Source organism: Alligator mississippiensis, chromosome 4 (assembly GCF_030867095.1).
Source record: "Alligator mississippiensis isolate rAllMis1 chromosome 4, rAllMis1, whole genome shotgun sequence".
NCBI classification, from domain to species: domain Eukaryota; kingdom Metazoa; phylum Chordata; order Crocodylia; family Alligatoridae; genus Alligator; species Alligator mississippiensis.
In genome coordinates, this window is record NC_081827.1 from 20,769,737 (window position 1) to 20,841,825 (window position 72,089).

The 72,089-nt window shown below is 44.1% G+C and overlaps 1 protein-coding gene across 1 annotated transcript; it reads right to left on the reverse strand.

Moving 5' to 3' along the window:
- Nucleotides 1–12,946: 12,946 nt before the first annotated feature.
- LOC109283160 (uncharacterized) lies at nucleotides 12,947–38,305 on the reverse strand. The gene is made up of 3 exons (XM_059725821.1): nucleotides 38,225–38,305; nucleotides 18,194–18,309; nucleotides 12,947–16,892 (listed from the first exon to the last, which is right to left on the reverse strand). The coding sequence occupies exon 3, from the start codon at nucleotides 15,250–15,252 to the stop codon at nucleotides 14,383–14,385; it is 870 nt and encodes a 289-aa protein (XP_059581804.1). The 5' UTR covers nucleotides 15,253–16,892; nucleotides 18,194–18,309; nucleotides 38,225–38,305; the 3' UTR covers nucleotides 12,947–14,382.
- Nucleotides 38,306–72,089: the final 33,784 nt, after the last annotated feature.

The window sequence follows — 72,089 nt, forward strand, 5'->3', positions numbered from 1 at the left end:
AGACAACACAAACCAGTTTTCTTAGTAATTTGTGACAAGTTAAGGTACTCAAGATTTCACTTTTAAGAGTAATTTCCTATTTTTTTATTTCATATAGATCTTTCACAGCCATCAGAAAGAATTCAGCAAAATGGATAATCTGATTTACAGTGTTGATCTTTCCTTGTAGGTAACCAGCACTGCAATTGTTATTAATATCTTCCACTTTATAAATTGAGTGAAGTGGTTGCATCTGTAGGATGCAGAAAACCTATGTTTAAAACTTTTTCAATATATGCAGAAAGTAAAATTAGTATTTTACTAAATGGTGGAGAATTTGAGTTGCTGTATTTACAGACAGTGCATGTGTTGCATTGATTTTGGTTAGTACAAGCTCAGCTCATTTTACAAATGACTAGAGATGTAGTCCAGATCTCCATTAAGACAATATACTACTTTTTCCTGCCTAAGTAATTCTAGTTTACCTTTATGCTAGTAAAAAAGGGTTAGTTTTTTGCCATGATAGCTTCTACAAGTTAGGTTAGTAAAATAATCAAAGCCTTTAAAAAACACGTTTTATGCCAGTGTGGATTAGTGGTACTTTGTGTATGGAATTAGTAATAGGCTGTAGCTTAATGAGACCTGACAAACAATGTCTTGCTAACTTTATCTTAGCTACATTATTGGTCCAATAAAATATATTATCCTAAGAAATCCTTGCCCCTCATATCATTACTGGACCATCAAGGCTACATCACTCTTACACTACCAAGAAGTTGAATTAACATTTATCAGAGTAATTGTCAAAGTGTTTGTTCTATCTTTTCCAACAGAAACTATATAACAATATTTTGATACAATACATTAGATATGAATCAAACCTCCATGTTAATCCACAATGAACTAAGAGTAAACTTCTTGAGATTCAGAATATATAGTTAGCCATGTAATAATAAATATGTGTACACACCCACCTTAGAAATGAAAATATTTTCAGTATTTCTTGAATCCAGATCTCTCCTGACCCCCTTTTCTGGAACATTATACTCCATAAGCTCTTTCTCTGACCTAATGAATCATGACATACCACACATCCACCTTCAAAGAAAGGTTTGAGAGTATTCCCCACCTATAACCTGGTGGCTCACACATTCTTCTAGGTCAAGGAGAATTAAATCCCCTTAGGTAGAAGTAGGAATTATACCTGATACCTGGGGCTATGAGTTCCTAGGTGAATGGTCTAAATGTGGAGCTGTTGTTTAAAAGGAAGATGTCATCATTCCCTTGCTCTAAAACAGTGGCTCCCAACCTCGGGCTCCCAACCCCAAATCAGGGTTGCAGGGGGTCTTGCTCCACCCCTCCCACCTGCGGGGCTCTCCTGGTGCACGTGGCCTGGCCCGGGTTCTGCCGGCACCTGCATGAGTGAGTCGGTGGTGCAGCAAAAAACAGGTTGGGAGCCACTGCTCTAAAAGAGAGTAGTGGCTACATTTGTGACATATTTTGAGAGGATTCTGAACTTCTCAGTTTGTGCTAGGCATGCTCATATAGGATGCCCACTAAATCACGTCCCTTATAAAAGTTATGTGATGAAACCCCTATTTTCAGGATCCCAGTTGGTTCAGACATGAAGTAGGTGCCAATCTCATCAACTCTGTTGTGCTTCTGAGCATGCAACAAAGTGGGACTTCCAGAGACTTGAAGGCTAGAAATATCAGTGCTTACGGAGTGCAAGCAGCAGCTCAGAAGGATGTTTTCAGGATTGCAACTTTGGACTTAAGTGTCTGAATTCTAGGCACATCTCACTTCAGGCACCCTAGTCTACATTTGGGCTTATCTAAGGCCAAGAAGGAGCTCTCTGGAAGAGCATGAGCTTGAACATAGGTTTCCTAAATCCCCTGGCATCTGACCCTCCAACCACACTAAGCAAGAGTTTAAACACCAGTCTTAAAGGCAGTGAATTCTTAACCCATCGCCAAGCCCCTCCAGCACCTGCATTCCCCACTAGCCCCTTCTTCAAAAATGATTTCATTCAAGGTCCATCTTTCAATAATTTTTTCCTGTTCAGATGCTCTCTTTACCCACCTTAACAATCTATTTATGTGCATACTTCATTTATAGATGGTTCTAGAAAGCAATTCAATAAAAGGTGGATTGTAAAAAAAAACACAACAACCCCCCACCAAATCCTGCCTTTTGTACAACAATAACGTGATGCTTATAATATGCCTTCCCTCTTCCAGTGTTAGTCATTTATGAAAATCAATTACATCTAAGAGCTGTCAAAGAAATAAATAGCCTCTGACTGCTTGTGAACAGACTACTATACATTTACTGTGAATTAGAAAATTCTTCAGGGCAAAACTTTAACTGTTGCAAAAATACATTAGGGGAGGAGGGGGAGTAACTATCATTTTAAAATTTAAGTGTTTTATATTGCATATATGGTAAAGCCATACTCATTATTAGTCATACAAAAATAGCAAGAACTGAAAGCCCTAAGAGATGGAATCTGGCACAGAACTCTGAGCCAGCAGTGTGGTATTATTCCTATTAACAAAGGGGCAAATTGTGTTAAACAAATACATAAGTGTTCCCTTTCAGACCCACCTAAGAGTGCCTAAGCAGAGGCTGTTTCTAGCGTCACCAGGTGGTTTTCTGGTCCGATCAGCGTTGCCATTTAAAGAGTACCGATTTCAAATCTCCAGTCACCTTTCTCCTATATCTTGGTATGAGAAGGCAGACTGCTGCTTACAGAGGTCAGGACAGTTTCAACACTCTTCAGCCTATGAGATGGTGTTGTTGGATTAGGGTCAGAATTATATAGTAATGATGGTGCACTGTAGAAAACAAAAATGTTTGTACTGAAGACCTGATTTGTAAGGTCTGACATGAAATGCTATTGTCTGCAAAGAGGAGAAATAGTTAAGAGATCTCCAAGAGATAAAGTTAGGCAACTCAGGCCTAATCTCTTTGACAGGGTGATCTGATCTTTAGAAACAATAAACCCTTGCATTCATGTTTTACCAGCTACCTTTTAGCTGTAGCAACTTTCAGATCTGACAACCATGGAAGATGAGTTACCTAGTTACAAGAGTGCATGCCCCTACCTATAAAATAACATTTTCTTCATTATGTTCAATGACACAGATCAGGTCTCACTTGTATGTCTGGTGAAATGCTTGTTGCACAGAAGGCATTTCAAAGTAAATTACACTTTTAATTTACAATTTGCAAGAGTCAGGATTTTTTTTTTTGGTGGGGGGCATGATGGGAGTAAGAAAAAAGAGCACTGAGCTAATGGAATGTTGCAGGACAATTCAGATCATCTGAAGCATTTGAGGTAATGTCTCCTGTTTTAATATGAGCCTAAATGTCCATTTTGTTTGGGAAATTACCTCCACATGAGTTGACCCACTGAAGTCAATGGGCTTTTTCAGGCAATTGCCTATGTGGAAGCCATTTCAGAATTAGAGCCAAAGTTTGAACATGCCGAGGTCATCTGTACTCATCTACTCTGAAGTTTCTAAAAGGAGAGGTTATTATGAATTAATTACTAGGGTAGGAAAGACATAAGGGGTGGGGTAGTAAATATGAATCCTGTTAAGTAGATCAGAAAAGGTAGGTAATTAGATTTAAATTTAGGGATAATTTTCACAAAGAATGTGAAGTAGGGGCCTTGACATCCATTTCCTGTGGTATGGGTCCTCACAATGAAGGAAGGATGTGCGATGGTTAGTGTTCTTCCAGAACTGGCAAATACAACTTCAGTTCAGATCTAAGATATTGTATGTAACTGTGGGTATACCAATCTATTTTAAAAACAGATCCCCAAATGGATTTTGTCTCCTAAATCCAACACTGTCTACTTCAAAGCATCTGCTCATCAGCTGCTGCTTAACTCTGTAAGCACTTAAAAATTACAGGTCTATCACTGTTACATATCTAAGCTCTCATAGGGCATGTCTCCATGTGCTTTTACACATGCTTAAACCTAATGTGCTTTGCCTAATGCGGATTAAGGTGATTTAGGCACGAGTCTACATGTGCATGTGCAAGGCACATTAATGAGGTGTGCAGACCAACTTGGGACTAAAGTTAGTTCAAAGTCAGTTGACACACACAGCATTAATGAGCCTCAGTGCATCTACATGTGCTTTTGCAGGTACCAAATTTACATTAAATTTGCCATTAAAATTAAATAATTAATAATAGCTTAAAATTGCCATTTTTAAGGTGTGTTAAGAACACATATGTGTAGACCCAAACCCTTAATGCACTTTAAAAATGGCTAATGCACCTTAAATGGGCATGTGTAGATGTCTAAAACTGTCTAAAACTCTGTTCCTGGGCATACGTAGGGGCCTCCCTATCTTCACACTATTAAGCATTTCAGTGCCTAACACCTCACCCTCATCAGAATCTACAAACTAGGCTGAAGGGCTTTATTTAGCACTTATGCTTTAAGCATACCTAACAGATTCTGGCTCCAAAAAAAGTACAGCTAGAGCAGGAAAAGGTACTTGTGTTGTTCCCTTTTAACCCAGTACTTAAATAGCTACAGCACTTATCCAGAATGTAGGGCAATGTAGCGCCTTTGCCTGAACAGGTTCAAATCCACATCTATGATTTCCTAATCACTAGCGTATGGGCAATTCTGGAAGGAGTCTTCATCTCCTCTGCTGATATTGTTCCATTTTATGTGGAAATATTAATATATTTAATGACTCTGTAAACTAGTTATCAGGTTATTCACTCAGGAAGGGGAAGAAGTGGGTACTGGTCCTTGCTCCAAGACTGGTATTGTATTTTCATTTATTATTTGTTAGGCTAGAATGAACATCACTCTTTAGCCAAGTGGTTATGATAGTGACCTGGGAGGAGGAAGTTTTGGCTTTAGTCTCTGCTTCAAAGAAAAAATAATGTAAAATATGTAAACATCAGGGAGGAGAGGTTTAGGAGTAATCCCATCAGAAGAAAAGAATGGAACATGGGTCTCCCTCATCCTAAGTGAAAGCATTACACTACCACTTTCACATACAAGGAAAGTGCTCTCAGGTGACAGGTGGGGAATGGTGCTGATGGGGCCTCCTCCTGCTGAAGATGGCCAGCTCTGCAGCAAGGAAGGCAAGATTCCTGAGACTAGAAAGGGAATGAGTAGGAATGAACATAACTGGGCATGCCTACACATGAAATTAATGCAGATGAATACACTCTGGTGCAATTTCAGCCAGAGTAAACTAATTCCGACATCATTATCTGCATGTGTATTTAAGTGCAGTAACATTCCACCATTGGATAGTCTGATGGGACTATCCAATGATGTTGTAAATTAGTCTATACTGGCCCAATTGTTGCACATGTGTAGACAAGGATACTTTATTGAGCAGTAAATTAGTCTACTGTGCAGCTAGGTGCATGTGTAAACACACCCACTCTGTAGCACCACTATTAGAATGCTCAGCCAAAGAGGAGGGAGGCCTGGCTTCTGCTCCCTGCCATCAGGGTTATTTCTATTTTTTATACAATGACTATTTAATGAAAAATGCATTAAAAAGGACCAGAAACTATACCTCCCTTCCCAGCTGAGTGCCTAAATCACTTTGCTGCTAATTGGGACCCCTCAGAAGACTTAGTATCTGTTCCACCTAAATTCTAGAATCCAGTGGTGCTCAGGATAGGAGCTATGGATCTTTCGTAGTTTCATAGTTTCATAGCTGGTAGGGTTGGAAGGGACCTGAGCAGATCATCAAGTCCAATCTCCTGCCATGGCAGGAAAAAGTACTGGGGTCAAATGACCCCAGCAAGGTGTTCATCTAAGTTCCTCTTAAAGACCCCCAGGGTAGGAGCCAGCACCACTTTGGTTGGCAGTTGGTTCCAGGTCCTAGTTGCCCTGACAATGAAGTAGTGCCTCCTGATGTCTAGTCTGAATCTACCTTCTGCCAGCTTGTGACCGTTATTTCTAGTCACTCCTGGTAGTGCTTGGGGGAACAGGGACTCCCCCAATACCTGCTGGTCCCCCCTGATTATTTTGTAACAGGCCACTAGATCCCTCCTCAGCCTTCTCTTGTGGAGGCTGAACAGGTTCAGGTCCCTTAGCCTCACCTCGTAGGGCCTGCCCTGCTGCCCCCTGATCATGCAGGTGGCCCTCCTCTCAACCCTCTCAATGCTGTCCACATCCCTCCTGAAGTGCGGCACCCAGAACTGGACACAGTACTCCAACTGCGGCCTGACCAGTGTCGCATAGAAGGGGAGGATCACCTCCTTGGACATGCTCGAGATGCATCTGTTGAAGCATGACAAGGTGTGGTTGGCCTTTCTGACCACGTCCCCACACTGCTGGCCCATGTTGATTTTGGCATCAATAATGACTCCAAGATCCTTTTCTGCCTCTGCACTGACAAGAAGGGAGTTCCCCAGCCTGTAGGTGTGCTGCTGGTTCTTCCTCCCCAGGTGCAGCACCTTGCACTTGTCAGTGTTGAAACCCATCCTGTTCTCATCTGCCCACCCCTGTAACCTGTCTAGGTCCAATTGCAGCCTATTCCTCCCTTCTAGCATGCCCACATCCCCCCACATCTTAGTATCATCAGCAAATTTGAATAGGGGGCTTTTTACTCCCTCATCCAAGTCACTGATGAAGATGTTGAACAGCGCGGGTCCGAGGACCAAGCCCTGGGGGACCCCACTGCCCACATTCCTCCAGGTCGAAAATGACCCATCCACCACCACTATCTGGGTGCGGCCCTCCAGCCAGTTAGCAACTCATTTGACTGTGTAGGTGTTGACACCACAGTCCCCTAGTTTTTTTAATGAGAATGGGGTGAGAGACAGTGTTGAAGGCCTTCCTGAAGTCCAGAAAGACTACATCCACTGCTACCCCTGCGTCTAAGGATTTTGTGACCTGGCCATAGAAAGCCACCAGGCTGGTCTGACAGGACCTGCCTCTAATGAACCCATGTTGGTTGCCCCTAAGCATAACCTCCCCTGCTGGCCCCTTGTGGACATGCACCAGGATAATTCTCTCAAAAAGCTTACCCAGGATCGAGGTAAGACTAACTGGCCTATAGTTCCCTGGGTCCTCCTTCCTCCCTTTTTTGAAAATGGGAACCACATTGGCCCTTTTCTAGTCCTCTGGCACCACACCAGAGCACCATGAGTGCTCGTAAAGCCATGCCAGGGCTCCCACAATGACCTCTGCTAATTCCCTCAGCACTCTGGGGTGGAGGTCATCAGGACCAGCTGATTTAAATATGTCCAGTCCCTCCAGAAGTTCCCTGACTAGATCCTCACTGACCCTAGGCCTGTGTGTGCCTCCCCCGGGGCTTGAGGGGGTCCCAGCGGATGGGCTGATCTGGTCCCTGCTCAGGAAAATGGAGGCAAAGAAATTGTTAAATAGGTTAGCCTTGTCGTCTGGTGTGACAACCAGATTTCCTAGTGTGTCTTGCAGAGGTCCCATGTTACCCGGTACCTTCTTTTTGCCCCCTATGTATTTAAAAAAGGACTTCTTGTTGTCCTTGATCTGGGTAGCTAGTACCAGTTCCATCTCCACCTTGGCCTTCTTGACCACCCCCCTGCAGCCCCGAGCAACCGAGGTATAGTCCTCCCTGGTGATGGCCCCTCCCTTCCATCTCTTCACTGCTAAAACTAGAAATTCTTACCTAGGTCACTCTCGGTAAAAAAAGGAGTCACCTTATGAGTTTAGTGTTCTTCAGGGTGAGGCAATTTTTTGGATCACTGTATTGGATTTAGATACCTAAATACTGCCCAGGTCCTGTTTTACGCCTTGAAATGCTGAGTGGAAAAAATACCTATATTTCTTGAAAAAAATGAGTGCTTATTGTATTCTATATGGGTTTCTGTACTGTTCCCATAAACATAGTATCTAAGGGCCTCCATTTTTCACATGTAAACTGGGGATTATATCACTTCCATTCCTCATAGAGGTGTTATGAGATTAGATCAAAGGTTGTGAAATGGCTTATATATCATGATAACACAAATGCTGTAGATAACCACACAGTGCAGAAGTCATCAAAATGTGCCTAACAGCACTCCAGACTTTCACACTGTTAATCTTTATGAAAGTGAAAAATCACAACTTCCTGGCTGACTAAAAATTATGTATATGCTGAAGCTTTTCTTTTCTATCTCATAGGACTGTGGTAAAGATCAATCATCTAAGATTTGTTACATAGAAGTTGCAATACAAAAAAATTCTATATGAAAGTGTAAGATAGAGTCTCCATGTTTGTTGTGGGCTCTCCTTTCAGAAGCAGGCACGTCTCTTAAAGACAAAGGGCAAGAGTACGTTTTTTGAGAAGGGGTCTGTAAGAGGAAAGGGCATTGTCGCAGAGTACGTGGGTACCCTGCTCCTAAAGAGGGGAAACTGCTAGGGAAAGAGCCCTAGCAGTAAGTAAAGAGCACAGCTGTTGCTTACCAGGGGAAACTGGAGCTAGCAAGTGACCCACACCTGCCAGCGGTCAGCTGACTGAAAGGGGCAGGGCCTGGCTCCCTTATAAACCCCAGGGGCTGAGGCCAGAGCAGTTCCCTGCCAGCAGCCAAGGACGAAGGAGTTCTCTCTCATGGAAGAGAGGAGGAGCCTGAAGGCAGGAGCAGCGTCTAACCCTGCTGCGGGGTGAAGTATCCCTGGTAGGCTTGAACGTGGTTATAGCCGGGCAGCTTCCATTTATGTTATAGCCCAGGGGCTTGCGTTGTGTTACTGTTTAATACCAGTGGTTTGGGTGAGGCTACTAGGGGTTGGAGGAGGCCTCATAGGGGACCCACAGCAGTGTGGGGACCCCAGCGCCAATGAGGATGCAGCATTGTGGAGAAGGCCCAGAGAAGGGGGCAGCATTGTGGAGAAGGCCCAGAGAAGGGGGCAGCATTGTGGAGAAGACCCAGAGAAGGGGGCAGCATTGTGAGACAGGGCCGTGGAGGGCCCTAGCACTGCAGAGGGTGCAGATCGAAAGAGGTAGGGCCCAGAGAAGACAAGGGGCCAGATTACAGCAAGGCTGAGACCTAACAACGTCTATTCCATCTGCAAGGCTTGGGGTGTGGTAAAGGGGTGGCTGGAGCCATGCATAGCTCATAAGTCTAGGGTGCCCCGAGAGAATGGTGGTACTATCTATCTTTGGAGCAGGACCTACCAGGGGTCCGGGAAGGCACGGGGTCAGAGTGTACAGCTAACCGTGACCAAGAGGGCGTCAAAGGCAACCTCCCAAATACATATTTTGTCATCAAAGACATGGCGGGCGAGGATCAAGGGTGCCAATTGTGCCAACTTGGCATGGTAAGGGGGCCTTGGGGAGATCACGGCTGTCTTGCAGGACCCCGCACCGTGACAGGCAGGTTTGTCATAGTGGGGATTATATCCAAAGCCAATTGCTACCATGGAAGTGGTCTATTTGTGCTAACTCTCACTGTAATACACTCATCAGCAGTACACATGCCAGTACAAAGGGCACCAGAAAGACTGGAATGAAGCCAGCTGGCAATCTGCAATTCCAGCTGGCTAATACAAATTAGTGTGCTTGGAATCAGTTACCTAGTTTTTAAAAGAAGCAATAAATTCAGGTTTATTTGACATCTAATAATTAATTAACTGCTAAATTAAATGTACAGATAGGTACTTTTACTGAAATCTTCATCATAATTTCCTTATTTAACTAGATAATTGCCATATTTTTAAATCCTGTAGGGAACAATATATTCTGCACTCATTTACAAATGTCCAGGTTTAAGTCATATCTAAGCAAACTCTGAAACTTTGTTAAAATCCCATGTAGCTCCCACCATTTTTAAAGCAAATGAGAAAATGGTGGTATCACTTCCAGCCAAATTTAAAATCAATGCCTGTTAACATGAGTTAAACTGTAATGTAAACTAAGCTTGGAGGCTAACTTCTAGTTCACTTCACCAATGATGCAAATACCAGATTCATTAGGTTGTTTTATTTAAAGGTTGCTGTGATTTGACACATTCAGCCACATTCTGCTCCCATCGATAGCAACTCCATGTGCAGAAATGTGATGCCACAGCAGTGAGTGAGAACTGAACTTGACCTGTTGTAATGGAGCACTATTGGTTCATGCACTATATTGCACTGGGACTCGACTCAACAAGGAGAGCCTCCAGACCACCTTCTTTGCATAAATTAAGTTTGCTTTCTTGATTACTGCTACCTAAACCAATAAAAGGATTTCAAATATTAAAATAAAAGGCACTGATACTCTTTCTGCTGAAACAATGAGAATTTCACCATAGGCTTGCATGCAAACAAGGTAATTTCTGATATGGTAATTGTAAAGAACAATGGTGACTTAATTAAAGATGCTATTGGAAATTGCTGTCTTTTAACTTGATTTTAGGATTAAAATGTGTACAAGGCTATGAATATTTGGGTTTTCCCCAACTCAGGATTTTCATGTTTCATATTTTAAATTATAAGTAGAGTGGGGAAAAAAAAAACAAAAACCCTGGCTAATGAGCCTGAGCTATTTAAATAATAAATTATTCATGTCTAGTGGCTCCTGAGCCCTGTTAAAATCAGTGATATAAGAAACCAAGGGGCATTTTAGAGCTCCCTCTGCTCCATTTTTCTATCACAGGACAGAACATATTCTGACATGTTAAAGTCAAAGCACTCTCAAGCTACTCATGAAAATGAGGAAAACTTAGCCTGAATCTCAAGAAATATACTAACAGTTAGGAGACTGTGCTATAGTTGTAGAGGGAGAAAGATGGGGGACAGATCAGTCTGGATAGAGCATGCTTAAATACTTTTTCCCCTTAATATCTCTCTGCCAATGGAGCTAGATAGATTTGTCAAGATGCCTCAAGATGGGCTAGATAGATTTGTGGTCCGACGCTTTATGGCATTTATCTTCTTACCAGGTGATACATAATTGCACCTCCAGTGGATTTTCTTCATGAGCTCAGAGATTGTAAATGTATTATACATAGCACAGTAGAGGCTCTATTGTTTAGAGTGAAGACCCGAGTGCAGGCAGGTGAAGGAGCTCAGGAGGAGATGCTGTTTGAGACTTGCTCCCTCTGAGCTCGAGAGGTGTCTCAGGATAGCCATGCAAGAATAAAGAAACATCACTTTACAGCTTAGGGGCTAGAGCGGTCAGACCCAAGGAGAGAATCCCTAGTTCTGATCCCTGTTCTCAGTAGTGTTTATGCATTTTACATTATACAGTTATTGGACAGAAATAATCCTGGGAGAAGTCACCAGAACCAAACCACCTCCCTCTCCTTCCCTAAATATGTACTCTGACACCTCAGCTAGTATATAAAACATGTGCCCTCTGCTCCCCAACTGGCTACTTCAAAGGAAAATGTTTGAACAAAGAGCTGCAAACACCCTCAAGAGAAAACTCAGCTCTGGACCCTGAGGGGACAAGTGACTGAGCTCCAGCAAAATGGCAGGGGTTCAGACACATTCATTTTTAGCATTTGCTACTGGCTGGCTCTAGGCAGCTATGTACTCTGAACTTTCAGAAACTAAATATATAAGTAAGTTTAGATCTGTGTATATTTGGACACATAGGCCCCCTCCACATGAGCAGGGGCTTGCGTTTGCAGCAGCACAAAGAGCAGTGGCACAAATTTGTGCCGCTACTTTGTGTGCAGCACATGCCCCTGCTCATGCAGTTTTCAGTGGGACACATTGTCTGCTGCTTCACATGCTGCTGGAAGGCCTGGCTGTGGCACAGGGTGCCTCAGTGTGTGGCTACCTGGCAGGGAGCCTCTATGCTGAGGCACCCTGTGCCCCAGCCAGCTGGTGATGGCATATGCAGAGCCCCCATGCTGAGCCATATGTAGCCTCCATCTTGAGGTATACTTCACCCCAGCCAGCTGCTTCACAGCTGACTGGGGTGCTGTGTGGCTCAGCGTGGGGCTCCATAGCACAGCAACAGGGGAGCAGGCAGATGCTAGCTGTCTGCTCCCCCATCCTTATGCACCACTCCCTGGCTGGCTGGGGTACAGAGTGCCTCAGCATGGGGCAGGGAAGGCCAACAATTTTTTGGAGCTCCCTTCAAGAAATAGTCTTGGGGCCCCCTGCCCCAAAGAAGTTGGCGTTGGTGGCGGCACTGGCAGGGGGAGGCAAGGCAGGGTGGTGAGTAGCCAGATGCAGGGGGCCCCTTAGCTGCGGGCCCCCCTGCGGCCACAGATGTCTCAGGATAGGATGGGTCAGACCTGGCATGGGGGCTCCGCAGTGCATGGAGATGGAGAAGCAGGCAGCTCTGGGCTGCCTGTTCCTCCATCTCTGCATTTGTCCTGGCACACTGCACTTTGATACGCTTTACGCCGCTTTTCCTTTCAGGATATTTTTTACTACCGGAAAATCCTAGTAGCAAATTTTGCCCCAGCATTACAAATTAGCAGCACAGGCTATGGCCTAATGTACAACTCATGTAGTTTGTGGCATGGCAAAGAGGTTTTTGGTGCCACAAACTTCATGTGTCTGCACATCTGGATCCAACCATAAGCTGCATCCCCACATGCAGGCATGTGCAGTTTGTGGCACCAAAACCCTCTTTGCAGAGCACTGCAGAGCACACAAAAATAGCATGCACAAGAACAAATGGAGGCTTGGTCCACCAGTGAGATGTTCTGGCTGCCGGCCAGAGTCTCTACTGCTCCATTTGTGCCCTGGCTGCTCCAGCATACTAGGAGCCGGGAGGAGCTGAGCAAGGCCAGTTTTCCCAAGGCAGGACAGTGTGTCCCACAGCAAAGTGGGAGCCAGTGAACAGCAGCTGCAAACAGGCAGTTTACAGGACAGTTTGCAGGTCAGTTTCTGCTCTCCCCCCTGTGCGGGCCGGAGCCCGCTCCCGCCGCCACGCGCGGATCGGGAGGGGCGATCCGCGGCCCGTATTTCGTGCACACGGGCTGCGGCCAGCAGCCCGGGTATGCGGGGTCGGAGAGAGCCGGCGGCGAGCTAGAGTTAGTAACAAACGCGTAGTGGTTGATTGAAAAGATTGTTTACTTACACCCAAAGATGGTAGTGGTGTAGGCTGGACAGGTTTCCAGGCTCAGCTCCCGCTTAGATCCTCGCTAGAGGACCACGGCAAATTCGATTGCTCCCACAGAGTTGTTTGGGCTCCACGGGTCCGGTTCGGTTTCTTGATTCCCCGGAGTTGTTTAGGCTCCGCGGGTTCAAAGGGTTCCCCGGAGTTGCTTAGGCTCCGTGGGTTCGAAGTTTACAGGAAAGGTATACGTCTGGGATTGCAATCGGCGACGGGGAGAGGCTAGAAGCGAAAGCTCCATAGGTTCGGTTATTAAGCCTCTATTGCCTGCTTAGGGGAGGCGTGTTGGGTCTGCGAGGGTCCTCAGCGCTTGGAGATCTTCACACAGAGTCTCTCTCTTCCTCCCTCCTCCGACTTGGGCGGAAGCTACCCAAGCCTTTTGTACGGCTAGCAAGCCAATAGCTAGCCACCACGTGTGCCTACATTTGGAACTGGCCAACAATGTGGCGCGAATCCGAATACAAATGGTGGGAACTCCTTTGCAACGCGCATCACTAGTATGCAAAAGAAATGCACCCTGCAAAGAAGCTGTAATTTGGCGGGAAATCCCCCGTTGCACCAGAGTTCTCTCCTGCAGCAGAGAACTCTACCGTGCAAAGAAAGCTACAATCGGTGGGAAAATAATTTAGCAGTGCCGAAGCACACACAAACAAAAACCACAACTTTGGGTTGTGACATCCCCCCTTGCTGAGAGCATAGCTAAATTACACCATACTCTTCTAGCAATCTAGAATTTTGTCGTAGTCATCAAACAAGTAAATAAGCAAACAAACAAATACACAAACATAAAATTTGCTGTCCTGGGATTAAGTTACATAACAATCAAGAAATAATAATCAACATAAACACATAATCTGATTCATAACAAAATTGCACAATCAGGGCTTCAGTGGGCGTCGTGGCGAGGTCATACGTCAGGCCCTCAGTTTTCTCGGTGATGTCGTCTCTCTTAGGGCTCCTCTTTGCCACACACTCTGAATCCCAGATCTGTAAACAGAAAACTCTCAAAAAAACAGATTAATGACCTTATTCAACAAACTTAAACAGTTTTAAACAATTTTCATGGCTCAATTAGACAAAATCATCGAAGATTCATCATCTGGTTCTTCCAAATAACGGAAACCTAACTCATAAGCTAACTGCCATTGGCCTGCGTCCCCTAAAATCCGAAGCTGCCATTTATTAAGTCCGGAAAGCTGTAGGAGAAATCCAAACATGTATCGCTCCTCTAGGGTTCTTGGTGGCAGTGGTGGGAGATCGGATGCACGTCGTCTGGTGCCTTGAGGCCTGGTCGGGTGTTGACAGTCCCGATCAAAAGACAATCTTGGCTCCATCAGGATACGCAGTTTTGGCAACTGACAAAGAAGATTATTTATTAATCACGTTTAAATTCCATGGCCATAAGATCTAGCCATGAAATTATAGCTTCATCAGATTCCATCTCAGATTCCTTATACAGCTGTTGTAGCTCTGTCCAAGCACAAATGCGACTGGTGACGACATCTCGCTCATCAGTTGTTTGGTTGAATGTGGCTGTAGGGCAAGCTGCTTTTTCGGGAGTTGATGTTGTCATAGGCTGAACTGCTGCCGCTGGGGTTACTGCTGCTGTCATTGCTTCAGGCAGGAGGGGCGGATGCTGTCCTCCGCTTGACTCTCTCCTTCGTCGGCAGGAAGGCGTGGTCGGCAGAGACGTCGCTGTGTCGCTAGGCGGGGTTGCCGGCGATGACGCTGCATCGATGGGCGGAGTCGCTGACCGAACTCTCGCGGGTTCGTTAGAAGCTCCACCCTTCTTTTCCGGTTCTTCCACATGGTCTCCCTCTTGCTCGGTGCCATCTTGGACTGGTGTTTCAGGCTCCTTTTTCTCAGCCGCTTCTTTGTCCGATCGGATCGCCATCTGCAGCTGGGTTTTCAAACTTAAGTTTTTCTGCATTAAATCCATCACAGTATGAAAAGTTGCACTACATTCTCCCCCCTTGTCGTACCACAAGGCCACTCTTTCATCCGCGGGGCGTTCCTCCATCTCCAGATCTTCGAGGAGCTCAGATGGAAGCTCGCGACCCCGTAATCTAGACATTACCATACACGGGGAGAACCAGCCGATTGGCTCCGGTTCTTCACTCTCCCGAGCATATCGCAGGCATTGGGCACACTCCCGGGTGAAAGTCGGGTTCGTTTTGCCCACCGGGTTGGGTTCGGCGAGGGACACAGTATCGAGGTGCCTAAACAGGACCTGCTCATCTCTCATTATACACCTGAACACCACAGGGAGCAAGTACACTTCCCTTTCTCACGGGGCTCCATCTTCGGAGATTCCCTCATCTCCCTTTAGTGACAGACGTCCGCTTACAAATCTTTCACCCGTTCCGCCCGCCTGGTGGTAAGCGATATTCACCTCCAGATCCTCAAAGCTTTTCACTTGGTGCTGGCCATCATGCCAAGGGCAGTTCTGAACCAACTCTAACTCTAGCATATTCTCTCCTGATCCCATCCTCGTTGCCATGTGTGGGCCGGGCCCCGCTCCCGCCGCCACGCGCGGGTTGGGAGGGGCGATCCACGGCCCGTCTTTCGCGCACGCGGGCTGTGGCCAGCAGCCCGGGCACGCGGGGTCAGAGAGAGCCAGCGGCGAGCTAGAGTTAGTCACAAACGCATAGTGGTTGATTGAAAAGGTTGTTTACTTACACCCAAAGATGGTAGTGGTGTAGGCTGGACAGGTTTCCAGGCTCAGCTCCCGCTTAGATCCTTGCTAGAGGACCATGGCAAATTCGATTGCTCCCATGAAGTTGTTTAGGCTCCGCGGGTCCGGTTCGCTTTCTTGGTTCCCCAGAGTTGTTTAGGCTCCGTGGGTTTGAAGGTTCCCCGGAGTTGCTTAGGCTCCGTGGGTTTGAAGTTTACAGGAAAGGGATATGTCTGGGATTGTGATTGGCAACGGGGAGAGGCTAGAAGTGAAAGCTCCATAGGTTTGGTTATTAAGCCTCTATTGCCTGCTTAGGGGAGGCACGTTGGGTCCGCGAGGGTCCGCAGCGCTTGGAGATCTTCACACAGAGTCTCTCTCTTCCTCCCTTCTCCGACTTGGGCGGAAGCTACCCAAGCCTTTTGTACGGCTAGCAACCCAATAGCAAGCTGCCACGTGTGTCTACATTTGGAACTGGCCAATAATGTGGCGCGAATCCAAATACAAATGGCGGGAACTCCTTTGCAACGTGCATCACTAGTATGCAAAAGAAATGCACCCTGCAAAGAAGCTGTAATTTGGCGGGAAATCCCCCGTTGCACCAGAGTTCTCTCCCGCAGCAGAGAACTCTATCGTGCAAAGAAAGCTACAATCGGTGGGAAAATAATTTAGCGGTGCCAAAGCACACACAAACAAAAACCACAACTTTGGGTTGTGACGCCCCCAACCCCATTTTTGAGGGAAGAGACTTTCAGCTTCATGTGAGGAAGCAGGAAAAAAGGAACCTTTTGGGGCCGACAAGCAGTAAACAGGTCAGTTTCCAGGCAAGCTTGCTAGGGAAGGTCTGCTTGGAAGAAGGACCATAAGAGAGAAGAGGCAGATGAGGATGTCGCAATGCCAGAGCCACTGCCACTGCCTCTGCTTGCACCTTTGAGGTGCCTGTCCAGGCAGGACTGCTCACCATCAAGGCTTCTACCCAGGTCTGGGTTTGGCGCTGTGGGGACTGTGGCTTGCAGCTTCCTTCCAGTGATGGCCAGGTGAGGGAGTGCCTGCAGTGTGAGCGGTGCTTTCTGGTGGTCTCTCTCAGGGATCAAACAAGGAAGCTACAGGAGGAGGTGTTGAGGCTCTGAAGCATCCTCTGCCATGAGGAGTTCATCAGTTCAATGCCAGAGGAGACCTCCAGGACTGTGGAGGAAGAACTGCCAGAGGCAGTGCTAGAAAAGAGAGAGGACATAGACTCCCAGAAGGGTGGAAGCTAGAAGTTTGTGACCTCTGGCAGCAAGCAGAAATCACTTCTATCTGCAGCAGTTTGCCTGGAGAACAGATATACAGCTCTGCAGAAAAGAACCTGGGGGTTACATGGACAGTAAGCTGAAGGTGAGCCAACAGTGTGCCCTTGTTGTAAAGAAGGCTAACATTGTGCTGTGTTGGTAGGAGAGTTGCCAGTAGGTCAAGGGAAGTAATTTGTCCCCTCTATTCAGCACTGGTGAGGCCACATCTGGAGTCCTGTGTCCAGTTCCCCCCCCCCCCCCCCGCCGCAAGGATGTGGACAAATTGGAGAGAGTCCAGTGAAGGGAAACAAAAATGGTTTGTGGGCTGGGGCACATGACTTATGAGGAAAGACTGAGGGAACTGGGCTTATTTAATCTAGAAAAGAGGAGACTGAAAAGGGATTTAATAGCAGTCTTCAACTTCCTGAAGGGGTGTTCGAAAGAGGATGGAGCTGGACTGTTCTCAGTGGTGGCTGGGATAGTCTAGTTGGGGCTGGTCCTGCTTTGAGCAGGGGGTTGGACTAGATGACCTCCTGAGGTCCCTTCCAGCCCTCATTTTCTATGGTTCTATGAAAGTGCAGGTGCGGGGGTGTGTGCTGAGGCACAAAGTAGTGGCACAAACTTGTGCTACTGCAAACATATGCCCCTGCTCATCTGGATGCAGCATCAGTTTTATTCCCCACCTTGTCTGAGGGCAATGCAATTCATCATCTTCTATTTCTACCTTAATCTATTTTGGTAATATACTATCAATATTGACTTAAAACATACTTCAGTTTTCTTAAAATGTCCCTAAACCTTGGCCTGTAGTACCATTGCTACAGTGTCACAATGCTATAAAATACCACAGGGATATTTAATGGTGTTTGTGCAATGCTGATATTATTCTAGTAGCAGGAGATACTTTTCAATTAACCCATTCCTGCAATTATTGATTGAAATCTTTTCGGAACTCTTTAAAGATTCTAAGATCCCAGCCCTGAAAAAAGTGAGAAAAACTTGGAATTTGGGCCAAAGACAGCAAGTACCGTCAAACAAATATACAGCACGATTAAAAAAGAAACAGAAATGTACAACATAAATTTGGCTTACCTAACTACACATTCTTGTTCCTACTCTTTACTCAGGTAGCTGCACACTGATTAAACATTTTAAAGTACTTTTAGATTATGAAATCATGAAAAGATGTAAAAAATCCCCAACCCTGCAACTACCTAGATCTTTATCATTATAATGTTACATACCACAACTATTCAGGATTTTGTGGAGACAGCAGGCATGCAGCTCAGTTCTTGCCTAGGTAATTCACAGGCTCATTGAAATACACAGATAGTACAGTGCTGAGCAGCAATCCAGAACCCTAAAACAGGTAAAGAATATTATATTTTAGTTTCTTGCAGTATAAGGTCTATGGTACTTGAGCAGTGTAAATTGCATTTACTAGAGGATGCACAGCATGCACATTACATAGTTTATTACTATGCTCGGTTATTTATTAAGCTTTTTAATGTGAAGCATTTTTACATAATAGCAGCTTAGGTAAGTGTACAGTGTTCAATGCGCAACTGTACACGTATAAATGTACAGAGTTATGTAACTGTCAGCTCTGGCTACAGCTGAGAGGAAATAAAAAAAATAAGAAAAAGAATGGAGGAATTATTTTTGAAGGAAGCATGGATTGAACATATATAGCATTAAATTGGCCAAGGACAACTCTAATTTACCAGAAATCCTTCCTATCTGGCAGGGGGGCGTGTTACTTTATCCACAGGAGCAAAATGGAATTTTACCTTCAGGGCAGGACATTGGTTGGCAGGCAGAAAGAATAATAAAATGCCAAGACTGTATGTCCCTGTATTCAACATTTCCCTTTTCCCTGCTTCAAATGTGTGTGTTAAAGCTGTCTGAGAGACACTTTCAGGCCAATTTTCAGAACCCCTTACTTAAAACTGCTAAACTTTCTGCTACCATGACATTTTCATGGACGGGGATTCTATCCTAAAAGAGTCCAGTAATTCAACCCAATACCAGAAAACTAGAAGCATCAGGAAAGATGTTGAGCAGGGAGCGCTACATTATACTGTTAATTTAATTAGTGAAAGGACGAATTAATCAGATACTTAAAAAAAAAATCCATTGATCAATAGCAGATAGGTGAATGAGGAAAATCACAAGAATTCAGTGTCAGCCTACAATTATGGCAACCGTTTATCCTTCTGAATCATGGCATATGCATGAGAGGTCCCCCAGCCCTTTGATGCATATGCCTAGGCAGGAGTTTTTGGGGGAGTGGAGCCTGCTCAGACCTTCCACCCCCCACTTTAGGCCACTGAGACAGAATCCAGACTGAGTCCAGACGTTTGGTGCCTCCAAGGCTGTATTTTGTGTGAGTATCCAGGAATTGACAGGCTGCAATACAAAGAAGCATTTTGTAGCAGTGTGCTTTGGGCATCTCCTTCTCAACTGCTTTTGCTAAACTCTTCTTCAGCTTCCCTCCAGAGGACCTAAGGTGCAACAAATGTTTATCCTTTTCTACCTATTCTCTCTTATCTGAGCCAGATTACCTCCTATCATTCTCCTCCTGCAGATCCGGCTTTGGCAGCAGGCATAGCAAGGTGGAGCCAGCCTGGGCTAGACCTCCTTTAATCCCTCCTTTACCAGGAAAACCACCCTGCCCTATCATGCAGTTATCACCTACCCATCCTTTCCTAATGTCATGTATCGGGTCTGTAAGTGAGCCCAGTGGGTAGGAGGAGGCAAGATGGAAGCAGCAGGGGGAGGTGGTTGCAGGGCTCAACAATTTAACTCGTAAGTCATAACTCAGGGTAGGCCTTTCTTGAAGCACAGTTCTCACTCCTCTGAATATTTTAAGAAATATAAAGGGTGTCAGAGTCTTCTGCCCACAAAGACTTCAAATCTCCCTTTCTCTCATTAGCACAAGGCTACCAGTGAAATCCCTTTTAACTCTAGGAGCTGCTAATCATTGGTCTTTAACCCCATTTGACACCAATTATGAGTTGCAAGAATCACAGATAAATTACAGATATTAATTTCAAAGTCTGTGTCACTGTTACTATCCCTCCATATCACACATGTTGCTAGGAAAGTGAAAAAAACCCACTAGGCATCTGCTAATTTGGTCCCAGTGGGAAAAAATCCATCTTGACCCCATTAACCAGCAATAGCAATTTGTCGGCATCTAAGAACACAGCTCCTTTATTGCAGTCACAGGGATGGAGAGTGGGACAGCTGAAAAGGCTTTAATTAATAAGAATGGGTGCAGCTTGCTTCAGCCTCTGGTTGCTTAATGGGAGGCAGAAAGTCTGTAGAAGAGATAGGGGCCACACCTGCATTACCAAGCAGGCAATCCTCACTTCTGGCTAGGTCTATCCATCCCACTGCTGCTGTCCCAATCAAATTCCCCATGCAGTGACACAGCTGGGGAGCATTCATTTAAGAAATAATGAGGAATATGTGCGTCGAAAATGATATACTTTTGTGGATTTTTATGTGGAGATTACACAAGAAAAACTTCATGGACTGAAATTGCAGTGATTTATCTTCTCTGAACTGGGATGGGAACAGCTTAGATTTATCCTGAGTAGTTATTTGAAATTCCTTCACTACCTCTAATATTTTTGGCAGGCAATGAAGTGAATCAGAGACAAAAAGCAGTGCCATCAGTAGCATAAATACTACTTTTTTTCTGCTGATATTCATATTATGTATTCCCCAGGGAGCTAATCAGCACAAAAAGTGGTTTAACGCAGACTGTAAATAGTAAACATTTTAAAACTGATCTTTTTTAAGTACCTATGCTTGCATACAGGTGAAGGAAATCTTGTCTAGAGATTGGGCCAAAGCAGCCTATGAGGATTGGTGGAGGGGGGTATTCTTGGTGCTGTCACTGACTAAGATCCTTTGGGTAGGTTGCTTAAGGTCAGATCCAGATCCTTTATTTAGTTTTTGCAATGCCTAAAAACAGACACTTTAAGTCAGGAGGCAATCTGAAGTACAGCTTATTGGGCACCAGTTGCATTTCACATTAGAAAAACAGTGATTTGGAAAGAGATTAACTTGGCATTGAGGAGTGAAACCCAGATTTCTCCACTTTCATGAACATGCCCATATCACCAGGCTATGAAATCATGGTTTCTGTTGCTTGATCTCCTTCTGACCCTATCATACTCTATTGGTCCATCTTCAAGAGGAAGGATGTGAGACAGGTGCCTCTAGTCTACTTTATAGGGAGGGTCTGCTGGTTAGGGCACTCCCCTGGGACATGAGACATGTTGGTTTTCACTCCCATTGCCTAAAGAAGGCTTAAGATTTGTGTTCTGTTTCCTGAGCCAGTGCCCTAACTAATCCAGTGTAATGCAAAAAGTGGGCACCAGCCATGTTTCTGAATGAAACTGGCTGTGCTTTATACTGAATTAACTGCTCTAAATATGGTGGGGGAGCTAATTGATTAAGGACCTATTAGGAGGTAAATCGTAACTTTACCCTCTAGACAGCTAGACATCAGTGCTAGCCGACAGCCAGGGAAGGGGAGACATTCTTCTTCACCTGAATAGATGTGTAGTTTTTCTATGCTTTCAGAGATGAGCTAATGCCCTACTAATGCACCCCAATGATTCATTGTACTCCACCCTGTACAACCGTACAGCTCTCCCATTTAATGAGCATCACTTAGACACCTACACAACAGTGCTGTACCATGGGTCTCTGGTGCCTGGGGGCCAATGCTTGTATTTGTGCCCCCTGCATCCTTCTCGTAGCAATACTTAAAGTCATGTCTGAAGGGCCCGGCTGGTGCCCTCCCTCCATCAGCCCTCCACTGCTCCACAATAGACCCTCACTCACACAGCAGGTATGGGGTGCTCTGTTCTTTTCAAATGGGAGTTTTAACTTCAGCTAAAATGTATCTGTCTGGTTGTAATCCCACTTCTCACCGCTCACGTAGGACATGCACAGCTGAGCTCATGTAGGACAGACACAGCTGAGCTGTCTGCACAGAAAACAGCATAAAGATCTTCTCCTAATGGCCTAGTGGTTTTTTGTTTCCTTGTCTTGGATATGAAAGCCCTGGACTCCAGGCTCCCTTACTGTCTCAGGAAGTTTGAAGCTATACCTACCATCCCACACCTACCACACTATCAGGCTATGGGGCAGACAGGGCCAAGGACACCCTCCATTACCCTCCTCTTGAAGCTGATTCATGGGACACCTAAGAAGGCAAGACTCATGAGGCAAGAGGGCCAGCAAGCAAGAGGGAGCCTGACCCTGTGGCCCCAAAATGGCACACTCTCCTGGAAGGGAAGGAGTTCTGCCTGCTGGCCTCTGCTCCCAAGGTTGCTTACATGTTTTATCCAAACTGTCTCCAGTGCCAAATGCATCATGCTCACTGATGTATATCTGGTGTTCTACTATTGCAAGTTATGGCATTTTTATGGATTACATTTTAGTAATGGGAGCTGTCTCTGACTCTGTGGTGTTGCATCAATGCATGTAAGTGGGGACTGTGGCTTGCAGTTCACATGAATCACCAGTCCTCAGCGTACTCACTCTACCCTTACTTGTAAGCTGGACATGTGTATTGAGGTGATTTCAGGAGTGACTGGACAGTGGAGGGAGTGAGTCAGTATCTTGTTGTAGCAAACCCCCAGTTTTTCTTTTTTTCTTTTTTTTTCTTTTAAAATGCATTCCCTCCCCTTCCCCTTCCATTTCTGACTTTTTCTTTCCCTCTCTATTCCCTATAGATAAGTGAGCTAAGACATAGGATAAGCTTCAGCATTTTATTTTGGTAGCAAGTTGTATTTGTTTTATTTTTTTTTCCTTCTTTATATTGTAGAATTATTATGTTTATATTGATTTTTACTTTTCTATATTACTGTTTTACTGTACTATATGATCTAGGCCTACATATGTAAGTTAGCATAAGTCATGTCAAGTTTCCATTTTATTTGTCAAGTCTCCATCCTGTCCCCAGGCCCAGTTGTGTAACCCATGACTCACACCTACCCCTCCTATGTAACTTGGTTCCTGAATGAATGGGGATGAATGAAGGTGCTTGAGACACAATGGCAGTAGGTCTAAAAATAGCTCCCTCTGAATAACCGAACCATCAACACCAATTCCGGGCCCAACAACCCAGCCCTTGGAACCACCCTCAGCATTCAAGAAACAAAAGATGAGGCCACCCACCATTGTGCCAGGCTGCACATGCTCAGTAAAAACACCTGGAGCCCTCTGGGACAGGACTGACATTGCCTGGACAGGCCCTCCCCATAGGAGGCCAGAGGTAGTCTGCCCCATAAAAGGGGTAATGAAGACTGACTCCTTGGGACGCCCTCTCCATCTGCACCAGCACCATGCCACACCACCTATCCACCCAGAGACCCTGCCGGTGACCCTCCCCCCCCCTCCCCTGGACAACACCTGCTGGACAAAGACCCCTTTCCAGCCCCCCACCCCCTCTTCAACCAAGGACTTGGACTCTGCTTCTCTTCCCTACCTGGACTCCAGCCCTTCCACTGAGTCTCTTTCTCCTGCTGCCATTGTGAGTGCTTGTGTGTGTGTGTGAACCACTAACTTCATGGGGCTGTGTAGTGTGTTGTCTGTTTAATAAAACTGTTATTTGGACCCCTTAGTTGGGTTTTGCTTTACTATGGTTTGGCACTGCTCCAATCTCTGCTCCTTGTCCCTCTAACTTCTGTCTCATTTCTCCCTCTCCTGCTTCTGGCTCACTGCCACCTCCAACACCTGTCCTGAGCTCCTCTCTGCTTCCAAACCCCCTGTTTCTTTGTCACTGTCTTATCCCCACTGCCTTTTACTTTTCCCCTGAGCAACCAGGTTTCTGCCTTAGTTTCTTTCCTGGTGGTCTCCTCCTTGCCACCACTTATCTGCACCCCCAATCTCTAAGCTGTCAGACTGTTTCCAGCCCTAAGCTCCCAGGTTTCTGCCTCTCTCTCTCTCTTTCCTGGCTGTCTCCTCCTTGCCACCACTTGTCTGCCCCCCCCACCCCCGGCCTGCAATATCTCAGCTGTCTGCCTCAGTTTCCAGCCCTAGTCTACCTTAAGTAAACCCAAGCTTCAGTTTCTCAGCCAGCTTCTCTGTAGTCCACTGGTTCTAATCCTGGTTCTGGCAACTTTCACTCCCTACACTTCTAACTCTCTCTCACTTTAATCTTTCCCCAAGTATCCCACGTACCCCAAGCACACACATACATATAGTGCAATCCAAGTTAGGAACTCACCTATGTGTAGGTGGGTTGTGAGTGTGTGTGTGATTGTATGTATGAATTAGTGATCTGTGCATGTGTACTGAATGTGTGGGTATGAATAATTGATTTTTGTCTAACTTTTGGGGAGTATAGTGTATGTGCTTGAATTGGTTCTAGGTATGCATGTGCCTAGGCTAGTTTGAATGTGTATGTGCCTAAGTTGGTAGTGTGTGTGTGTGTGTGTGTGTGTGTGTGTGTGTATGCATCCAAATGTTTTGTGTGTTTGTATACGTGCAATTGTGTCACACCCTCCTGTCTAACAGCGCAATATTGAAATCCTGAGAGTTGGCCTGACCCCACAGGGCAACACTGTAAGGTAGAGGTAGGTAATTATTTGGGCTGCAGGGCCATTTTGGGAGTTCTGGGGTGGATCGTTGTGGGTCAGGGGCAGGAGGGGTTGTGATGGCCCAGCCTAGAGTGGCAGGGGTGGGAGGGAATGTCAACTGATCCTATCTAGCCCAGGCACACCTGCACAACACCCACAGCCAAGGGTGCCAGACAGAGTTGGTGGGTGGGGTCTCTGTGGAGACTGGCTTGGGACCTGTGCATGGAGCGGATGCTCAGCTGAGTGGACAGGATGGGGCTGAGGCCGAGCAGGAAGGACCATCCAGGAGCAGGACAGCTGGGTGGGGCCAGGACTGGGACCAGGATCATGAGGCAGTAACAGCACAGGACTGGGGCCCAGGGCCCAGGGACAGAGCCATGATCTCCACATGCCCCTGCCTATGGAACTGGTGCCCATCGTACAGAGATGCAAGGAGTGAATCATGATTGAGTCCCAGGCCCCAGTCCCACACTGGCACTGCTCAGCCCCTGGCCCAGGCCACCTATCCCACTCCTAGGTGCAGTTCTCTGCCTGCCCACAGCCCTATCCGATACACCCAATGAAGCACACCCTGCCCATGGGAGTCTCAGGCCAGTCTCCATGCAGGCCCTACCTGCTCACCCACTCCATCTGGCAACCCTGGTGGTGGGTGCGGGGTGGATGGGCCAGAGTGCCTGGGCAGTGGAGTCAGGTCTGGCAGTGGCAGCTAAAAGGAGCCACCACCACCAGGGCTGCTGGGAGGCTGGGTCTGACCACGACATCACCCCAGCCTCACTGCATGAACAGGGATGGTGGGACAGGCTACACATGCCACTGCTTGGGCGCCTCCATGCCTTGGATGGGCAGGGCCAAAGGACCCAGCACAGGCTGGGTAAAATTCTTTGGCAAGCTAGTCTAGTTTCCAGATTATATTTTGCCTACCTCGCCATAAGGCATTGTGAGTATGGTATGTGCATGGATTTCTCTATCTGTAAGGAGTCAGGGACTGTGAGATTTGCACCTACATATCCAATAGTGGTGCAACCCCCTGCCAGCTGCCCCTTGAACTCTCCTACCACTCAGCTGGGTGCTGGAGCCAATGATTTAAAAGCCAGAAGGGCCAGGAGCCAGGCTCAAGGAAGCTTTATCTGCTCCTCACACCAGACTTGCAGGTATGAGGAGCTGGCAGGGGGGTTGCCATGGGGCTCAATCTGCCCCATTCCCAGGCACCAGGAGCTGAGTGAAGGGAGCAGCGCTGCAAGCTACATGTCCCTTTCTCACACCCAAGTCCCTGCTGTGAAAAGTGGGGAGTGTTCCAGTCCCTCAGGAACAGGAGGACTGGAGAAGCTAAGCCCACATTTTCCTCAGACTGAGATCACCCCAGTCCAGGAAAGGTGGAAGGAGCAGAGAGGAGGGGGAAGTTTCAGACTGAATAGCTGTACTGCTGCCTCTTCCAGAATCATTGCTAGTGGTGGAGATTTCCCATCACTAGAAATAGATGTTTGTACACAGCCTATGTTATGTGAGCACCTTTAAGACGGAGCACTGAATAAGCATGTAGACATCCACTCTGTACACTTTACAGGCCCTTATTTTCAAAATATTTTACTAGGAGTCTCTCTATCTTCACTTTTCATTTTCCTAGTCCATTCCAACAGGAAATGCAGTACTTATGAAAAGTGTCCAGGTAGCCTTAAAAAGGAAGTGACTTTTTTCTTTCTCAATTCTAATCATAGAATGGTCACTAACAGAAATTTGTAATGGGCAATTGTAGTTCATTCTCAATACTTGTTCCATTTTGGGTCTTTCAAATAACACAGCCAACTGAGTGGCAATTAGTGGAAACTTAGACCATGGATTTGTAATGTGGCAAGGATATGCTTACCCTAGAACTGGAATTGAGGCAGGCAATTTATTTCACACAGAATCCTCATAGTCATTACAGCTAGGGACAGACATTACATATAAACCGGTTTAAGTGATCAGAAACTGGTTTAAACCTGTAACAAAACATACATTCAGTGCACATAAACCAGTTTCAAAATGGCAGAAACTGGTTTAAGATAAACCTGGCTGAATGTAGTATCAGACTTAAATGATTTGCATCAAACCGGTTTATGCAATGTCTGTCCCAGACCCCTTCCTGGTTTAAGATAAACCATACTCCCCCAGCATCCCAGCATGCTCTCTGGGCTGGGCTCTCTGCTCCAGAGAGCAGAGCTGGCCCTGCCTCCCTGCTCCCTGTTGAGAGCTCCGGCAGAGACTGCAAGTACAGCAGGGTCAGCCTGGCTTTTCCCTGCCCCAACCCCCCTTGCTGCTCACTCCTTAACCTTCATATGTTCCCATGGGGTAATTGCCTGCCCCAGACACATATTTTGTGCAGTATCTTAAAGTTAATTAATTCTAATTTTTTTTTCTTTTTAGGATATTATCTCTGGCACCACAGTACACAATATCCCCAAAGAACAGACAGTTTACATGAATGGTTTGCTCTCTGTGGATGAAAAACTGCCCAGGGTAACAAGTTACCCCAGGGTAAGTGTGTTTTTCCATATGAGGTAACAACTTACCCCAAGCCCATGTTAACGCATTGGGGTAACTTGTTACCCCAATGCAATCTCTGTATAAATGACAGGCCTAGACCTGTTTGGCTGCTTTGGATGGATGCATCTGAAAGGTCAGCGTTCATTCACACTTAATTCATGTCCACTTCAGGTATCCATGGTAACTAATGGATGGCCATCCTCCACTTTGCTTTTGTTTTTGATGGGGAACTCACCCTAGTTTCATATGTTCCAAAGAAGTCCAAAGTTGTGCTGTTGCTGTCAAGCATGCACCATGACCTGTCAGTGGGTGGAGAGCAAAAAAAGCAGGATATCATCCATGACTACAATAAAACATGACTGTGTTTAAGTTAGCCAAGGGAGTCAAGGACAATAAGTCATCCTTCTTTAGGTATGTAGGGAGGTGAAGGAAAATAAATGGAAGCGTGGGGCCCCTGCTTAACACCTTGGGTCAGCTGGTAATAGTAACTCAGGAAAAAACGTAACTCCTGAATGCCCACTTTGCTTCGGTATTTCAACAGACCAAGGGGAAGGATAAGCGAGATAAGGATCACAGGGGGCATGGTGGGAATGATAGCCTTCCCACTGTGGATGCTGAGCTGGTGCAAAACCAACTAGAAAAGCTAGACATTTATAAGTCAGCAGGACCAGATGGACTTCACCTAAGAGTGCTAATGGAGCTGGCTAACGTCATAGTGGAGCCCCTGGAAAAACTCTTTCAGAAATCATGGCACACAGGAGAGATCCCTGAGGATTGGAAGAGGGCCAACATTGTGCCCATCTTCAAGAAGGGGAAGAGGGAGGACCCCAGAAACTATAGCCAATCAGTCTAACCTCCATCCCAGGGAAAATCCTAGAAAAACACATTAAAGAATCTATGTGCAATACGCTCGTTGAGGGTAAGATTCTGAATGACAGCCAGCATGGCTTCATTGCAGGTAGCTCCTGTCTTACCAATCTAATTTCCTTTTATGAACAGGTCTCTTGCCATCTGGACACGGGAGAGAAGATTGACATTATATACCTAGACTTCCAAAAGGCTTTTGATTTAGTATCCCATGATATCTGTGGAAAAAGTGGAAGATTGTGGGCTTTACTGGTCAAGAGTTCAGTGGGTGGAAAACTGGCTGCACGGTAGGACCCTCATGAACAGATCTGTGTCATCCTGGTGAGAAGTGCAAATGGTGTCTCGGAGGGGTCCATGTTTGGACCATTGCTTTTCAACATCTTTATCAATGATTTGGATGTGGGGGTAAAAAGCTCACTGGCCAAGTTTGCAGATGACACCAAGTTATGGGATAGTGTGGTCATGCCAGAAGATAGATTGCAGATCGAGGTGGACCTGGACAGGCTGGAGAGTTGCGCAGACTGGAACCAGAGGAAGTTTAACACTCCGAAGTGTAAGGTGCTCCATCTGGGACACCTTACAATCCCCAACATACCTACAGATGACATTTTGACTTGCACCATGGCCAAAAAGGACCTGGGGTAATGACTGACCATTGCACGAACATGAGCCGGCAGCGTGATGCCATGGACAGCAGGGTAAACAACATGCTGGCATGCATTAACCATTGCATCTCATGCAAAACTAAGGAAGTGAGACTCCTACTGTACCCCACACTGGTGAGACTGCAGATGGAGTACTGCGTCCAGTTCTGGGCACCACACTTCAAAAAGGACATGATAAAACTTGAGAGGGTCCAGAGAAGAGCCAGACATATGATCAGGGACTTGTAAGACAAGCCATACGAGGAGAGGCTGAGAGACTTGGGCCTTTTCATCCTACTGGCTGAGAGAAGGCCAAGAGGGGACTTGTTAGCAGCTTACCACTACATCAGGGGAGTACATCAAGAACTCGGTGAACCAGGGCACCCCTGGGGAAGACCAGAAGCAATGGATACAAACTCCTGGAAGGCCGCTTCAGGCTCAATTCCAGGAAAAACTCCTTCACAGTCAGGGTGTCCAGACTGTGGAATAAACTCCCTCCAGTGGTGGTGCAGTCACCTACCCTGGAAATCTTCAAAAGTAGACTGGACAGTCACTTTGCTGGGGTCACTGGACCCCAGTTGTCTTTTCCTGCCTAGTGTATGGGCACTGGACCTAATGATCTACAAAGTCCCTTCCAGCCCCTAACAATCTATGAATCTATGAAAAACAAGTGTGGGATGGATATCCTTGACCACTTAGACTGTATGACCACCTGCAGATGAAAAATCAACAGGTGGCCAATGACACTCCTTTTCGATATGTTGGATGTGGCTGCCATTGCCAGCCTCTTCATTTGGCTAGGCCACAATGCAAACTGGAAGCAAAGATTACATTTAAGAGGATGACACTTTTTTTTTTTTTTTTTTTGCAGGAGCTTGGAGAACAGTTCATCAATGGGCAAATAAAATGAAGAATGATGGATACACATAATCTGTCTCAGTGTGTCAAATCTAGTATGACTGCCCTAAATTACAAATTGACACATTGCACCCCAGTATAACCTTCTGCAAGCATAAGTGAACATTATGCTTTTTGTCCAAGGACAGCTGACCACAAAACCCAAAAATGATGCAAAAATTGTAAGTGATTTGCTTGTGTGCACCAGAGTACTTCACTGCTGCTTTGTGAGGAATGCAATATTTAGTTAAAGCAGTTGGGAAATGTTTTTGGAAGTAATTGTTAGTTTGAAAACAGTGTGAACTGCAGACTTAGCAAATTGTTCATTCATGTTTTGAAATTATAAAAAAAAATTAAAATTTGTTCATTGTTATAGTTAAATAGTATATTGGGTTCAAATCCTCATAAATACTCTTTCAAATGATCTGTATATTTAATAAATAGCTTTTGGTACATTTATACTGTTGTCACTAGTTCCATTTTGCTCATGCGGGTGGGGTAACAAGTTACCCTATGAGAGTAACGATAGTTACAGTTTCATAAGAATGGATGAGGGTTAAGCAAGGAACCCCTCCTCTCTCCCTCCCATCTCCCACAGCATGGACCCCAGCCCCATGGACTCTAGGCATGTGGTATGCTAGCTAATGCTGAGCGGTGTCTGTGTGCGTCTCCAATTTCACTGCAACAGGCAGACAGAACAGTGTCAGCGTAGGGCTTTTTGGAGCTAATGAACAGGTCAGAGAGGCTAATGCTTTGCTGATGGGGTAATAAACATTGTTATCAGCCCCCTGCTGGCTTGCTCTCCTGTCAGTTTGCTGCAGACAGTATAAAGAAGCATGGAGGGAAACTGAAAAGCTCCGTATTATCAACAGATGCATGACTGCACAACCCTCCTCCCCCGCCTCCTTGCCTCAGAGTGCTAGCCTGGGGCTGGGGTCTGACAACACTCCTACCACTTGAGTAGTGAGTGGGGAAAAGCCTGGGATCATGCAGGCAGACCTCCCTAATCAGAGGTCCTGCCGGGTCCTGGCCATGCCCCCCCGCGGCTTTGCAAGTGAAGGGAGGGCTGCTCTAGCACGCCCCAGCTTCTAGCCTGAGCCACTGCAGGCCTGTGCCTGAATTTCCTCAGTCCAGAGAGAACATCTATAGGGTTACAAACTGGTTTACCCTAGCCATATTAAACTAACCGGAAAAAGGTTGAATCAATTCAGACTCAGGCTTTTTGAATGTCTGTCCCTAGCCTACATGGTAACAGCTTTTCGCCATTATAACCAACCTGGAACTGATTCAAAACAATAACCCATACTCAATTAACCGTCACCTTAAGTGCCCAGTCCTCAGACTCCATACATTTTCCATGCATAATGTGAAATACTGATACCATATTCATAATTTAATACAGTTAGTATATTTTTGTGCCAAGTTATTAGCTCATGCATATGATTTTACTACAAGATTATAAAAGACACTATTCATGTTAAACTCTGGTTTAATAGATATTCCACTAAGAATATCTCCCAAATACAGAAACTGTTTGTATCTCACATTACATACATTAAATTCCAAATTATGTTGTGTTAGCTGATGTTATTTTCTTACTATAAAATAACAATAAATAATTTTACCACTTCAGCATAAGAATGGAAGAGTGCCATCATGTGAGTAAATCAGATGGAATATGTTAAATACAACATAAATCAATAGGTTTTTCCTGCATGCAACTTTAAAACAATCTTTAAAGTACTTAAGGGAATGGATGTGTTACTTTGACTAAGTGAACACTGTACTTAAATTCATAGATTTAATTAACTAAATCTATACTGCCAATTGAAATGCAGATGCTTGAGTGAAAACAGGATTCATTTGGCCACCGTTCATATGAAATGCTGGCCCCATTCAAGTCAGTAGAAGTTCTGACAGTGACTTCAGTGGAACCAAGATTTCGTCAGCAGCCTTAACAGGAAAACTAAAGAATGTTGTCTGGCTCCTGGCACTATGTATTTTCATAGGAGGCTTATGGCAGCCATAGTACCACTTGCTAGATTTTATTAGGGGACACTGTGTTGAAGAATCATAACAGATGGGCAATGCATAAAATTACATAGCTACAAAAATGCGTTTGGCTATGCTTTTTCCTTTCCAATACAAAATACACAATGCATTATACTAATTGCCTTTAATTTAGCAACTGGGAAAACATGGTACTGCATTTGTAACACATTTGTCATAATCAGGTCATAATCAGTCACTTGTCATAATAAGGTCATTGTCATAAAAAGGGTTACTTGTTCTGGTTCCTTTATCAAACTGTTACTGGATTTGAGAAATGTTGCAGATTTGGAAGTTGGAAAAGGAAGCACTCAGTGATTGTTATGTTTCTTTGTACTGTAATTTTAATGAGGATTACTAAAGACAAACAAACATAAATCCATGTTTCAGTGTTTAGCTCCTTCTCTAACTTATTTTCATGCCTAAATAAGGCTCTAGTTGCAGTGCTTTATCTGAAACTTCTCTAGCTTCTCTAGCATATTATTTTGGTAACTATTAAGACAAATTAGGTCTTCAGTTTAGAATGCAGTTAAACCCGAATGAAAGTTACATTATAACTTCTCATTTATCAGCTGCAAGAAATCATTAATTGAAAACCTTTGTATGAGCCATCTGGAAGAAGACTTCCTTAAGAACTGCACCATCAAACCCTTGCTGTACTTACGATACATCGATGACATCTTCATCATTTGGACTGAGAACCTGCAATCTCTGACTGAGTTCCATCAGAAATTCAACAGTCACCATCCCTCCATCCGATTTTCTTTAGAATACTCCAGCACCAACATCTCCTTTTTAGACACAAGGATCAGTATCCAGAAGGGTAAAATACAGACCACAGTATACAAGAAACCCACAGACCAACAAACGTATCTGCACAGAACCAGCAATCACCCTAAACACACCAAAAAAGCTGTGATATACAGCCAAGCCCTCAGATACCACCGCATTTGTACTGAAGAGAACACCTGGGATCGCCACCTCACCAATCTTAAAAAGGCTTTCACCCAGCAAGGACACTCCTCCAGAGAGGTAGATCGCATGTTTGAAAGAGCCACCTGGATACCACGTGAAGAACTGCTGCAGTACAGAAGAAAAACACCCACAAATCGCACACCGCTGGTTATGACCTATCACCCATCCCTTGAACCTGTACGGAAAATCCTCAAAAAATTGCAACCCATACTAGACAGAGACCCTATTCTTAAAAAGATCTTCCCAGAGCCACACATCCTAGCCTTCAGACAAGCACCAAACCTCGCCAACCTCATCACCAGAAGCAAACTTCCTCAACCCCAGAACACACCAAAAGGATCCAGACCGTGCCAGGACAAGAAATGCAAAACCTGCCAACACATCTCCACCACCCCCACAATTACTACACCCCATAACAGAGCCATCAGCATCCTTGGATCTTACAGCTGCACCTCCAGAAATGTTATATATCTCATCCAATGCACCAAATGCCCTGAAGGAAGATATGTAGGAGAGACCAAACAACAACTGTGCACCAGAATGAATGCACACCGGAAATTCATCAAAAGACAGAAACACTCAATTACTGGTGGGGGCACATTTCTCACAGGAGGGCCACTCTCTCTCCAATCTCTCAGTCCTGATCCTCAGGGGAAACTTATACAACACTTCCCAGAGACGAGCCTACGGTCCATTTCATCAACCTCCTGGATACTAGAGATCATAGACTAAACATAGACATTGGATTTTTGATACATTATATTCTGCCTGGCAACTGACTCCCCAGCCCAGCCCAGCCCAGCCCAGCCCCTGGCTTCTTTACTTTTCATTCCATCCAGGAAGAGCACACACCAACTGCTGCAGCTTCCTTAGCTTGACGAAGGGTTTTTGAACCTGAAAGCTTGCTTAATAACTATTCTCCAACCATTTGGGTTGATCTAATAAAAGATATCGAATTCACCCAAGGAACCTTGTCTGCTTAATTGAAACACTGCATTTCTGCATCTTTTCTTGTCATTGATTCCTAAATTGGCAGAAAACCCAAGTTTTGCTTTCACAAAATATAATTTTTACTATCAGGAGGCTTCTGGGGCTTTCCCTTATATATTTTTTTTTTTGTTCTATAACATTCCTCATAATGTATTTGATTCATAAATTTACTCAGATGAATACATAGGATGCTAAACACTGATGTGGCTGCCCTATTGGCAGGGATAAGGTGCTGCAGCGTTTTTAATGTGCAATTAAGAGCTTAACTTTAAGCGATATTTTTATGAAAACAGGAATGAGAGTGAATTGATTCAGAACTGTTAATAACCAACCCCTAATACAGAGAAAATGCAAATCAAGCTACTGCAATGTCTTCCTTTGCTGGACATATTTTTAATATCTGCATTGGTTTCCATTTCTGAAATTCACCCCAAGATCTCAACCTGTCATGGAAACTCTTTTAAGATGGTTCCTTTCATTAAATTTCATAGGGCATGTGTAGATGAAATGGGGGCCCTAAATTGAAGCGGTGGGTTTTTAAAAACACTACTTCAATCTAGGGCCCTTTAAAACCCTGTGTCATGCACACACCTCACTGACTGACCCGCCTGTCCAGCAGCGGGGAGGGGAGGGGGAACTGCCGGTGGGCAGAGCGGTCTCTGGGATGCAGGGTGAGGTGGTGGGAAGGGGTGGTACTTCCCTCTGTGGCAGCAGCATCCACCCTCACCAGGTGGCACCCACCTGTAGGCACCTGACTCAGGCAGTCCTGGGGGTACTGTAGTCATGGAGGGAAGCACCAGGCCCCTGCGCAGGCTGCAAGGCTTCCTTCAGAGCCCCCAAGCTGCTTTGCTCTTTGAAAGAGTTTTAGTTTGCTGTGTCCCAAGTCATTTAAGGTGCATTACACCACTGAATCTGCAACACGGGCTGTAATTAATGCACCCAACACAGCTGATGCACACAAACATCAACACCATTAAAGCAGTACAAAAGCATTTAGCCTGCTTTAAAGTGTCATGCACACATGCCCCTTGAAATGTGTCATCTTGAAATGTGTTTTCAGGTTGAGGGGGAGGTGGCAAGGGTTGCATCTAATGGTACCTGTGACACAAGGAAACTCTGAGACACATTGTTTCTATAGTGCCACTGGTCATTCCACAGTATGTAATATAGCAGATTTGCAGATGAAATTCTAAGGAAATATTTTCACATAGAGCTTAGTAAGTATCCGACACTCAGCTGGGTTCAAAGGAACTGATAAGCAAAGTGACATAATGGGGCAGGAGGTCATTGGGGATCAGAGTGAAGACACTGAGATCAGGACAGGCAAGTATGATTTCAGGAAGTGTAGTAGAGCCCCGGGTTGTTTTTTTTTTTTTGTTTTTTTTTTTTTGGTATTTATTTTAAAATGCATTCCCTCCCCTTCCCCAACCATTTCTGACTTTTTCTCTCCTTCTCTATTCCCTATAGATAAGTGTAAGTGAGCTCAAACTTAGGATAAGCTTTAAACATTTTTATTTTGGTAGCAAGTTTTTGATTTTCGATATCCACTGTTTTATATTGTATAATTATTAGGTTTGTATTGATTTTTACTGTTGTATATTGTATTATTATCATTTTCATATTGATTTTTATTGTTTCATATGGATATTGTATGGTTTAGGCCTGTGTTTGTAAGTGAACCAAAGACATGTCAAGTTTCCATTTTATGTATGTCCTTTGCCTGGGCATCCCAAGTTGCAAATGTATGAGTCACGTACCCCTCCCATGTAAATTGGCTACCCAATGGACGAGTGTGATTGGAAATGATTGAAATACAATGGTAGCAGGCCTCTACTGAATGGCCTGTAATGACTGGGCCATCACCTCGCAATGATTCACCCAGGAACCATGGACCTCACCCAGGAACAGAGACAAGACCAGCATTTGAAAGAAAAAGGACCCTGTAAAACCAGCAACTCTCACCATTACAGACACCCAAAACTGCACATCCCTGCATGGAATACACATGCTCAGTACGCCAGGGGCTGACCCTTGCCTGGGCATGCCTCCTGTCACTAGGGTCACACAAGGTCTGCCCCTATAAAAAGGGGCAGTGAGGACAGACCCAGTGAGAATGCCATTTCCATCTGCAGCAGCACCATGACACACCAGCTATCCACCCAGAGACCCTGCCGGTGACCCCCCTCTGGACAACACTTCCTGGACAAGGACCCCTTCCAGCCTGGATAGGTAGATATTACCAGCACACCTCCTCCTACGATTTGGACTCTCTCTCCTCCTGGACTTCAGTGGACTTCAGCCCCTGCACCAGGCCTTTTTAACCTGCTGCCATTGTATGTGTGTGTGTAGGGGGGGGGTGTGTGCGGGTGTGTGTGGGTGCAAGGGAACCAATTTGGCATTGTGTCACTATCTCCCCTGTTCAATAAAACTACTGTCATTTGCAACCCCAAGTTGGGTCATGTTTTACTGAATCCCAGTCCCTTCCTTATCTTAAATTGCAGCCTCATTCTCTCTCTCGCTCTCTCTTTCTCAGCTCCAGTTCCCACCCCTCTCCACTAGTTTCCTGATCTCCTCCCAATTCCATCTCCCCCGTTTCTGCCACCTCTCAGCCTCTCCTTGTTTTCCTGCTGCCCTGCTGCCTGCTGCTTTTCCTGTGATTTTCTGCTGTTCGTCTCTCTGTTTTCAGGTTTCCCCTGCACTTTCTGTAATCCTCCCCCCCTGTCCCCACCGTGCAGCTTCCCAGCTCATATAAGCTGCCCTGTAGTTTGCTGCAGCAGCTGGAACCTTGCTCCAGCTTCCAGCATCTACTGCTGCTCCCTGCAAGTTCTCTAGCTGCCCCGGAGCCATCCTCTTGCTCCCCACACCCAGACCCCCTCTTTTAACACCAACACTTTCCCTTAGTCCCATTTTTCCTTCTCCCTACCTACCTTTTTAGCTCCCCCATAGCTCTGGCTCCAGTCCCAGACTCTGTGCTGGCATGCTTCCCTGTTCTGCAGGCTTTGGGCATTGTCTTTTAATCAATCAAGAACAATTAACCTAAAGTTATCCCCAAGCCTCAGTTCTTCAGCCCAGGCCCCTGCAGTCTTCTGGTTCTAATTCTGGTCCTGGTAACTTTAACTCCTTACACTTCTACTTTCTTACCTTAACCTTTCCCCAGGTATCCCAAGTACACCAAGCACATACATACATACACATCACAACACCCAACTTAGGAACTCACCTGTGTGTATGTGTAGGTGGGTGGTATGTGTGTAAAATAGTGAATACACATATATATACACATATATAGATATCACTGTGTGTGTGGGGGGGGGAGGTATATGAATTAGTAATCCACGTATGTGTATTGAATGTGCAGGTGTTGGTAACTGGTAACTAATTCTGTCTAAATTTGGTGTGTGTAGTGAGTATGGGCTTAAGCTGGTGATAGGTGTGCATAAACCTAAACTAGTTATTTGGAACGTGTGTGTATCTGAGTTGCTAGTGTCAGTGTGTGTGTGTGTGTGTGTGTGTGTGTGTGTGTGTGACATTGTGTGCATGATATACGAATTAGTGATCTGTGTCTAACTTGTGGGGTGTATAGTGTATGTGCTTGAATTGGTGATAAGTATGCACGTGCCTAGGCTGGTTTGGATGTGTATGTGCCTGAGCTGGTAGTGTGTGTGTGTATGCACCTAATTGATTTGTGTGTGTTTTGTATATGTGCAATTGTACACCATGCCCTCCTGTCTAACAGCACAATATTGAGATCCTGAGCATTGGCCTGACCCCACAGGGCAAAAGAAGCAGGGAAGAATGAAGTAGTTTTGGTAGGAGGGAATATGTTGAGAGGGGGAGACTAGAAGGGAGAAAGTAGAAGAGCAACTTTAAACAGCTCTGGTAAAATACACCATGTAAACATTTAATGAGTCTATTTATTAATGCTTTTTGATACATTCATGTTTATAATGTGGTATGGTGGCGGGGGGGGGGGACCAATTTCCTGTTTGCCCAGGTCCCCATTAAATCTTAATCTGCCACTGCGGTGTATTAATAAATGAAACACAACATGCAATGTTGAAATTAACTACTCAATTTTGCCACCCACAAAACTGAATAAAACTACTACCTTAGGAAAATATCTCAGATGCATGGGATAGCCATAAATGTATAAAAAACATGAAAGAAAACATGTTTTAGTTTATTGGTCATGTAGACTCTTTTTTTGGCTATTTTTTTTAAACGCACATTTGACATTGTACCTACACTATGGTAAACTGCTACAAGAACAATACACACCTATAGCCTCGAGTATGAGCCCAAGAATACTGTTAGTGATCTTGCAATTAAAACAAAGCATGTAGTTGTCTTCAAACCTGGCCTGGGCCATCCAGAACATGTCAACCCACTGGTTGTCATCCCATTGCTGCAGCTTGACATGCTGCACCAGTCCTGGCTGGTGCAGTGGGCCCAGAGGTGATGGGGCTGGTGGGACAGGAGAGCAATGGCAGTACTGGCAGTGGCATCCTGGAGCCCATGGTCACTGTGGCTGGTGACAGCAGCTGTGCAGCAGTGGAGGCCCTGGAAGGCCATGTACCAGTTATCTAGCAATTGGCCAGAGCGGGTGAGGGAGTCAGGTGGTGCAAGGTGGCCAAGCACCAAGTGTTCATAATGGCAGCAGGTAAGCAGGACAGTTCTGGCAGCCCTGGTGTGAAGAAAAGGAAAAAACAATGGAGATACTTACTGGGAACTGGCAAAAAAGAAGAGATTTCCCCAGGAGCCGTGGTACTGGAGAAGCTGCTCCAGGAGGCTAGAGAGGCCCTGAAGGGAATAAAAAAGAAGGCAGAGCCCTGGATGAGGAGCTGGGAGAGAGACGCAGGGGAGTGGAGAGTCCTGAGATCTGCAAGGATGGGTGGGAAGGTCACAGAGGCAGTGAGCCAGCAGCTGGCTGGCTGAGGAGCACAGAAGAGCTCAGTTAAACTGGGGGATGCTGGCTGAAGAGGCACCACTGGGTGAAGCCGCAAGAATGCTGCTGGAAGATAAAGGGACAACTGAAGGAGAGTAGCTGAGCTCTATAATAAGGTGTTGTTTTTTCTTTGTGACTTTCTTGTTCCTTTTCTTTTCTGTTGTATGCCTCTGTCTCTGCAAGGTGATACAGTATTAAGGCAGGCAATAAATATAGAAGATAAAGTGATTAACTAAAAAAAAAAGAAAAAAAAAAGAATTATTAAGACTGAGTTTAAACCCTGGGACTAATGGCAGACCAGAGACATCTGTCCAGACTGACTTGATTTCTTTGCATTACATTATCTTAATTTTGATGTTTACAATATTAGAAGGTTAATCTTTAAGAAAGATCAAACACAGGACTTACCTGAGACTATAAAAGAAGCCAGGTAGTCCTTAGAGACTCTGTTCTGTCGAGTCAACTGTCAAGACACGTGCAAGCCTAAAATAGAAAAAGTTGCTGGCTAAGACCGAAACTACTGAATGGTGACATAACGTCTGGTTGGCACTAGGTTGTAGTGTAGGGGAGGTCGGAACCCCAGAAGAAATCTGTGTCGAGATAACACTGTCCAGTGGTGGAGATAATTGTCACCTCCTGCTCGAGATCAGATTTAAACATCAGGACATGGCAGGAGACAATCTGGACCACCACTACAACCTACAAGCAAGTAAGTGTGATATTGATGATAAGGTTCAGAAAAGTGCTCAGTCTCCATATCTGTAGGTTTAGCAGAACTTAGACCCTACACCTAGGAAGGCAGGGGACCCTGTTCCTGGGTGCTGAGGCCAGAAGTTGGGGCAACCGTGGCTGGGAAGTACAGCAGTGGCAGAAGTAGAGCTGGCACGTGCTGCCTGTGTCTTTGCCATGCTGCTCCTCTGACACAGGAAGCATCTGACCCCAGGTCACAGTGCAGACGGTGGGCTTTTAAGATGGCTGCCAAGTGCTGGGAGCTGGCTCTGGCTTCATCATGACTGCCAAGTGCTGGCAGCCATGTGGCCAGAGGTTGGAGCTCTCTTGGTGGCCACAGGGTTACATGGCAGGACTGAAGCAATTTGGGACTAAAGTTAGTCCAAAGTCCCAGCACATGTAAGCATCAGCCAAAAAAAGCTTAATGTACAATAAATTTAAGCGTACTTAAAAGCACATGTAGATGTGCCCAATGAGTATTAGCATATGCATACACTAGTGTTTATTATTTGCTATTCAGAGACTTGGGTAGATGTTTCAGTTTCAGTGGAAAGTGAGGAAAAATGTATGATTTGCCCTTTCCTCTTTTTAAAACAACTAGTTTAGTCATTGACTGTATAAAAACACCAGTTGTCCAGTCAAGAGAACAAATTCCACGTAATCTAGGTGTCTAATCACCAAACAAAAAAAGATGTAACAAACATTGATAATCTAAATGAACAAAGTGAAAAGAACCTTAGGCTTTCATTCTACAAAGTTACTTTGATGACTTGCATTATATAAAGTGAAGGGGATGGGCCTAGAGTTCAAAAAATGAAGCTTGTACATAAACTTTTGCAGAATCAGGCTCCTGGTCTGAAACATGTCCTTATACACTGCATGTCAAATAAATATGACTTAGAAGCATTCTCATGAAATTCAAAGTTTGCATTAGGATAATTCATGAACAGAATAAAAACAATCTATATGCTTCAGACAAATTATTCTCTGCAGTAATTTAGCGAAATCCTAAGTGCAGTGTTTGACTTCAACAGGAACTGCGTTGATTTATCTGAAGGCAGAACATGGTAGAGGCTCTGCATGACTTTTTTTTCCATGAAAATTAGGAAACAAATGTCAAACACAAGTTACTTACTACTTTGAGATATTCAATTTTTGTAGTGCAGTAAATATTACATGACGGAAATGAGTGTAAGAACGGAACATTCTTTTCTCTGGAAGAATAAAGATAAGCACATACCTATTAATTAGTACAACTTAGTGACATGCTAAGCATGAATTTATTTTGAAATATCTTTGAATATATGTGTTGAGAACTGAAGCAGAATAAACTGAGATTTTTGTTTAAAAATAAAAATCTATAGTACATTTAAAATAGTTATGGGTGCTGCATTAACTTTGACCTACAGTGATCCCAGCAGCTGGATACAATGGCTTCTTTCAAAACAGTGTAGATTATTAATCATCCAAAGATTTTGGCAAAAGGAAAGTTGTTTCAAACTGCTGCCTACACTCTAAGCAAACTGAAGATGTGGCAGAATATCAGAAGAGTCCATGAGTACTATGCATATGTCCGCAGAATGTGTAGATTCCTAATTGTTTCTTTATAATGCCAGCTGCTGTTAGTGCTGATTTGTACATGACTGTTACATGAAAACAAGTACTGTGCATTTTTAGTATAACTTATCAATTGCCCATGTATTATATCATCAATTGACACTTGCATCTGCACCACATGGAAATGAAATATATGGAACTCATTACCTCTTCCTCTCTCTTCCCTTTTATGGAAAAGAAACAGGCAGAGGAATAGGGAAACTGCAGCACATGCTCAGTCAAACCTATAAATCCTTTCAAAATCAGGGCACTTACAGCTTTATGCTCCTTAGTGTGGATTTACATTGCTAGATTTAATTACCCTGTTTAGGGGAAATTAGCTAACAGAATTTAAGCTTGGTCCTGACATTAGCTTGCTGTGTGAACTTCGGCTGTTGCTAGAGATTACACTTACTTGGCCATCTGTAAAGCAGAGACAGCTGACACTGACTTTCCTTATAACAAGGGATTCAGGGATTAAAAAAATGTGTATTAAAGTGGTAAGTATGCACATGCTGTTATTGGAGCTGCTCAGAACAAATCCGAAGAACTAGCTTTTTTAACCTCCCGTCCGCTACTCACTCCTCTAGACCACATGACTCTTGGGACCATCTCTATCTCGTCTTCTACCGCAACTCCCATCTTTCAAAATCCACACTAGCAAATGTTCATGAGAGCAGCTTTAAATTTTTACAGGTGCACAATTTAATCCCAAAATGACTCTTTTTGGAAGTCTACATGTGTCATTGTTAGGCACTTCACTGAATAATTTTGAGGGAAAAAAAATCTGGAAAAAGGCCATCTTAAATAGTGTGAAAATATAGTGAATGAAGAATCTTTGTGAAGTATCTTTCACTAATATACCCCCTGTTTTTATGTCTTATTAAGCCTTGTATACTGGCTGTTCTATTAAAGTATTTTCCTATAATGAGTCCTTTTCTGGATTTTATTTATCAGTGGGGCTTTTTGAAATGTTATGCTTCTCCCAATCCACCCAGGAATCATATAGCCTAGATCCAGTGTCTTTATCTTATGGTTACTGTGTTTCTATAGTGCCTCTACTGTACTCCTATGAAGTGCTGTATCCTAAAACACCTACATTTGCCAACAATGCCACCATTTTACCCTATGGTGAACATACAACTTAATGCTATTTTAATTATATTTTTCCAGTTAATTTACTCCAGCCTCTTGGATAAATATATCCCTTATTTTTTTTCCCCTCATTTCTCCCTCCTCCCCCGCAAATGATACAGGCAGCACAGCCATTTGAAAGACAGCTTTACTATGAATGAAGGATCAAGTACAGAAGCACTGTTACTGCTTTGACATGGTCACAAAGGGCAGTAGTAATATGAGCTTTAATCCTTTACACTCTCTCACCTTTCAATTTTTTAACACCTTTTGGATCCCTTGTTTTTATTTTATATAGGATCTTTGGTTTTGGCCTCCACTGGCAAAAGGCCACTGGGCTTAAAAGTAGCATGATAATGCTTTTTAAACTTACTACTGTTTATTTTTAATACAAGTGCTATAGGTGCTAATGCTACACCAAGGGATGCTCCTGTGTCGGTCAGAATTTGACCCTAATGGCTCAGGAATGAATACAGACGATTTAATTTTTGTACATTTATTCAGTCCTGGTCTGTCTTTCAATGCATAGCCCCTTTCACCATTTTTATTACATCTTACCAGCTACATAGAGGCTCGACTAGGAGACAGGCTTAGTCATTTGTTGTTAACAAGCCATTAAACTTGTGTTTTCTTTTTCTATTTTATGTTACATTTTTGGATGTGTAGCTCTATAGGAAAGAACCTTAGTCATGTGTTTTTTAACAAGCCATAAAATGTGTGTTTTCCTTGGACATTTTATGGTTAATATACCAGTCACATGAAGCTATCTTGATAACCAGAAATAACTCCAGGTCTGATTTGAATTAACACTTTAATTATTTGTTTTTTATGGTGGCCATTGGACCTATTTTATAGGAGTTGGTGGTTATTTGAGTCTCTTTGGCTTTTTTAGTTGCAACAGCCTAATGCTAAATGTCAGAAAACAGCTAAGGGAGTAGACATAAGCAGTTACCTGGAGTATGTACCTCAGTGCCACCAAAATGAAAAAGGAAATAGCAGCAAGCAGAAACCAAAATGTAGCTGCCTCACTGCTCCCCACTGGCTTTACCACTACACCCACTATACTCTCTCACGTGAGGTCAAGCATCATTTTAACTATCTAGTCCTTTTGCTGAGGAGTTCTGCTAGAGATAAATTAGCCTGTTTCTTATAGTGTACATCAATAAAGAGGAATATTTAAAATTCTCCAAAGAATGACATTTTCTTATATGATAAATGCTATTTTCATCCAGAAAAATTCAATGAACACTGGATATCTTTCCAAAAGACATGCTTTATCAAATGTATGGTTTTGATGAAGAAAGTACTGGGCAAGATTTTATGGCTCACGTTATGTAGAAGGTTAGATTAGACATTATTATAGTCGCTTTTGGTCTTTGAGACAATGAAGATACTTATTTGAAACTCCAGCTGCATTTATAGTAGAATACAGAGAGATCAACCTCGGTTCTGTTACAATCCTCGTTTGTTATTAGCACACTAGAAGGTGTGCGGCATGTGAAAGAGAGACACATGCATCCATCCAATGTATGTTGTAATCTGGGCCCATCCAGGAACTGACCAGTCTTTATAACTGCCCCACCCACCCCGTACAAACTTCTAATCCGATCTAGTAGACAGAGGACCAGAACTCTGTTATCACTCCACAGAAGAAAACAAGATTTGGGAAAAAAATCCTTTGCACTGAAAGAATGACCTCTGTATCATCATTTCAGACACAAGAAATCTTAGAACAATAATTCATTTTTTTACTCTATTTGGATGAAAACACTAAAAGTAAAAACAAAAAAGGAAACTGAATAAAAATGTTTTAAAAATTGACTTGATTTATCTATTGCTAAATATTTTGGAAGATTCGGAAGGTTTAATCCCACAAATTCTTGATAAAGACTTTGGTTGTTACACTAACATCTCCCAGGTTTCAGGAATATGAAATGCAAGTGGTCAGTAGATTAATAATTGAAGTCTCTAGTCTCAGAAATATGCAGGGTCACTTAGCCTAGACATAAGAAGCTACTTGGAATGGAATTTGCTACCACAGCCTCTCAGCTCTTATCTTTGCCTGCTAAGTTAAAGCTGCATAAACATCAGAAGTACCGTTTTTGTTTTTGTTTTGAAAAAAAAATAAGGAAGTTGTCTTAGTACCTCAAATAAAACAAAGAAAATCAATATAAATAATAGATACAATAACTAAAAAACAACACATTTATTCACAAACAAGTTCCTTGTGTGAATGATCTTAGTTGTTTTTATTATATTTTTTATAAAGTGTTTGCATCTTGGTTCTTTATACATTTTCCCTAATGACATAAGAATTGACGTCATTATTCTGTTCACTAAAAGCTGTTGGTCTTGGTAACTTTACACTAATGAAGTCATTGAGAACTGCTTCCTCCCAACATGTTCTACTGGAAAGTTTTCAAGTTATTTTGATTGAAAATGTAATAGTCTTTAGAATTATAATATAAAACATAGAATATACAAAAACCCTAAAAGCAGCAGCATGATTGTGTTGCCCATAAATACAAATTAAATTTCTAAAGTTACTGCCCATAAATATGTACACACTCATTAACATAACCATAAAAACTATTTATAAATACACTATGCATATTTATGTGCCAGACTCTTCCATTTTGATTGGTTGTAATACAAACTGCCAAAGGCCAAAATAATGCATCTACATTTAAAAACAGAATTGCCTAAATACTGATTTAGATGTTTAAACTACTTCAGTGGTATTTGCAAAATAAACATCCAAAATATATAAATACATCCACAACATTTATTTTACATGAGCAAAATAAATATTAATTGAAACACAATAACTACAGTTCACATGCAGTTCCATGATCACCGCACACAAAATATTCTTTGTAGATATATACTAAATAGAACCAACTTGGAAAAAGGGGTCTTTATTGCCAACCTCAATAATACATTCTTCTTCTACACTGTATTTTTAATATTATTATTATTTACAATGTTGTAAATTAGGAGATGTTTAGCTTTAATTTTCCTGAAGGTTTCTGTTGCGTATCATAGAGGCAGGATGTTTTTTGCATGGAAAAGTGCTCTCAAGTTTCCTTTTGAAATATTTAAGTGTTACATTTACCAGGTCAATTATTTTTGCCATGGTAATTAGAACTGTTCAGAATATATTAATGTCCATCTCTGGTATATTTACCACATATAACTCTTGCCAATTGTATTAATTTTATTGATTAGCAAACACTTTTCCCTGAAAGACCACACAAACAGCTGAAATTAGAGTCTATGATTTTTCCCTGATATTGAACTCTAGTTAAAGCATATGGTCTGACTTACTAGCAGCTTCTCTGCAGCTGTGTAAAGCACAGGTACTTGCAAATCCTTTGTAATTCAATTGAAAACGTGTTCACTGTTAAAAAGATTAGCTTAATTCAATTAACAGTGCGATGCTATTCTACAGCACTACATGATGTGTACTCACTGAAAGACTTAAATCTCCATGACTTTTCTTCATGCTTCCTTCCATTTCTAGAGGGTCCTTTGTGGTCTTGCAGCCTGTTTTCTTTCCTTTCAATAAACCACTCTTTTTCCCTAGCCCTACCTGACTCGCTTCCTAAAACTACCATCTATGTATTGTGTAACATGCGGGCTAGGGACAGAAGTTACATATAAACAAGGCCTGCGTGAAGCGGCTAGTATTCACTTGGATTTGGATTTGGCCGATTCGGGGAACAGTGATTCGAATCACCATCCTGATTCAACTTGATTCAGCCGAATCTGATTCGGAGACTTGGCAGCAGCTGAATCTCCGAATCAGCCAGGCCAAGCCCATCCCCCACCCCTCTCCCAGCCCGGCAATGGATACCCCAGCTCCCAGCACTTGTAAAAAAATAAAATAAAAGCCCCAGGTCACTAGGTGCTGCCATGCAGGGGGTGATCCCTGCCGCCCCCTACTGCCCCACACTGTGTGGGGGACTTTGCATAAGCCCCACAACCCCCCCTCGATCCCCCAGCCCCTCTATGGGTGCCCTACCTGGGCCAGCTCTGGCCCTTTAAGGAAAACAACCCCCCCAAAAACCCCAGGACACTCAGCTCCTGCTGGGCAGGGGGCAATCCCTGCTGCCCCCCACCACATGGGAGGAGCTCTGCATGAGCCCCCAAGCTCCAGGGCTGCATGAGGAGTGATGAGTCCTCAGTCTTTTATCAAGGTTTTTTTTCTTAAAGGGCCAGAGCTGGCCCAGGTGGGGCACTCAATGGGGGGGGCTGGGGAAGCGAGACAGGGGGCTGGGGGGGCTCATGTAGAACCCCTTATGCAGCATGGGGCAGTGGGGGGCAGCAGGGATCACCCCACCCCACCCCACCTAGCAGCACCCGGTGAGCACCAGGGCCTTTCTTTAAAGTGCCAGGAGCTGGAGCTGGCAGGGGCTGAAACTGGTTTAAGAGAAATGTGGTTGAACATAGTATCAGACTTTTAACCAAATTGGTCCAAACTGGTTTATGAAACTTCTGTCCCAAGCCCCTCTGTGGTTCAAGTTAAATCACAGCCCCCAGCATCCCAGCATGCTTTTCAGGCCTGGGCTGGGCTGTGCTGCCTGCTACAGAAGTGAAGGGTTGGGGAGTGGGGCGAGAGGCAGGCAGGGAAACCCCAGCTGGGGCCTGGGGCCAGGAGAGGGGTAAATCTCTCTCCCCAAAATTAAACCCCTCTTCCCTCAGTACAGCTGCCCTGCCCTGCCCTGCCCTGCCCTGATACATTTACTGAAAGTTACTGCTGGCTGTGACTGTGGACTACAAATCCCAGAGGCACCTGCAAGCAGGAAGAGGAAGTGATAAGAAACCCTGCAGAGTCCTGCTTTTCTGATGCTGGACTGCAAATCCCAGAGACCTAGGGGGCAGCAGGAAGAGGAAGTGCCAGAGAGCCATGCTCTAGCGCCCCCCAGCTTCTGACCTGAGACAATTCACACATGTGGCTGCATTTCCTGAATCGAAGGCAAATGTGTGTCCAGTTGTTTCTCAATTTAATGTTTGCAGGTTAGTCTAAGACTGAATTGATTCAGCCTACGGTTTGTCACTGTCTGTACTTAGCCATGAAGCACAAACAAACTAAGAAAACAAATACATTAGTAGGATGCCTACCTGTGCAAGATCATGCAAGCTTTACAATTCTGAATCCCCTTCTCCTTTGTGTAATGTCATATATTTGTGCCGTATCTATGTAAATCAGTTTGCAAGCTTCCTGTGAGCGGAACCGGGTTTTTTTATTGCAGTTTATTATATGATAAATACAAGCTAAATATATAATATAAATAATTAGTTACTTAAGAAACACTTAGCCCGCTAATCTAACAAACCTCTTTCTCTGTGCCTCTAATAACTTGTACTGTTTTCCCCCCATTTATAGTATTCCATAAGTATCAGAAAGTTTGCAACTCTCTGGGCCTGGCAGGCTGAATTGTTCAAATCATGCTCCTGGGACTTTTCTTCAAATGTTTACCAGAGAGCATTGCATGATGTCTGTGGAAGCAGTTTGAACAGATAGTCAGGCAGGCCATGGCAGAGATCATCTAGGGCAATGTGATGACATCTTATGAAAGCTAGGAGACCTTTGGGAGATCCCATTCAAGGCTGAAGCTCTGACAGCCTGTTCAGATTACATTTGTCCTTGTCTTTTCCCCCCAGTCTATAAGTCTCCCTCTCCCCCCTCTTGGAAACATCCGTTTTACGGATGCAATTATTAAATAATGTCCCAATCCTACTTTCGTCGCCACCAGTTGTGAAGGTTCAAGCCCTAAAATTCTGTTCCTTAAAAACTATTATTCATTACCTTTTTCATATGCAAAAAAACCCCACCCCCCCCCCAAAAAAAAAACCAAACAAACAAACCCTGACCTTGGCAAGTCCTGAACACCCTTGTTTTTTATATAGGAGCTTAGAGCACAGATATGTGTTTTCTTTCATGCTTATATGAAATCATCTGATTTCACAAGCATTAAATTAAATGTCAAGAAGCTTCTAAAATTTTCTTTAAAGCATTAGGCAATGTCTAGACAATAAAACCCCGCCTCCAACTTTTTACTGTTAAGCTGTAAGTTACCAGAGGGCAAAATAATTGCCTTACCAAGAATACAAGACACATCTCACTAGCTGAATAGAAGTTGAGTGGTGCTCTTGCTGCCTTTAAATACTTTAATTTCACTGTCTGTTGGCCCTTGATATAATAAATCTAAAAACTCAGCAGATAAATTTAGCTTCCATGCATCATCTTTGAATGCCATTCCCTCAAACCTGGAGAATAGATTAAAAACAAAACAAACAAACAAAAAAACTAGTGCAGAGTGAAGAAGTAATGAATGGACAGACCTATCTTGGATCTGTAAGGAAATAAATCTAACAATTATCTAGACTTCTTGGCTGAAATGAAATCAATATTTAGCAATTCAAGCACAAACCCATTAGGGAAATTTCCAATTTCCTTGCAGCCTTGGTTTCAACTTTCATGACTTCTTGTTTATGTAATGCGAAAATCTTTTATAGTGCAAAACCATTAGCAAAACATCAATTCTGTCTGACAGGTGAGCATATTTCCATTTGGAGCACTGATCTTGCACCCATGGTGTAACAGGGCACTAGAGCAGCTCCCTAAATCCCTGTGCTACAGTCTACTCAGGCACCTGCGCAGATGTGAGAATCCACAGGGCCGACTCCTCCGAGGACATCTCACCAGAAGCCAGGTTCAGTCAGCACAGAGATTCCTCCTCTCCCTGAGCCTGACTTCCCCTTTTTATATTACTTCTGGACACTTGACATTAGTTGCAAGCATACTAAGGTGGGGCCAACCCAGTCAAGCAGCTCTCTCAAACCCCTTCCTTGCCAGGAGCTAGCCAGCCCATACCCACTTTACTTCAAACACACTCTACTTCACAACGCCTTTTGGGGTACTTCCCTCTCTGCATACCTCCTGTGAAAAAAAGATCCAAATTGAGGTGAGCCTTTCCAGCCCTATGATGGATTCAAATGATGAAGGGTTGCAGGACCAGGTACCACTGTATAATTTTGTGAATTTTCTCCTTCATACTGTATAATCAGTGGAGGGGTACATAGTCCTTGGACAGGTAATATCAGAGGGCCCCCACCTCCTGTTTAACTGTTGGGGCTTCTTTCCCAATGATGGAGTAATTCTCCTCCCCCAGGAATAGCTTTTGGTGTAACTAGAGGATGGCGTATTACTCCCCACATTCACTGTTTGGGACCATACTGCCCCCAAACGCACACTGGAAGCTTCAGTCTTGAGTATAATCTCCTTTGAAAAGTCTGGGCTTTACTGGACTGGTTCCTGGAGCAGGCAAGCCTTCAATGTACAGTACACTTGGGTTCATTATCTGGTTCACTGTGCCTTTTAAGGATGGTTGCTCTTCAGAAGGTCTCTGAGGGGGGTCACAATTGAAGAGAATGCCTGTATAAACTCGGTAATACCCAACCAAAACCAGACTTCCCCCTTTTATACCAGACTTGGAGGTCTGACATTGGCTGCAAGTATACTATGATGGGCCCAACACAACCCAGCAGCTTTCCTTAACCCCTTCCTCAACAGGGGCTAGCAGGCCCACACCATCACACATGGGACATGGGTTCTATGTTAAAATGGCTTCACTATTAGGCCCCGGGAAGACTAGAGAGCCTAGGCAGCTTTATGCTACCAGAGCTCTTTGCTATAAGCAAACAGATATAGACTGAAATACAGAGGCCCAAATTAACACTACCTTCTGTCATGACAACATATTTGAGCATTTGTGGCACAAGAGAAGGTATGAACATCTGTTTGCTTTCACTTTGTACCACCATACACATTTTTATGGCAGTACAAAAATGGCATCTGTTTCTACCCACTTGGACTCAGTATGTAGTAGAGTAATTTATGTGTTCCCTTAGCTTATAGCACCTACTATATTTTCTCTGGGACTACATACCAGTTATGGATTGACAAAGCACAAGTATGCATTTATGTCTGGGGAAGGGATAAAGAATCTGTGACTAAGCCTTAGTAGCTGAACAGGAAAAAACATGGGGGATAGTAATTTACTGATACTATAGACCAGCAATAACTTAATGCCCCCTGAAGAGGGAAAAGAGAATCCATGACCTGGGGAAATACCAGTCAGCATACTGACTGGGGTCAGATAGTTTATTGACTGGCACTTGATCACTGATGGCAAAAAAGATTAATGGACTACAAATTACCTGCCACAAAATAAAAAATACATACAACCAGGCAATGAATGATAATAGCGATAATAATTCGCACAGGTGCTTAGAGAGCGGGAAATGGAATTATGCAAATTTTGACAAGTTTTAGAACATGAGATGGGTGTTTTTAGCTTTATAGCAAAGGCCAGATTCTGACTTCTTTGCTCATGTTCCATGGTATTTTAGTACATAAATGATCCTACTGAAAACTGATAAAATGAGCAACCGCATTTTCAGGAGCTTTCACGACCACTGCATTTCATGTAGCTGTTGTATAATGGAGCAGTGTTTGCCTAACCTCTCCTTCGCTGCTTCTGTTGCATTTTTATTGGAAACTGTCCAGAGCATATTGTTAAAAAGTGCTGACAATGAGATCAGCAGAACATTTGAGCTTTGTTGGAATAATGATTTTGGACCACGCATGAATTAACAAACCGTCTTTAGAACCCTAAATGCAAAACTGAACAAAACAAACCCTGTCAGTATGGAGGAACAAAGCCACACAATTCAAAATGCAAAGGTTATGAAGTTCCACAGACACTGAAGCTTTTCTGTGCCCACCATACAAATGAAACCGTGTCATGGAAGCAATGTGAAATTATTGTGTGCAAATGTCTATAGGGACATTTGTACAATGAAAGAATGAGCTATGAAGTCAAATACACCAAGGAAGCATCTGAAATAGACCTTGCTGGGTTACTTTTATGAGGGAAAAGTATAAAGAGGAGGAGTAGCTCCCTTCAACAGGCTGAATTTGTTAAGAAACATACCTATGTTATCAAGAAATCCTGACTGAAATTTTAGTCAGTGATGTTTGTACAGGTTAAGAATGAACAAAGCAGCAAAATTGAACCCTGGTAGAGTAGGTCTCAAATGTTATGGGTCAGATCAGGCTGTGATTAAAATAATAATAATATTTTTTTTCACTGTCTGTATATAGTCACTGAATTAGGGATCCTGTCACCTTTCACCTCAGCAGGATAAAAACAAAACCATACACACTATGAGCCTTATCAATGCTAGTAAATTTGTCACCTGAAGAAGATTCTACTTAAGGTCAACTTGTATAATTAGTTACTGCTTTCTTATACGATCTTAGTTCAAAACCAGTTAAAAAGATTGATTTCACACAAGGGAGACTGGCTTTCCTTATTATGAGCCAAAAAGCTGGAGAGTGTCCTCAAATTGAAGACTTGGAGAACACAGAGAAAAGCAGCAGAATTTTCTGCATTTTTTATTTGCAAACAACAATGGAAAAATCAGGGATGTAATCCAAAAGACCAATATAGGAGTCTAGACAGGAAATAACTATGGCATGAACCATTATTTTGGCCCTCGATGAAGTAAAAAATATGAATTGTCAAGATACCAAAACAGATTTAAAATGGCCTGATCTGGCAGCTGTGCCAACAAGAGTAGCAAAATGTAGACTGGTGTAAAAACATGGATTATTTAGGATGAAATGTGGATTAGATGTGAAGAAGTTAATTTGAGAAACTATCAATGATAAATTGCTGGGGCTAGGATCTTTTCCCAGTGAATGGGAACTATACCAGATCATATTAGCAATTTTATTCATCCTTTGCCCAGTGTAAAATGACTGGTGATAGATGAATTTTTACACCAAATTTTCCAATGAAAAATACAGATCCTGCAACACTGATGTAGATGTTCCAAAGCAGGTGTTGATTTTGCCAGCTTTTGTTTTGAAAAAAAAAAATCCTTAAAAACTTGAAATGGAAAATAGTCATGTTCTTTTAAATAAATGCTCCGTAGTTAAAGGTAAATTGGCCATTGTACAGAACATCTTAAGGAACTACATATAATATTTGATGCCTAGATGCCATTTTAAAGTGATGGCTAGTTATACCTTTGTGAATAGCAATTCAGGCCAGACTGCATTAAATTTTGTTGGTTCTTCCATTTTGGCGTCATAATGCTCACAGTGTAGGTGCCTTGTCCTGGAAGGGTGATTCAGAAATAGGATTTGATGACTAGGATCCCCTACGACAGCTAAGGGACTAAAACCCACGTCTTTCACTGATCAGGAGAATGCACTAATCACCAGGTCAATAAGGTAGCAGCCTCTTCACTCCTTTTATTGTAGCCAGGCAACAGGCCAGCCAAAAGTGTAACATCAGTGGGCCTGAAAGAGAACAACGAGGAAGGAAAATATATGTAGGTATCTTTTCAGGCCAATATGGACTTGCCTAATGAATCTAGGCCAGTAAGTATTTTTGCAGCTGCTGGGGGGAGGTCAATTTGTTTTGTTTTTTTGAGATTTAGTTGCCTAAATCCTATAAGTCTTACTTTGACACTTACACAGTTGATTTAGATCTGTCCTTGAATGATCTGGTTTTAACTGTGGATATCACTGGAGGCCTACGTTTATTTCCCTCATTAGTTTAAAGCTTGTCTACATTGCTGTGCACCATGCTGTGCCAGGAACACCAGCAAGTGGGTGGAGAAAGCTTCTGCGCAGCAATCCAGAGCAGAGCATAGAAGGATGTAGACATTAGGGCTGTGTGAAACAGCAGTGTTTCATGTCAGCTTCTTTTTGGCTGTTTTGAAGGGACAGTGTTTCTTTTCATAATGTTTCAAAGCGCTGCTCCATTCGTTTTATCAAAACTGTTTTGCTGTTTCAACGTTTCACCTACAATGGGGAATCATGAAATGTCTATAACTTTGTCATTTCTTGCCTGATTCATATGAAAAGTACAGGGATGGTAGTGCCTTCTGAGGGCATGAAGCCTGCTATGTTTCAAGGAGATAGTTCTGGGAAACTACACCTCAAGGTGCTAACAAGCAAAACTCGTGTCACTTGCCAGCAGTAGCAGCCTCCTGTCATCCTGCACGCAGATCTGGGGGCCTGCACCCCCAGAAAGGCTGTGGGGCTATGCCAGACTCCTCCCAGGGTACGGACCCCTGAATCTGCACTTGGGATGACAGGAGGCTGCTGCTTGGGGCCGGCGTTGGGTGCACCCTACACCCAGTGCCGAGAAGACTGGTGCTGCTGGCCCCTCCACGCACGCCCGCACCCCCGGGAGGAGTCTGGCAGCTCTGGGAAGGCAGGGAGAGCTGTGGGGCTGGTGTAGCCACTCGGAGCGCAGCCCAGGCTCTCCCAGCCTCCCGCCACTGGGCTGCACTCTGAACAGCTCTGCCAGCCCCATGGAGCTCAGCCTGGTGGTAGGAGACCTGGTGCACGAGCCAGTGCATGCAGCCTCAGACTCTGGGAGCTGCACAAGAAGCTTGGGTCTGCAACCCACCGGTGTGTGGCCAGGATCTCGGTGCACACAGCAGTGCATGAAGCTTGAGACCCTGGGAGCCACTTGAGGCATCTTGGGTCTGTGATCCCTGGCAAGCAGCCAGGGAAACTTGGTGCAGGCGGCACTGCATGGGGCTAGATCCCACTTGAGGTGGCTTGGGTCTGCAGCCACCAGCATGAGGCCAGTGGCTCAGTGCAGGCGATGCTGCACAGAAGGTCCAGGAGCAGAATAAACCCTGGCGGCCCGGGCCTCCAACCCCCAGCAGAAGACAGAGCCCTCGGTGCACAGGGCCACCTGAGGGTGGCAGCCCAAAGGAGCCAGTGTCTTGGGAGGCCATGCATGTGAGGAGCAACTCAGCTAAGGATGAGGACCACCCATCCAGGCCCTGGAGTCATGAGTTGTTAGAGAAGGGATTCCCACAGGGGAAGGGAGCTACCCCAGCTGTGAGGCAGTTTATCCTCAGGAAAGCTTGAGCTACCCGGTTATTAAGGTACCTTATTTGTGGGAGAGGGCCTCATATTTTGTGACACTGCACCTTATAATTTGTGAGCATTTTAACTTTGTATATTAGTAGTTTAATAGAGTATTAAGTATAAACTTCTTAAGGGACACTGCTGGGACCTTTTCCCTGATGGTTATATATGCTTACCTATACTCACCTGTGAATATTTGTGTTTGAATGTTATTGAGCTGAATTTATTTGTGTCTACCTGTATTTACTTGTTGTTTACCCATTTTAGATTAACTGATTGTCAACCCATTGCATGGGGCTATCTGAAAGGATGTAATCTTTCAGCCTTTATCTGTAGGACCATAGTATTATATGATAATTATATATTTGTATATATGTATGTTTATCAATATGAATTCCCTTTAATTTTTGTATATATTAATAAATCTATATATAGTTAAGTATCTCTTGTCCTGGTCTGACTCTATAGGGAGTAGAGGGATCTGGCCTGCATATTGCAGATCCCTCTCACAGCACTCCTGCCTGCCACCCATCCCTTGTATCTGGAGAAGGTAGCACATTACTTGGGTGCACCCAGGTTACAAATAATTTGCCCAACCCACCAAAGCTATGGAGCTAGTATATGACACAGTAATCAAGAAGTTACTGAAGGGCATTAGTAATGCTTCCTTACAACCATGAAAAACATACAGCATTTTTTAAGTGAGGATGGTGACATGAACAAACTAGTGCAAATTTTCTTCCACAATAAACCTAATTTTGTTCATATGTTCTGAGTTGACATAGGCCTGAACTGCAAAACAGGGACTCAGGATCCAGATGTGGTTTCCATAAAGCTTGGAGAACTTCCTACCTGTCATTATCTTTCAGTCTATAAAGTGGAAGCAAATCTCAGATCTACATCTAAATTTCCCCACAGATTATGAAGATTTTGGTGTGAATCCACCTAAACTCAATAGTTTTCAAAAGATACAGGCTAACTATCCCTTGCTCCCAATTTTTGTATGCCCTTGAATTTCTGACTGTTTTTTTGGATTCAGAAAAGAATGTACTGGATACAAGGAGGGGAGTTTATTTCGTTAATGCTCTCAGTTTTCACTTCGTTTGATTGCAATTCATTTTCACCCGAGTAAGAACAGAAAAACATGAATATTGATATCCGGCACTAAATATGTAGCACATCTGCCACAGTTTCATTTCCTAATACTTCCTGAACAGGGAATAATTTAGATTTTTTTTTCACTGAAGCCCCTAAATGTGTAAAGGATAAGCTATTGTTGATTTCAATTCTAGCTTCAATTGATGTAGAATGAAAAAATCTTGACAAAGACTGTGCTTTGCAGAAGAGCTAGGGAAAGCCAGGTAAAGCAGGAAATTAAAAAGTAGATGTAATCTCTACAGAACAGGTCTGTTCTGACCTTGGCCTAAGTCATTAAGTGTTTTTACATTCATAAATATATGCAACTATTGCTTGTGCTCTCTTTGTTCTTTTTGTGTTCGCCTCACTTTATAAAACAGTAAAGCCTTTTAAGAAATTTAGACATTAGTTACTCAGTTGAAGGAACATAACTGCCAAGTTCAGCTGCTGTCAACTTCTGTTCATTTGTTTCAGTCTTAATCCCCTTTGGTTCTCTTCCACCTGCCCCCCTCCCCCTTGTTTCTTTTAAGTACTTAAAGATCTTGCTTTCTGGATTGAAGTATTGCAAAAAAAAGTGTTGTGGTGGGCTAGAATTACTTGGAAGGCCATAAACTAGAGATGCTTGGGCCCACAGAGTACGGTTGTTAATGTCTATGAAATTTAATCCAGTTTTTGTTCATTCAGGGTCCTGCATGGCTGACAGCAACTCAGCAGTAACTAAAGGTCAATTCAAAAGTCAAAGGCTTACAACCTTTAGAGCCCATGCATATAGAGACCTGCACAGCTCATTATTCCCATATCTCTGAAATGAGAGGGCTCATTCAAAGAAGCCACCTGCTCTCCTAGAGACCCATTTTGATTTCTCTGGAAAAATATTGACATGAGAGTGGAAATAAATCAAATGCAGCTACGAGATGAACAGAAAGAGGGCTTGCTCCTGCAACCACCACCATGAATGGAGCAATTCACCTGAAGGAAACCGCTCAACAGCTCAACTGCTCATTACTTCCAGTTTACAAGGGAGCTATAGGCACAGCCCTGTACTATAGCTAATGCAGGGAGTTTGGGCCTCACAGGAACAGTTTCCTCCCGGCATCCTTTGTTAGTCTAGCATGTATCGTTAGCAACCATCACCACTGCCAAGTACTCATGCATGTTGTAAGATGGCTGTAATGCAGCGAGGCTGGCTAATGTCTTAGACTTCGATGATGGAATCAAGGCTCCTCATTCCCAATTCACATTGCACGCTTGCTCCAGGAGGGTCTGGATACCGGATACCCTGTGAGGGTATGAGAGCATAGATTCTTATTCCCCATTATTTTTATACAGATATGTAATCCATGCCACAATCTGGGCCAGCACTTCTTATCTCTAGGATGAAATCTTAAATAGAATAAGGTATTAGTCTGTGCAGGAAGGGAATTTTGAGGAGTCTAAAAAAACCGTTCAGACTGCTCCTTAATCCTGACAGCACTAAGACAAATTCAGCTCTCAGGGGGGCACACAGGCCTCCATCTGATTACTTGAAGAGCTGTGTTTATAACTGAGGTCAGTGTTTAATTTCAGACAGATCTTTCACAATATGTTGTTTGCCTTCACCATGTTTGCAAGTTGGTCCTAATTCCTAGGATTTATCACAGTCTTTTGTACATACAGCCAGAGCAATGCATTTTTAAATAAGTTGAGATAAATACACAGATAAAACAAATGTCCTTGCATTTTAATCTGTTTAGTGAAAAATACCATTTTGTATTCCTCCCCCTTTCCTCTTCATTCTCATCATATTAATAACTGTAATATACTTTAAAGCCTGAGATGGGGGATGAGATGAAACCTGAAAAATCAAAACAGCCACACAAGAATCAGTGCAGTGTTATGCTTCATTTCAGCCTTTATGCCAGACATGTGTAACAATCCTCCTCCTCGAACTCTGCTCAATTCCTAATTTATTTGATTTAAATGATGTGAAAAATTATAGGGGCTAAACAAGCCATGAAGGCAGTCTAGCTTCTTAATGAAAAGAAACCCCAGATCTCCATTAAAAAGTAATACTGGTATTGAAAATCAAAAGGGCTTTTATTCCTTACTTATCTTTATTTTTTGTGACTGTATCTAATCTGTTTTAATTATATTTTAATATATATTAAAATGTTTGTTCTGGTTCCTAATTTCTTATGCAAACTTCCTTTTAACATCTCTTCTTTCAAGTTAGGTCAGTTCTGCAATGTTTTTCAATGGCAGTAGATTCCTCAGAAATGCAGAGATACACTGGAGGTACCCAAAAAGATGCCTTGGTACTCTTGCACTAAAATTCATTGTAAGATGAAAGTTGATTACTGAACAGCGATGAATGACCCCTGATGTTTCAATGGAAGTAGAGGATACTCAGTACCTTGTTAGATTTGTCTTTAGACTGATTATTTTTTAAGCCCACAATCATGTAATGAACTCAATGCAGAAGGACACTTGGGCAGAGCTTTACTGAATTAGAAGTGGTTTCAAGCACTCTAAGTTTCTGCCTGAAAGTAGCTCCAGCTGCCAAACTAATGAAAGAGTTGGGGATTATAAAGTAGGAAGAGACTACAGCCTACAGCGCTCTGTATCTGAAGGCATTTGTCAGAAATGACAGAGCATTTTTCTTCAAGATCCATTTACTGGCTTAGCTGAAGTAAAGATAAGCAAAAAGAGCATGACATTGAGTGAAGTGTGTGACTTCTAAACAAAGCGGGTGGAGGGGAAGATAGTCCCCCATGGCAAAATGTCATTATACCTCTCTCTTTCATATGTGGACAGGAGAGTTATTTAATATCCAGCCTAGGGCTGCAGAGCTTTCTGTAGCCAAAACATCCTTTGAACACTAAGGATGTGAAAATGCATCTCTTACCTCGACTACAGTGGTGATCCTTCACGGTCAAGGATGAACACTCCCACGGGTCAAGTAAAGGGTTGTAGATGAGTCTGTTGATGGTTTCTTAACCTTTTATCTAGTGGCTGGTTAGTCTGCATCTAAATTTGCTGTAAAGTGAAGCAAGCGATATGTCATGAGACAGGTCAGCTATCTTAAAGTTTTGCTGTTTCATTCGGAAGACTTCAGACATTTAAATACTAGTAAAACACACACACACTTTTTGCTGTTTCAGGTAACAAGATTCTATTATATCTAAAATGAAAAAAAGTGTAACTTAAAATATCAATAATGGGCAAGAATGTAATCAAAAAGCACACAAGTAAGATATTGCAGAGGTACAGAGAGGAGACCCATTTCCACAAGATGAATACTCTTCTCCCTCTTCATGGTGAAGGTTTTTGCCTTCCACCATGTTCCTAGACTTACGGCAAATGATCAAACACATTACAACAAGAGGAACAGGGTAGAGGAAAAGTCACGAAGGAAAATAGTGACCCAGATGTGTTGTCATCACATATCCAGACAGATCCTGTTCAGTGTTACAGGTTCATCCTATTTAAGGTTCAGAGTTAAGGAAACTTTACACTTTGGAAACAGTAAGAAAAATGTAAAGGTGAGGACATTAAGTTAGCAGACTTACTTCTAAATACCTTTCTTTAAAGGTTAAGTCTTTCCATATTTTGTTACTATATTTAAACTGACAATAATTGGAAAGCTTTCAGAAAGTGACAAATATGCTATAATTTTGAAGTAAGTGATTTTAAGTTTCTCTTTATCCCTAAAATGTTCAATACTCATTAAAAATACTGGAAAAGTCAACAATTTTGAGGAAAAAAAACCAGCATTAAATAGACTTAAAAAAAAACAAAACAGTGATAGTATATTTTCTTACTGCTATCAGTAATGAAAGTCACTGACTAAGGAAGGAGTCATCAGAAGATAGAAGAGAGTCATATTTTGGATGGTTAGGGAAAAAAAAAACCCAAAAGCTGTGCATACAGCATATCTATTCTACTTTACCAAATATTATGCATTTATTTATAGATATGCCTGAAATTTCATTATAGGGCTCTATAGTGACTATAAATTCCAAGTATTCAATATCAAAGCAAAGCTCCATATATGGTCTGCTCTATACCCAGGATATCCATTGGTGTCAAAAGTATTTGTGGACTATCGAGGGCAATATATATTCAACACAGTGATAAAAGAGAGTCATTACTCAGTGAGTGAAGGTTACAATTTGATCCAGATTTAGAAATCAGCTGTTCTTTTAAAAGCTTTCATTAATAATTCCTTCATGATGGAAATACCTAGAGGCTATTTTTTGATTTAACAGACTTCATCTTATGTATAATATGCTAATATAAATATTTAATCTTCTTTTAAAATATGGGTATTATCTCTATCATAAATAGGCCCATACTCCTTATGCCTACAATGGACTCAAAACTATGCAAATTGATATAGGCTCCTGAAGGCTTAGGAAGAGCTAAATTAAATTCATTCCCTATGAATGTGTGCAAGAATGCAGTAAAGGACCCTTAACCATAGCCTTCACTTTTGCATCCACTGCACAATAATTCAAGTCCTTCAACCCAGTAGAGCATGGAGGACCACATCACTCCAGAAGAGTTTCGGGATCATAAGGCTACAGCAGTCCACCAGGTGCAAAGAGCAGTCCATTATGCACCATGCCTACATCACAGAAGAAGACAAACATCTGATCTGGACATCAGACCCGCCCTGAAATTGTAGGAGTCCTTCATTGTCCACATTTTATGGTTAGGACATGGACAGACATCTGAATCATATCTACCAATACAGATAAGCAGTTATAGTTAACTGCTATGCCTGCATGCTCCTTCACCAAAAGCAAAACTACTGTAGCTTTGACACAGCTTCTTTCCAGGTTAAAGTTACAGTGATTTAGCTTGCCTATATCTGTAAAAGATAACAGTTATCTCTTGTGAAGATAACAGTTACAGCAGGGGCTGACCCAGAGTGAGTGCAGTAGCATGATCGACCCCCACAAATACCACCACCTTTCAGATCATACCACAAAAGCAGCAGCTGGGAGCCTTAAGTCCCCAAACCAGGTAAGAAACCCCCCAGCACCTTTTTGTTTCCCCTCCATGCTCAACGATATGTCCTCTCTTGTCCCATTTCCCCCCTTCCGCCTACCACTGCCATTGTCACTTACTGAACCAAGGGAAGCTCCATAGCTGATCCCGCCCCACCCCAGCTGGGCTGTGTTGGGAGCCAGGATCTGGCTTGGACAGAAGCAGTTGACAGGTTCCTCCTCCATGACTCCATGACCTCCCCGAAACACCCCAAATTATTCCTGCCAGAGCAGGTGCAGGGAGGAGGAACCTAGCCACCATTACCACCATCTGCAGCTCCGCCAGGCTTTCTGCACTGGACACAGCAGCAGCTGTGGGTCGGGGAGTAGGAGATGAGGTGCCACTGGAGGGAAAAGGAGAGAGTACCAAAACAGGAGGTGAGGAGGGGGGAGATTCTTACCTGATCTGGGGACTTTGACTACATGGTGGAGACAGCATCTGGGTACTATTTTTTGCCTATCAGTTGCAGACAGTCCTGTAGCATTGTATAGTTGTCCCCACACGCCGCTTGACAAAATCCTGGTTCTGCCCATAAGTGACAGCATAACAACTGATGCACACTCCTGAAAAGTAGCTCCCCCCACCCCTTTTAAAGTAGGAAAAACCACATTTTGTCCATGGCCATCGATAAATAGTTTATGAAACATTAACATGTGATAGCTGTTTAATAAATGATTCATCAGTTGTTATAAGACTCCAACAGATCAATGGATTAGTTGTGTAACTAATTAAAACATCTTCTAGTTTGGCTATGAGCCCATCTCATGCTATTCATTAGATGTGATAAGCATATTATAGGCATATCAGCTGTTAACTCTTTATAAACTATTTATACTTAGAAGCTTAAAATAAATCATGGCCCCTTCTTTGTTAACATACAGTGTAGAACAGACTAAGACTGATCAGTATGTCTCTAAAGAGAGTAACATTATTTCTCACTTGGAGGTTAGTGAATCAGGAGTATTTCCAATACTCTATAGTGATTGAATGTAGCAGAGTCCGGCAAACAAATAAAATTAGGAAATACTATTTCAAGTATTCATTTTGATGCAACAGATCTCAGTTACTTTGTGTGTTTACACACAAGCAATGAGTCTGCTCCAGTGCACTGTAATTACAATACTTTGGAGCAGACTCGACTAATCGAGTCTGCTGGAGCATGGTTATTACTGCGCTCCAGCATACTTCAGCATCTTCAGTACCAGTGTCCTCTCACTTAAAAATGGTGCCAGGGGTGCTTTATAGCTTATTTGACCCCACTGCCTTTTTAAAGCATGGGGACACAGATACATGAGATGCTCTGGGTGCTTTAAAGGAGTTTCTTCTTTAAAGGAGTAAAACCTGGGAAATAAGTTTTCCCCTTGCAGGCTGGCAGACTCCCTTCTTGGAGCTAGGGGGAGCATGATGCAGGGTACGCACACATGCACGTGGCAGCCAAACATGGTGGTGGAGAGCAGCTCCCACAGCTCCCTTCAGGTAAGTGTATGGGGATGGAGGGGGCACAGGTGATGTGGTGGGGGGGGGGTGGAAGAGGACAGTTGATGCAGTGGGCATATGCCTCCTTCCTGATCTCTGCACCCACAGTAGGGCATGGGGCTGCAGCCAGGCTAGACTAGCTCTGGGCAGGAACCACCTCTTCAGCCCAGAAGGCAGGAGCTGGCAGGAGGAAGTATCATAATGCCAAGGTCACCACATGCCCCCTTGCATATCCACTCATCCCCTGTATCCACACACCCCGCTTCCCCACACACTCACCCCCTCCTCATTGGGGGGCTGGGCAGAGGTCTGTGGATTGGGAGGGGCACCAGTAGGGCTGGGAGGGGGAGCTGTGGGTCAGGAGTGAGTGGCACCAGCATCAACAGGGGCAACACCCTGGCATATCAGAACTGCTCAGCACCACAAAGCAGCAGGGGGGACAGCTGCAGCTGGACCTGCATCCTGTTGAGCAAGAGGGCAGGGAGATCTCTGATTTTCCACAGTAACAAAACCAAAATCAAACACCAAATTTAACCGGTATTTAGAATTTATTTTATTATAACAATTGAGGCATTGAGGGGACTTCCAAATTGCTTAAAATTGTAAATATATCAATAAAACATCGTGTTGAACTGATAACTGAACTCCCGGCATCGCAGTTCAACACAATGTTTTATTATATATATATAAGTGGCTTTTCATTTTAATTGTGGATAAATGTTGATTTTGGGGGCTTTAATCATTGAATTTAGGATTTTTAAACATAGAAAACCAGGATCCCTGCTCGTTATACACCAAAATCAATGCCAAAAAAATCTGAGCCCGAACCTTGTCACTCAAACAACAGAGCTAAAGTTTCAGCCTCTTACTCTGAGGTTCAGCCTTTAGTTATCTCCATGATGCTGGTTGCTACAAACAGCACATACAAAGACCTATGCAAAGACTACATGGCAGTTGCAGCCCTTGGGCACATCCACACATGCAAGCACGTGCACTTGCAGCAGCTCAAATAGAAGTGGTGCAAATCTGAGCTGGAGCTTTTTGCCTCAGCACACGTGCTTGGAGCACTGTTGTGGAGCAAATTGTGCCACTTGGGGCAAAATAACCCTGCCTGGCTCCTTCCAGATCTGCAGCCAGAAAGAGCTAGAGCCTGGGGCCAGCACCTGTGCTGTCCCCAGCAGCACCCAGACCCCTGTCGTGGCCCCAGCAGTTCAAAAACCTGCCCTGGCCAGCAGCTCAGGGTTACTTGACCTCAGGAGCTTCTGGGGCCCAGGCAATTGGTATCCGGGGACACTAGCCCCTTGTATCAGCTAGACTGCTGAGGCAGCATCCCACATTCACTTTTTAAAATATCCCAAAATCCACATTCTTCCACAATTAGAACAAACGAGAGAGAGAAAGGGGGAATTGATCAGATGGGCAATGTTTTATTGTTATATTTACAATGTTAAAGAAATTTGGAAGCCTATCAGTGTCTCTAGCATCATCATAAAATAAATCCTAAATATCTATATGTTTTAATGTTTGCTTTGGGTTTCCTTATCACATGGTGGGTGTGTGATGGGGGGGATGTGGGTGGTTGTGGAGGGATGCGAGTCACTGTGTGGGTAGGTGTAGGAGGACTGTGGGTGTGGGGGCTGCTTAGGAGGGGTGAGTCCCCTGCATGAATGCCGCATGCCCATAGCAGCAGGTAAACACTGGATCCCCACACCCTCTGTTCATTCTCCCATCTCCCCGCTTGCTCTCACAGCCCCCCCGCCCCCCTCACTGGCAGTAGCAGAGAACAAGCAGGAGGCTGGAGAGGGTAGGGGAAGTCTCCAGCTTATCTCCAGGGGCTTGTTTCCAGCCTCCTGCTCATCTCCAGCCCCCTGCTCCTTCCCCTGCTCTCCTGAGGCTGGAGACAAGCAGAAGAAGAAGCAGGGGGCTGGAGACAGCCCTGGAGACATTCCCCTGCTGTCTCCAGCCTCAGGAGAGCAGGGGACAGCAAGGGAATACTTCCAGGGCAGTTTCCAGTCCCCTGCTCGTTCCCCTGCTGTCTCCAGCCTCCTGACGTCCCCCCGCTCCTCCTCCTCCTCCAGCCTGCCAACCCCCTGCTTACCTGGCAAAAGCCGGGTCAGGTCCCTGCAGCTTGCACCACTGCCTGCCTAGCATGGGCAGGCAGCGTGCTTCAGGAGCAGGGAAAGGGCCAATCATAGAGACACTTTGGCACTGTGCCAGAGCATCTCTGGAGAACTGAGTCTCGGATTGGCTCAGGACACAGTCTGGGACCATGCCCTGACCCATTTTTTTTCCCCTCAGGCTGTTGTTTGACCCCTGGATATCCACGGTCCTAATTTTTTCATTCCTGCACGTGCCTCTTGCCCTGCCTTAAAGAGGTTTGAGACAGGACAAGAGGCACGTGTGAGGTCATCTGGACATGCCTCTTGAGTTCAAAGGAGCTCAAAGACTTAATATGGTGAATGGCAGAGGCAAGCAATTCTCCCAAATGGCTGGGAAGGTAAGAGGGTATAGCTGCAAAAGTCCCTGCACCACAGTGGAGACCCGGGTTCCCTCTCCAGGCATGCAGGGAGTTCAGTGTCTCTTGCAGTAGGGCAGAAATGAATTGGACTGAAAATAAATATTATCTGGGGAAAGAAAAAAATCATATTGACCATTGGTAGTGACGAAATACTTGTGAAAGTCCATTTATTATGCGGAGAAGGAAGAGCTGAGATCAGAGCTGTGATCTTAACAAGCTCCAGTGGTATTTCTCAATGGAAAACTTCTGAAAGATCTCAGTGGCAAAACAGACTCTGAAAATTCAGCATCCCAAAGGCCCTCATGTGATTTTGATTTGAGTACATGAACACTGCTGAACCCAAGTGGCAACACATCTGCCGGCTAAACTGGCTAAACCAAAGAGATTGCTTTTAATTTCTAGATACAGTTCTCAAATGAGGCAAATTTCTTCATATTTTACAAGGTCTCTGTTAACTGATTCTCCCCAGCTCTCTAAAAATGAATGCTAATACAAAGCTTCAGTGTCCCTTGCTTTAAATCCTCCTTTTCTTCCCCACTGGATAAGTAAAGGTGTCTGCATGATTTCATACCCAGGCTACATGTTTTGTGAAGCAAGTCTTAAACCCAACATGCTTCACATTTTTTGTGACACTATGACATTCCCATATGTCATCTATAGCATAAAAATGTCACCCTATAATAGACCAGGCAGTTAAATTTTATCCTGTGTTGTGATTTTGAAACTGATGGAATGGAGTGGGCTTTAAATTTGAATTCAGCATTCAAGTTATGCCTTAAGCCAGGCATGCGCATATATTATATGGTGACATTTTTATGCTATGGATGACATACATATATATCAAAGTATGTCAAAAACTACAAAGCATGCTTGGTATAAAGTGTTAAGAGCATCCATAAAATGTTGCAATGAAGATTTAGCTCTACAGTCTGTTTCATAGAGGCCCGCAGCAGTACTCCATTTTTTGTATTTATTTTAATCACTTCCTTTTGGCATCCTCTGATGAGCTTAAAACTGGACAACTGCAGCATTCCTGACAGCCACAGGCTTTGGCCAATATGCCACTAGTAGCAACAGGTGCTTTTGTTCTAGAGGCCAGCAGCACTTAAACAGACCTCCTCCATGTCCCCTCTTCCCACAGCTCTCAATTTATTTGGGCTAGAAGCTGACAAAAGTGACAGTCCTCAAAGGTATCACTTAACAAGAGAAACAAGCATCTGGAACCAACAAATGGCTCATTTACGCTGGTGGAGATCAGGAGTTGCTCCACTGAAATCATAGAGGATCAAGAGAGTATAGGAAATATGAGACTCCGCATATAAGTGTCGATGTTTGCTTAACAGCCAACCATTTGCAAATGACAGGGAGTGTGAGTTTCCCGAGACAAGTTAATTAAGGGCCAGGCTTCTACATATGGCCAGGCTTCTATCCATACAAGAGCACTCAATGAGCACAGAGAAAACATGAAACCATCCTCATCCCTCATAACCTTGTGTGTGAGTTCGTGTGTCCCCTGTAGTGTCCTCAGAGGAATCTCACAGCCTTCTCAAACAGAGTTGAGCCATAAGTGTAATTTTACCCCACATCTGCAAAGGCCAGTGATGCTGAGTGCCTCATTGCACTGTAGAAGCCCTTGTGCTTACCCTTAATACAATTCAGCAAGAGCAATCTTTTCGCTACGTGTGTGTAGTGCCCAGCATTATGATGGGCACCCAATTCTTGATCAGTGCCTTGCAGAGTTATTGTAATGCATGTAATATTATTATTTGTATTGCAGTAGTATGCCATAGATAAGGCTGAAGTTTAACTGGAAAATACAGAGCAAGGGCTCAACGGGAAATTGCTGGAATGACAGAACTTTGTTGTGTCCTACTGAAAGCTGTGGCTCAGAAATACAGTTTATCCCTAGTGCTGTCCCCTTGCATATTCTCAACAACCAACTCCCCCCCCCCCACCTTTTTAAATTAGGTGTCTTTAAGTTCTATCAAAAAATAATAATTTTAAAAAAAATCACAACTAAAAAGTAACATGAGAGAACAAAGGATACACTACAAAGGATATACTAGCTTCCCCACCCCTTATATCCTTTTTTTCTGGTTGACCACTATCACAGCATCTGGTTTAATTTACTCTCTACACATTAGCTGCTAAGAGAGCATCTGTTTACCAGGTGGTTTGGTGGTTACCACAAGCCAGTAACTAATAAATCTGACCTCAATAAAAACTGTGTTGACCTCCACCAGGTTTAAGACTTGGTTCTTCAGCAGCATGAAGATTTCTTAATGACTTTGAACTCCAACCTTGCTTCCCTTCATCCATCTTCTGGATCACATCATACCTATTCCATACATTATTTATAATATGTACTACTTTAAAAAGCTCCTGCCTTTCTAAGCACCATAGGGCTAGCTTTCTTACATTATACCTCCTCTTTTTACAATGCCCTAACAGGTGAAAAAGAGGGGGCCAGTTTAAAATGTCTACTGATTATTTTCACATTATAAACATATATTACTAATAATCATAGCAAGGGAAGTTTGCTGAGCAGCCAGACTACTATTTGTTTTAATTATGTGTTGTTCTTCAAAGCACAACAATAAGACACAGGAGGTTTGGATTCCAGGTGCTGGTTATTTCTGTGTTGAGAGGGAAATGAATTGACACAGAAACAGGAGAGGGACAAATTCAAGCAGTCTCAATAGGTCCATAACTGGTACTTAAGTGGAGTGATTCATATTGGCCTCTTGCCAACGGTGTAAAAACACATTGCGTGTCTAAGTCTGGTACGCACTTAGCGTTTGGAATTTGTCCTTCTCCGCTCAGGCTTAGGCACATGATTTGCTGTGAGAATAGCCATGTGAGCACCTCACTCCTGTCTAAATTGTTTTTCAATTTAAGTCCCTTACTGAAAACTCACAAACTCCATGTATGGTCCTTAACAGGACTCACCCATTGTGGATCGCACACACATCCCTGCTCCCCCCCAGCATATATATGAAATGCACTGAATTCAACCTAAAACCACTTCAGGAGAGTACTTTGAGTGGTACTCTATGTCACAACCCAGTGATTTTGGTGCCTCGGCACGATGGAATTTTCCCACCACATGAGAGCCTCTTGCATAGCAAAGGTTTTCTGTTGCAACAGAAAACCCCGGTGCAAGAGAGTTCCCGCCATTCAAATGCAAATTTGTGTCCTGCTATTGGCCAGTTCTAAATTATTCCTACGTGGCGGCTAGTAATTGGCTTGCTATCTGTTTAAAATTTCATGCAACTTCCAGACTGATCACCTATCGATTCTTCTCCCCGTCGCCGAGCGCAATCCCCAACGTACCCTTTCCCCGCCGGCTTGATTTGTGGATGGATGAGCTGGCCTGAGCCCTGCCAGCTTGAACAACTAACATAGTTGTTCAAATGACCGGACCGTCTGCGTCACAGCTACAAGTGGCGTAAGTAAAGTTTTGCAACCATTAAGCTTTGTCTGCCTCTCTATTCACCAGCCCGCCCAACGAATGAATAATTACTAAATCACCTCGAGTCGGCTCTGGCCATCTGAGACATGGCGACGAGGATGGGATCTAAGGGCACGGTGATGGAGATGAACCTAATCAGGTGCTGCCCCTGGTGCACCGGGACCCACCGCGTATAGAATGCAAACGATCTATGGGCGCATATCGCTTACCATCAGGCAGTAGAAGGGGATGAAAGAAATATTGATGGCTACTTCTCCGTAAAGAAAGAAGAAGCAGTCGTGAAAGAATGGAGAACTAAGCTATCCCTTGGGGAGTTCAGATGCATAATGGGGAGCGACCGGGTCTATTATCGACCCCCAGAGGAAACATCAACCATATCCTTAGCTGGGGTAAAGGCGCGGAAGGCAGAAAAGCTGACCCCCGCTCAGGAGTTCGCTCAATGCACCTGATACTTAAGGGAAGGAGGGGAACCCACCCCCACAGACTGGTTCAACTGTCCGGATTTGGTGCCTGGGTCACGGGGCCATGAGATCCTCATTCAGCTCCGGGAGGATCTGGAAACTAAGGGCCGTCATGTGCCGAGATGGGGTCTAACTAAATGGAAGAAGGGAAAGATGATGAATGTGCTGTTTCATACAGTAACGGGTCTACTAAGGGAATACGCAAATTTAGAGGCACAGATGCATATGGCGGGTAAGGAGTCGCTGGAGCGGACAGCAAAGAGCTCTGGAGCAACGCTTATCAAAAGCACCGGCCGTATGATGCCACTAGCAGAAAATGGCACTGAAAGAAGCGCGAGCCATCCGGGGAACCCGGAAAAGAGGGGCGGAGTTTCAGAAGACCCGGCAGGGATCCGCCTAGCCACTCCGCCCCCTGAGGTGACGTCGTTCCCAACGGCCCCGCCTCCTTGCCACGGGGAGGGGGCAATGGGAGGAGGGATGTACCCAACGCTCCCAGATGAAGAATTTAACTCTTTCTCTGCCGCAGCTCACCCGATAGCTGTGATGAAGCATATTGCAGATGAAGAAGGTACTAAGCGTACCACTGTTATTTCCTGCACATGCACCAGACCAGAAATTCAGGAACTTTGTAGAGAATCTAAAATAAAACCAGAAGAAACCTTGGCCATGTGGTTAGGACGATTAATAGTGGAATTTGGATCTGACACCTTAGACAAAGAAGAAGCGAGTGCCCTGACCCGACAAGCGGCATGGAGCGGAGGGCAAGCTACCGACTTGAATGTGGTCACAGACAGTGCCCACTGGCCCATCCTGCTCCCGGCACTCATAGTGGGGCAGGTAACCCACAAATTTCACACCTGGCATGAAGGCCTCCCGCAGAAGGCTACTGCAGAGCAACTCCTCCTGGCCATAGTCGGGGTGTCATATCTTTCATGGAGCCCGAGAACGAATCCAATGGGACTAACAGCAGTCCAACGCAAAGAAAGATGGGCTCATCACCACCTATCGAACCCCGGGGCAATTCCAACGCCCCTGGAAGCTATAGATGCCTGCGTGGAGGTATACGGAGGAGCAAATGCCGTTACACTCCGACTCTTTTTGAACCCAATGGAGGGTCAACCAATGAGAAATCTCTTAGGCCATCTCCCATGACTGCAGGCACTCATGAAGCAAGGTGAAGAAGCTTCTTATGATATAAGGGACCGACCTTCAGCATACCCAGCCGAAACACTGAAACCTAGACATCAAGAGTTTACCCCCCGGCGAGAGCCATGGTGGTCACCTCCAAGAACCCCGAAGGAAAGAACTACAAAGGAAAGGAATATGTTTGGTTTTCTTCTCACCCGCTCCGGACTTACAAAGACTCAGTTGCGAATTTTGGGAGAAAGGACCCAGTGTCGTCTGGCCGAAACATTAGGATTCAAATTCGAAGACCCACCAAAAAACGAATAATGGCCGGCGGCTCCGCCGGCAGCCTTCTCCAACTCAAACCTGACCCCACTGATCCTCGTCCATACGCCAAACTCGCTGTTTACAACCCTACCAATCCGGATGACCAACAACAAGTATTCCTTCTTGATACTGGAGCTCAAACCAATGTGATTACCTCAATGATACCTCACCAAAAGACCACCAAAACGATCAAGGTACAAGGGCTTAACGCTATCGCCGTCACAATGAAGGTCAAGTTTTGGCTCCAAGGCCACCGATACCCCTAGAGGCTGTCCTAGGGGGCATCAACATTTTAGGGATCCCGGGGGTAAGAGCGCTTGACCTTAAAGAATGAGTGCTACAGGCATTACCCATTATTATCCCAGAACAGGATTGGCATCAACCAATGCTTCGTAACACCTCCACCTGGCAATATCGACCAATCCCAACTAAGGGTTCTCTAAAAGAGTCCCTTATTGACCTCCTGCAGCGACTCGAGTGACGAGGCTGTATTAAGACCGTAACTGCCAGCACCTACCTGTCATCAGGATGGGGAGTTGCGAAACCCAGAAAACCTAACGAAGCCCGGCTAGTCGTAGACTATAGAGAAGTTAACAAAAGATGTCAAGTACTTCAACAACCTAATCCTTCTACTCTGCCACAATGTATGTTTGAGATGGCACAGTTCCAACAAAGTAAGTGGGTCGGAGTCACATTGGATCTAAAAAACATGTTCTTTTCCATCCCGATAACTTACCCAGAAGGAATACTAAATATGTGTATTGATGGCGCTATGTACAGGTGGACGGTTTGTCCACAAGGATATCTCAATGCTCCATCACTAGCTACTGGTGCCATGAATAATACCCTAAAGAATTTTCAAGCCTCGTACTCTCTTCCCCCAGAGGAGGAATTGAGAATTTGGAGTTATGTCGATGATATTGCCATCATGGGTCGCGATAGTTCCGTAGTTGTTAGTATAGTCAACCAACTAGTTGCTCACATTCAGAGTGAGGGATGGACGATCAACAAGCAAAAGTCATGCCTATATCCTGTAGATGACATCACGTTCCTTGGCACTCAATACATCGGTTCCATCCGCTACGGAATCTCACATGAGGGTCCTAACATCGATCCATTAAAAACATTCCTCCCTGTCACTAAGAGGCACTTTCAACAGCTTTTGGGTCATTTGAATTGGTATCGGCATTATGTTGGACCCAGTGATTTGACACTCCTCACCAGATTGCAGCGACAGATCCGTAACAAATCCCAAAAGTCCACACCCTGGACGAAAGGAGACCAGCGGAACCTGCTTCGCCTACTAGCCACGGTTAAAAATACACAGCTCCATGCCATCGATCTAAGTGAGTCACTAACTGTAACCCTCAGGTTCACCACCAACCACGTGTGGGCTGTCGTACATAACCCTCGCGATGAGCTAGTATACACGGCCCATAAGACGCTTCAAGCGGCACAACATAGATATGGAGCTGTAGGAAAAATCCTCCTAGCCGAACAACTGGTGGAGCCATTTGCAAGGGGGCATGGGACGTTACATGCTCCCAGTGCCACATTGTTACCCTTGCTGGATGCGGACAGAGTCGACCCACATTTTCAGGGAGAATCTAAGACCTGGAATACGCTAGTACTTACTCACCATTACAACTGGCATTGTTGGAGGTTGGAAGACACGGCACCTGATCCAAGCCCAGAAGATGAGGAGAAGGTCCCTACATTGTATGGAACTTCTGCCCCGGCATGGATGGCCTCAGACAGAACCTCCCGACATGGCGGAGGATATGGGTACTATTGCAAGGCTTGTAATGATAGAGAAATATTTCAAGCCGACCCAGATGATAATTCGGCCCAAAGATGTGAATTATTAGGATTTCTCAAGGTACTAGAACATTGTCTGACACATCATAACGACTCGCTCCCCGTTCCAATCATCGCAATTGATTCGCAATACATTTATAAAATTCTTACCGGTACAGCTTTTCCCTCCGAAAATTTGAATGATTGGTAAGACATCTGGAAAACGTTAACTAAATTTGTATGCCTCCCATTGGTTAGGCACACTAAGTCCCACCGTCCGGATACTGATCCAGTACATGAGGTCATTGCTAAGCTCTTAGAAGATCCACTCCGGACTGACATAGTCTTGCCTATCACAGCTACCTCCGGTCCTGAAGTAAATCCATTCCTTGCGTGGCTTCACAAAAATTGGGGTCACCCAAGACCACGGGCCTGCCATCAACGTTGGTGCTGAACCCTTACAGAGCCGGCCTCATACAGAGCTCGGCGCGATTGGGAAAAGGTAGCTCAGGCCTGTGAGATATGTGCAAAAGAAAAGTGCCATAGAACCAAACATCAGCTCAGAGCTTTCAATTCCTCACAGTTTCAGGCAGGAAAAGTTTGGCAGGTAGATCTGCTAGGACCTCTCCCAGGGTCTAAACCGCCAAATAAAGGATTAGTTGTTGTCGACTTGGGAACAAGACAGTTACAAGTTATTCCCTTACGAAAAAGCAATGCCACTGCTGTTATTTCTGCCTTAAATGCTGTATTTGCCACCTGGCAACCTCCTCATGAGATTCAGTCTGATGGGGGACCCCCTTTTAACTCTAACGCTCTAGACAAATTTGCTCGTCTTCACAATGTAGCCTGGCATCTCCATCTGCCATATC

Bases quoted from the DNA above. Each gene is read 5' to 3' on its own strand.
- LOC109283160 (XM_059725821.1), bottom strand. From the start codon at position 15,252: ATGAGAGATGAGCAGGTCCTGTTTAGGCACCTCGATACTGTGTCCCTC.